The 72089-nt window shown below is 39.5% G+C and overlaps 1 long non-coding RNA gene across 3 annotated transcripts; it reads right to left on the bottom strand.

Annotated features, from left to right (window-relative positions):
• Nucleotides 1–15017: 15017 nt before the first annotated feature.
• Nucleotides 15018–43644, bottom strand: LOC309842894. Of its 3 annotated transcripts, none has more exons than XR_014299833.1 (5): nucleotides 43585–43644; nucleotides 41823–41891; nucleotides 25326–25410; nucleotides 17498–17672; nucleotides 15018–15473 (listed from the first exon to the last, which is right to left on the bottom strand). It is a non-coding gene; the product is annotated as an uncharacterized lncRNA (long non-coding RNA). The 3 variants fall into 3 exon arrangements; XR_014299834.1 differs by having other exon boundaries at nucleotides 17503–17672; XR_014299835.1 differs by having other exon boundaries at nucleotides 17503–17672; nucleotides 43477–43613.
• Nucleotides 43645–72089: the final 28445 nt, after the last annotated feature.

The raw sequence follows: 72089 nt of genomic DNA, 5'->3' as shown, positions 1-72089 counted from the left end.
CAACAAAGCTCTTTCCAAACTGGGTCACATTCTGAGGTTCTGCCAAGGACATGAATTTGGGAGGGGCACTATTCAATCCCAATTGAATTGCTGGTACATGGTGATAATAAGAAATAGACTACAATGTGTCCAACTTTTAAAATTCCCTGCAGATAATACTTGGACCTGGGGTAGACTATTCCCACTATCCATCCCTGCTCCTCAGTATATCATTGTTAAAATGTCCTACCTCTTCTAATAAAATATGCTGTCATATTCATTTTATTTTCACTGAAACAGTACAGAATTTGTTTTTGGAGGCAGGTATTCTGTTGTGTTCATTTTAAATTTACCAAGGCACATAGTAGTTACTCAAAAAATGTTTGTTGAGCTGAACTGTTGACTCAAAGGTTTGATAACTATTTCCCTGCTCAAATGATAAGAACTAATTCCTTTAATCTCTACTTCACATCCATAGGAAAATATAGTAAAGCTAAGTGGAGTCCTACACTTGATGTTTCAAGACACAGAATAATACTATTTCATCCTGTGAGAAGATTAGGCTCTTCTAAAAAAAAAAAAAAAAAAAAAAAAAAAGAAGAAGAAGAAGAATAAAAGGGTAGAGCTATTTCTAACACTATTTTAAGATCTAGTATTTTGTGCTCCATTAAGGAAGATATTTTCTCAGTCAGGCAGTGTAAAGAAAATGGTGTCCTACTGTAAGAAAAAGGTGTGACACAACAGCTTTATTTCATTTTAACATAGGGGTATCACATTTTGAAGCAGACTTGATCAAGCACAAATTAGAGAGGAAGAGCTAACTCTTCTTAGGAAAGCTCAAAGTTTACCTACTTAAAATGATACTATAATTTTTTGTAAATGCAGTTTGCCTGATATCATTTGGAAGGTGATTGAAAAAAATAAGAATTATTTATTCATTCACTTAACAGATATTTTATTGAATTTCTTCAGTTTCTATCCCACATGCTTGGGGTTTCTTTATTGCTAATTTATACATAGTTGTGTAATCGTTTGCACCTGACAAATGTGCCAAATGAGGAAGAAAATCCCCATCTTGAGGAATTTATAATACAGAAAGTCAAACTCCAAAGGAATTTTCACTTCCAAATTATCATAATATTTTCAATCCTTGTTTTTTCTTCTTTTGACTTTCCATGACAGGTCAGATATGGTAGAGTGATTTGAAAGTTTGAGGGCATTTATAATGCAAAGCCTATCATGCTAATGACAATTTGCGGGCATTCTATTGTGTGGAGGAAAATGTTAGATGCTAGAGATAGTGCGCTGAACAGTTTATGTCTTAAACTTTAACACTGATAGGTTCAAGTAAATGGCTGTTTTTACATGTTTCAGTATGTGGATACTGTAACATTTTTTTGACATATGCAAAGTAACTTTGAAATTAGAAATTTGTAGCTTTGTTATCAAAATCAGCTTAAAGCTTATTATTGATTCTATTCTATCTCAGTATATATACGTAACCAAATGACTATACCAATTTGCTACTCCTTTTCTGCCTTTCTCATGTGTAACAGTGCATTGATAGTTGTCCAAGCAATCTGAGGCCGTGGAAAAAGCACAGAACTCAGACCAAGAGATTTGGTTCTTTTTTTTAAAAAGATTTCATTTATTTATTTGACAGAGATCACAAGTAGGCAGAGAGGCAGGCAGGCAGAGAGAGAGGAGGGAACAGGCTCCCTGATGAGCAGAGAGCCCGATGTGGGGCTCGATCCCAGAACCCTGGGATCATGATCTGAGCCAAAGGCAGAGGCTTTAACCCACTGAGCCACCCAGGCGCCCCCAAGAGATTTGGTTCTAACCCTGGTTCTGCCCTTATCAAGCTGTGTGACCTTGGGCAAATCACTGAAACTCTCTAGATTTGATCTAGATTAAATTCGTTGAGTTTGTACCTATTGCTACTTATAGGATAAGAAGTCCTCTTTTCATCTCTTCTAGATTTGTTGAATTATTTTATTTTCTAGTCTTTCAATCTCTTTTTATACAATAGTGTGATTGATTTCATCATTTTCTGAGGTCCACCTGGCCTGATTAATAAAGAATCTTATTTAAATGACTATTTGGAGATAGAATCACAAGGTTGTTCAGCATCTCCTTGGGTAGACTGTTTTTTGGAAGCAGCATTTGGTTTAAGTGTTTTTGCTTCCATCCCCACCTCCAAGAGGAAAAATGGCTTCAGACAGTCAGTCACCTTTTACCTGTGAGGCCATGCTTTGCCATACTCAGGAATTAACATCTGCTCCAGTCTTCATAACAATTATTTAGATTAATCTCAGGTTTTCTCTAGGTCTTCAAAATTAAGCTTCAAGTAAATCACTTAAAATGTATAAGCATTCATTTGATTTTTATTATCATGCAAATCTAGACTGAGAGACCTCTATCTCTGTGACCCAGTGTCTGGCACAGGGCTGGCACAGGAGAGGCCAGTATGGAACAAAATAGGTGGATTCCCTCTGACTTCTAATGTGGTGCTACCCCATTTTGCAACAGCTGTTTTTCCCTGACATTTTTGTGTAAGAAATGCTGTGTATTGGACAATATTGTAAACATACTATTTGAGGCAATTGGGGGAATTACTTGGGGGAATAACCACCTAGTCCTATGTCCATTTCATAATCTTACATGCCTTAGGTAAACCATGTAATGTCTCACCTCAGCTTCTTCATTTGAGAAATACAGGTTTAATTCTGATGGCTCTTGAGATTTTTCACCACTAAAATTCCTTGATCAAAATTTAGCTTTTCATGTCCTAGCCTATATTACATTATACAGTTTCTATAATTAGCATTGAATTTTTGTCTTGAAAGAAATTTGATCCCCAAGACATTCAAGTGTACATTTTGAAGTAATTATATTATAGTGATTATGAGCACATATTTTGGAGTTGGACAGTCCTGAATTCAAATCATACCTCTGACATTTATGAACAGCAATTTGCCATAGCTCTGTCAGACTCAATTTTCTCAACTGTAAATGGGGATGGGTAAATAATAATAATACTTTTTAGAGCTATTGTCAGGACTAAGTGAGATAATGTATGTAAGCCCTTAGGGTGATGCCTGGCACAGGTTATTCTTTTTCTTACTGTACCCACCCTGGGATTGAAATCACAGTGAAGAAAAACAGCAGAAATATATTTAATTTCAGAGTGAAGATAATCACTGCAGGTAGAGATGAAATCACTTTATTTATTAAGCCGTGCTTCAGATTCACTAGAACTCTCTCATCTGGGTAGAAAAATGCCTACAGAGATGAGAACGGCAGTTACACATCAGAGTGGCACTTGTATTGATAAATCATCCCTTGCTATTGCACTCTTTGAATTAGCAAATGAAAGAGCATCTTTTGGCAATGGAGCAATATTTATAAATTAAATTTATTGATACACGTGGTCTTGGTTATTATTTTACTCTTTCTCTCTAGGTGTTTTGTAAGAAAATATAAGTCTTGTGTTTACTTCTGTTTGTTAATGCTTTGATAAATCAGACATTTTTAGTATTCTATCAATGGCAAAAGTCTAATTGCCTTATTGTATTCTGATTTATTTCTTTCCTTACTTTCTTTGCATCTGCAGCCCAACAAATGAGTCTCTAAAGAGATATATGTTATGATACAGTGTCAGTGAAATTAATCCTGATCAATTTTAAAGTTCACATTTTTATTTGATGACTTTCAAGGGAATCACTAAAACTGAGATTGACTTGGTCTCTTCTTTTGTTGGTTAAATATTGTTGTTTGAAAGCAATGGAGCTGGAGTGAAGAACAGGGCCCTTCTTGTGCTCTTAAGTCTGTTCCATTTCTGATGAAAAGCTGCAGCAATTCCTCATGTCTATGTATAAAATGAGACTAATTGGTCAAAAAGAACACAGTGGCTCTAATGGGCTTGTAACTTTGGCAATTCACCAAGGCAAAAAGCCCAATTCTATTTACAGTGAGAGAATACTGAGTGCTTTTGAAAACTTACCTCTCATTCTTTTTGTTTCTCCAAACATTTTTATTTTTTCAATCATAAAATTGTTGTCTCACATCTGTATGGTGTTTTATACCTAACATTTCATCTGATGCTCCAGATTACTCAAGAAGATAATTGGAGCAGATATTCTCTTCTTTGGTGGTGAAACTAGGATTCAGAGAAAGGAAGCCATTTGGCTAAAATCACACAGCTAATCTATATAGAGTAAGGATTTTTGATAGGTGGTTACATGTTCCTATTTGAAAAATAAGAGTTTGCACCCAAGTAAAGAAAAGTAGTGAGACAACACATTGTTTAATAGCAAAGATAATTAAATGGAAAATAGTTTTTCACGCAAGGACACTGAAAGCCCCTTATATAATTTTACATATAATTTTCAAGTTCTAACACAAATGACATGACCTCTGATTGATTGAGAAAAACAAATGGTCTAGGGAAGGAATTTCTGTTTTCTGACTTCTACAATGGAAGCAAGATTTCTATAAAGCTTTGTGTATAACACTTACACTGTTTATAATGATTTTCATCCTTGTATGCATTACTTGTGTATTTATTTTTGTAATGCCATTTTCTTTGTTCTGTATCTATACACAAAGAAATCATTTTGAAAAAAAAGTCAAAGAAATCTAAATGTTTCCAGAAGAATCTGTAACATTGTACAGGAGATAATCACATCCAAATATACATTGTTACTTAACATTGCAAAAGTGTACTTAAGGACACTTAAAAAAATTCCTGGTTTGCATTTTAAACTTTATCTCATGCTAAGCATAAATAAATAGTGAAGGAAATAGAAATTTGCAAATCATAATGATTTGGTGATGACCTGCATTTGATACTTGCAACACTGGTGCCATTTATAGGGGTGGGGGCCTTGAAAGCACAGATATTTAGAATTCTCTACTTTCAAATACAAGGAGCGAGGTAAATAAAGGTTTTTATGATCACTATCAGAATTTACTAATTATTTAAAATGACCTAATTTCCTCTTCAAATTTCCCCTCCAGCATAACTTCCAAAAATCAAATCTTGAGGGAACTTTGGCTAACTTTAAATCACATAGCTCATTGTTCTTGGAGCAAACCGATTTTATTTTTTTGCCTCTTTTTTTTTTTTTTTATCGTTAATGTCAAGCAAACATTTATTTCAGGTGCAAAGCCTCAGGATATGTTAGTGAAAACAGTGGCTGGGCTGTGCTAGCGCTTACTGGCCACTAAGTGGGTGGGAAAAGGGTGTTGTGACCCTCTTACCCTTCCCACCAGTCTCCCTAACAGCTTTGGCCTTCGGGTCAGCTCAATTTCCCCTCCACTGAGTGGCCATTACGGTGCCTGCTCGGTGATAAATGCTTTTTGTAAGAGACCGCATTGCCGGCAGCTAGCGCTAGGGAAGTCTGCCACCCGGGCCAGGCAGACAAACTAACATGCTGGCCCACGATGGGCCCGTTACCTAGCAACATGCCTGGCCTCACCAAAATGAATAGACCCACAAACAAAAATGAAAAGGAGATAAAACGAGTCAAAGTACAAGGGGCGAAGAGGTTAATATTCCTCTATCGAATAACTTCGTTTTGGAGAATTGCATCTTAACCTTTTTTTCAAAGCTGAAGGTGGAGACATGTATTGGAAATTAAATTAGGCCACATTTGTATTTTTTAAAAAATTTTTTCTTTTATGCATAATCTTTTCTCTCTCTCTCTCCCCTTCTCTCTCTCTCTATAATTTTCTAACTTTCTTTTAAAATGGAAGGAGAAGCAGGATTAGAGAACACATGATGGCTATATAAATATTTTACTTTTCCTACATCATCGAGCTGTGTGGTTTTGGGCAGGTAGCTTGGGTTCTCTGTTGCCCGATTTCCCTCTCAATAAAAAACAATGGCAGAATAATTTATGAAACATGATGAGAAGCTGAGGTATAATGTTTTATGCCAAGCAAAGACTCATTTTCCTTAAATCTAAGTACAATTAATTTTCACTCTGCAATTTAAGATGTTACCTTATAGATTAGTGAAAACTGTTAAATAAATGACTTTAAGCTTTGAGGTTCAGGATTGCCATCACTTTATTATGCCACTTTGATACTGTGTGTGTATGTGTAACTTTGATCATCTACTATGCACCATGTATTATACAAGGCCCTTTTAAAATATGTACTAGTGTTTATTAGGTAAAAATGAACGGATGAGTCCAGACTCATTCAAAAAATTTGTTACACATGTTTTTTTAGGGCCTACCAATCCAAGGATTGGTGTCTTGATAATTCCTACCTAGTGCCGTAAGCAGAAATATAATTACAGAAGTTTGAATGCGTTATTCACAAATCTTTCAAATCCTCCTGCCGTCATCCCTCAATCACTGGCTTAGCTCAGGTCACCATCTCTCATCTGGATTGTTAGCTTAGCCTCCTAACTAATCACCCTACTTCAAATCTTCTTCCCTGTAGTAAACTCTTCCACTTCTCCATCCGGAAAACTCCTGGTCCTTCCTTAAGATCCAGGTCACAAGCATCTTCTCAACTCTCAGGCAGATCCCTCCAATATTTTTTCATGGCCCTTTTACACAGGTCTCTCCTTAAGCAAGTCCCTTACCTTGTCTATCTTCCTCTGTAAAGTGGCATTAATAACATTACTTCATAGGGCTGTTGTGAGCCGTAAATGTGTTAACACAGAAAGTGCTTAAAACCTAGCATGGCATTTTGTAAGCACCCAATGAACATTAGCTATTATTGCTCTTATTATAAAATCCCAAATACAGCAATTGTGGGATAATCACTGTTGAAATATTTGTCTCAACCTTCAGATGACAAGATTTTCTTAAGGAAAGGAAGCATGCCTTTGTTAGCTTTGCATCCCCCATGCTGGGCATTTGTTATATATATTATATATAATAGGTGCTCAATAAAGGTTTGTTGCGATAATACATGAACAAATCAATCAATCAATCAATATATAATATTTCTAGGGCTGCCTAGGTTAATGAGGGATTTTGTTCCTTTTATGATTTAGTATACTTTCTCTTTAAAGCAAACTTTTCACACATAATAAACTTAACTCATAAGGCTTTTAGTTTTAGGATGTTCAATAATATAAATGTTCTTTTCTCCATCTTCTCCCTGTATTGGAAAACCATCATAAACTCTCTTTTATGACACAGACGGAACTTGGACACTTGAATTCCGGACTTGCCTGGAAAACCCCTTTGTAAAGTGATTGTGCTATTTTTTGTTTCATAGCTGTTAGATTTAGCTTTACTGTAGATTGCCTGTAAACTTTACAGGGTTCAATCTTTAAGCCAGCACTCTGACTTCTCACCTACTTCTCTCTTGTGTTACAAGAAACAGAATCAATATTATATTTTAAAATATAAAAAGATGCTTATTTGTCTATCTACAACAAAAACTCCTGTTGAGCACAAATCATTATTTTTAGAAGTAGTCACAAATTTGTGGTCTGATCATAAACTAAAATGCCAGGGTCCTACAGACTATATTGATTGTCGTATAGTGTTGAAAAGAGGTTAGGTGGAAATAGAGCAGGACATGAAAACAAACGTTCTTTCCAGGCAGAGACATCACTTTCCAGTGGACACCCAGTAGAAGAGGAAACTTTTTGGTAAGCCTAAAAGCCTGACAAATCTATATTTATTTTATTTGACCTTAAAGAGAGGCAGACAGTACTTCTGGAAAGAACATGGGCTTAGGAGACAAACTAACCTGGAAACGAGCCTTCTTTTGCCATTTAACAAGACAGTTTAACTTTTCTGACCTTTGGTTTCCTTTTCTGTAAAATGGGAAATCTTCCTTCTAGAACTTTTATGAGGATTAAAGGAGACACCACATATAAACACCAAGCAGAGTAATAGCTGCTCAGTAATTATTAGCTCCATCCCCAAATCTTTTTTCTTTTGTTATTTCTGTTCCTATCTAATAAAATAAACCCCAGATACACCCAGTGGGGTTTTTCTTTTTCTGTTGCTACTATTCTGGTCTCCAGAGATAGGACTCTTCTTTAAGGTTCTGGCCCCCAAATGATCTTTTTTGATTGTTCCCTTTAACATGTTCTAAGATATTAAAAGAGACTAAGAGGGGGCACTTGGGTGGCTCAGTTGGTTAAGCAACTGCCTTCGACTCAGGTCATGATCCCGGAGTCCCCAGATCGAGTCCTGCATCGGGCTCCCAGCTCCACAGGGAGTCTGCTTTTCCCTCTGACCTTCTCCCCTCTCATGCTTTCTCTCACTCTCTCTCCCTGTCTCAAATGGGTAAATAAAATCTTTAAAAAGAGAGAGAGAGAGACTAAGAGACTCTATCAGGGGGTTGTGGGGTCAGGGAACATGAAGAGTACAAGAAATATATCAACAGTTGGTTCATAAGGACTTGGACCCTGGCTATTCGGCCCTTAAGCCTGTGCTTTTAACTACTATTGTAGGTCTGCCCACAAAGACAAAGGATTGTTTGGGGAGAGCACATGGCACTGGCGAAGACACTGGCCTTGGATTGTTCACCTGAATTTTAATTCCCCCTCAACCACTGATATCTGGTGAAGGCTTACATGGGCTTATGTCTGTGCTTGGTGCGGCAGTGACCAGCATGAACATGACCTCATCTTGGTGGAGCCCACTGTCCGCTTACTGTCTCCAGCTGCCAGTGATCTCCTCCACAAAATGGGGATAAGAACCCCACTTTGTATGCTGAGGGCTTCAGACATTTTATCCGTTTTCACTTTCCGAATCACTTCAATGTAATTTTATATATAAACAGGCCACACTGCTCAAACCAGTCTAGGGGGAACTCTGCTACAGGCTGCTTGCTATCAATGCATGTGTTCCCCCACGCTGTTCTAATGAGTGGGAAGCCGTTGGCAGAGCCCTGGGCACATATTGGAGTCCATGCTGCACGAGTGGACAGTCATTCTCTCTTCCTCTCCTACTCCTCTCTTTCCTTCCTTCCTTTCATCTGTGCTTCCTCACATCCTCACTCTTAAATGTCCAGGGCGTGAGGACACAGAAACAAGAGAGAAACAGTTGGAAAAGGGGCCGAAAGACAGACACAAAGCATTTCACAGTTCTCTCTAAGGGGGCCCAGCAGTTAGTACTGTGTTCATCAAGGCTCCCTAAAATCAGTTTGCATTTCCCAAACTTGAGCAGTTAAGAACATCCTGTAATTATATTTGTGAGTTTTAAGTGGTTTTAATCTCTCTTCCTTTCTCAGTTTCCGTGTTTTAATTTGTTTCCCTGTCCCTCACTTTTTTTCTCTCACACTCACACACCCAGGCCCATGATAATGAATGGACTCATACTAATTATAAGGCTGTGATTCCATCAAAGGGCTTGGATGCTGCTGCTGCTGCTGCTGCTGTTTCCATCAGTGACTTGAGCAAAGCTCCAGGGGTTTATAGCTCGTCAGTGTCTTGATGGAAATTTGGGCTGGCAATCAGGATCTAATTGTTCTGGATGCTGTACACATGTTGTTCTAGAGAAAAACAACTTCAGACTCACTTGATCTCTTATAGTGATCACTGTTGATATGTCTCTTAGGTCTGGCATTACTACCATTTATAGGTAAGTTTGAAAAATGTCTTAGCAACTTAAAATAAGAATGACTTACATGTGGGATAGATCTTGAAAAGGGAGCTCTTTGTGCCAATAAATTACCTTTCATTGACCCTAATTGACCATCTCACAAGATTTCTGGGAACTGGATCAGTTACCACAAAAATGAAGTATAGACACGGAAAGCTTGTGATTCATGAACTAGACATGCTGTATCTATTTCAGATTCACAGGTACAACATTAATAAGCATCTCAGTTATATAACCATTATTTGATCTCACAACAACCCTGCAAGTAGGTATTACGAGGCCCATTTTACAGATGAGAGAAATAAGGCTCAGAAAGACTAGGTAACTTGCTTAAGACCTCACAGGTAGGAGGCAGGATTCAGGCTTAGATCCATGTGACTCTGCGAATGTTGCTATTCAATTATACTCTATCTAGAGGGTAAAAATTACAATAGTTGGTCTAGACAAGACATTTGCCTCAGAGTGGGAGAGAGGCTCTGGTGAGTGATAACAAAATTATTATAGGGAGTGATGACAGGATATTAGGATCAGGCATCCCAGGGAAAGAGCTGAAGAACACTGGGAAGCTTTGATTGAAACATCAGGGCAGGAGATTGAGGAAGGAGTTCAGTCCAAGGTTGTGGGAAGGTCTGACAAGAGCAAGGCATGGTGTTGGGGGCCTCCACAGTGATGGAGACCTGCTCCTCAAACCAAAGAGAATAACACGGAACTGAAATTATGTAAGATGTGCTAAAAGATGGCTAGTTGGGGGCCTATTTCCCAAGAAGAGTGGCCACAGCTTGGGAGGATTCAAGGCAGTAAAAGAGCCATGGTTCTCACCCTCAAGGAATTCATAATGTGATTGAGTGAAAGTATGTCCACACTTTATACTGTAAAAAATTATAACGTAAAGCTATGTAGGAGAGGTGTCAAAAGAGTGGTAAACAAGTAAACATGGTTTTACTCCCTCCTCTCACCACCCATTTATTCCAAGCAGAGAGAGCAGCACTTTAACAGTGCCAACGGGCCCTTCATAATCTACCTCCTTGCCTTCCTCTCCAGGCTCCTGCTCACCGTTCCTCCCCTCCATATCCCAGCCACAGTGACCCACTCTCGGTTATGCCATCTCTCACTTCAGAACATGGCACCACGATCCCCACCTGGAACACTCTTCCCCTGGCTACCAGACCCCAGGTCTTAGGACAGTTATTTCCAGGAAGTCTTGTCAACTGGGGTCTTTGTCCATTTTCACCACCTGTGCCTCCAGGCATGACATAAACTCTGTAAGGGCTGGAATCAGGTTTATTTTGTTCACTGTGGTCTTGCACACCAGGCACAGTGACTAGAACAGAGTTGGTACTCAATATTTGTTGAATGAATGAATGAATGAATCCTTCTTTCGTTACTCAGTGTCTAGCACAGTCCTGAGAACTTCAAAAAGCTAGGAATTGTTTCAATGAGCTTCACACGTTATCACTTCCTTGAATCATCATGATGACACTATGAGATGGAGACTATTCTCAGCTCAGGTTCACAGACAGAGAAATGGAAGCACAGAACTTAAGCAGTCTGGTGCCAGAAACGGTCCTCTTACCCACTATACTCTGCTGCCCCAAAGTTAGTCTCAGGAATGAATGAATAAGCAAGAATGAACACACACGTGGAATTACTGTGTCATTTTCCTGAAGTCCTATTTCTTGAAGTTATAGGATGTATTGAAGAGTTTTTTATTGGTTTAGGCTGTGGGTGGAGCTGTTCAAGTAAATTGCACCACAGGAAACTCCAGTTCAGGTGAAATCCTGGGCTACTCTCATCACTGTCACTTTTAAACAGGAAGGGCAACTAGAGGGTGTCCCAGAACTATGAGGGAGGGTTAGGGAGGCTGGTCTTCCTTGTTCTGGAAGGTCGAATCAAGAAGCCTCATCTGACTGTGTGCAGGCTAAAAAACTAGTTGGATGTATTGCTACTAAATGCCATTCATAAATAGCATCTGCTATAATTCACATCCTTTCAGAAAATAACATATTAGAAGTGCTGTTAATTGAACCCCCAACACCTGCAAGTGAGAAAACACAGATGGAATCACTCCACTAACAGGAGATTTGGTTACATGCAAACTAGCCAAAGGAAGAAGGAGGGATTAAAATACTACTACTCTTCCCAACAATTCTGTTCATGACTGCTGCAGAAACAAGCATCCCCCATAAATGTACTCAAGCTGCCGCCAGACCCACTAACTTCACTCCTTGCTTGATGGCCATGTCAATAACATGAGGATTGACCATGGAGCTCATACTAAATTGTGTTCCTTTACAGTGTGTGCTGTTTTGTTACATTGAGTGACCAAAGCCTACCAAGCAGCCACTAGGTCCCAGGCTCTGAGCTAGTCCATCAGATGCTGTGCCCAACCCATATCCCTTGACACTCATCTCCATGTTCTGAAGGTTCATTCCTGCAAGCACATGGGACTCTACCTCAGGGCTTTTTCAGATTATAGGAGCACATCTGACCTATGAGGAGAGCAAGTCAGAAACACTGGAGAGCTCATGACCCTGGGAGCAGGCCTCAACCAACAACAGATGGGGAGGTTGGTGGATAAATGCCTCAGCTCCTCTACCCCTTAGTGGGACAACACTAGGACGTGTCCTACAGTGTCTCCCAAGTTCTCCAGAGGGACTGGTAACTTGCTTGATAACACACTTCATATTAGCTTCTTTCCCTCAGCTGTTTCCCCTCCCCAGTTCCCTCTTGGTGTTCTCTGGGACCATCTTCCAAATAAATCACTTGCACCTGAATGCTTGCCTTAGCGTCTGCTTTGAGGAAACCCAAGCTAATACAGCTAGGCCTTGGGCATATAGAGACAGATCAGGACAGTCTCTGCCTTCAAGATGTTTGTAATCTAAAAGACAATAAAGACAAAGCAAATGGATGATTATAAAAGTATGAAAAATGCTACTGTAAAGGCCTACAGAGGGGGTTATGGAGTTTAAAGAAGAATCAGAGAAGACTCACAGTATTGGTGGGTAGTGTGGAGCAGTCAGAGAGAGCTTGCAGGAGGAGGCAAGATGTGCTAATTGCTTGCTTCAATGATAAATATAATGCTATAAAACAGTTTAGTATTTCTAGAATAAATGATCTGTAAAACGACTCTTGTGTATCTGTACAGTTACAGAAACACTATAAAATGAAATTTTCACTCAGTCAGGCTTTTAGATCCCTAATGGTTTGTATTCTGAAAAAATACTTCCCAAATGTATGTGTGTTTTTATCATTCCTGTGCACCTGGGTTCCTATATGCACATCTCCCCATGCTCACTCAAAATGGACAAGCACACTGACATTTGTGCTCCGAAAGCCCTTTGGATATGTACCTTTCCTAGTGCATTGTCAGTATTTGTTTATATGTTGCTGCCTAATGCCCACCACATGTCCTGGGTGGTGCTCCCCTTTGTCTTCCTTTGCTGACATTAAAAAAAAAAAACAAAAAAACAAAAAAAAACAGCTCATTATTTGTATGTTTATTTGTGCTTACCTTTTCAAAATTTGTCACTGAAGTCTAAGCTCCGTGAGAGCAGGAGCTTTCTGTTTTGTTCACACAACACAGTGCCTGGCATAAAATGGATGTCAGTGAATGTGTTGAAAGAATGGATTGTTGGATGATTACGTGACTAAGGGCTCCCTGTAGAGAAAGGCAACGCCTTAAGAATCTTTGTATCACTGGTCCACTGCATGTGGCCTAGCACTTGGTAAACATCATTTAGAAGTTTATTAAATACATTTTTTTTAAAGCCCAGGATTAGAGAATATTCCATATTCATGACAAAAGGAAATTAGAGCAGAATCTTTCGTGCTCTTTAATTTTTTTTTCTTTTCTTGGTTGTCAATTTTCCTCAAATAGAAACTCATTTCCGTAATTACGAGGGGTCATCGTAGAACTTGTACGTCAGTAGCCCTTCCTACTTCTTTGGCAGTCTGGGGCAGATTCAGACGCTCTTTCAGTCACGTCATCAGAGACTTAGAAGATGGTTGGGACTGGAAGCCAAGTTCATGCTGAGTAAAGCAGCCACTGCCAGTGTAATTACTGAAACAAGAGCCTGGCTAGACTGCCAAGGGTTAGCTTCTCGATTCCCCACACTGGTCCAGTTTTGACAAGTGGTCAGGTTACTTTCAAAAAGGAGATAATCTTTCTCCAAAGTGAGTTGCTAAATACCCAAAAGAGAAGACTTAGAAGAAAGTTCTAGTTTCCAGAACTCATAAAAGCAACATGCCAGCGTCCACACCAGCTTTAACTTGGGTCCTCTCTTGGCAGGATTCCTTTTGGGGTAGAACCTCTCTGAGGAGATGTTTTAATTTCCATTAAGAAACTCTGTGGTACTGGAGGATCACAAACCTTGGGCAAGAGCTGGAGGGTCGTTTATTGCAGATCCTTGCCTCCCAGCTGACCCTTAAGTAAATTCTCTAAGAATAGTCATAGCTTTGTGATAAGGACGTTTGACATTTGGTTTTAAGACTGTCTTGAGGGTGAAAAATAATGATAACACCAACAATAATGATGATTATTATTTTTTGTGCTCTGGGTGCAATGTCTCATTTAACGCACAAAACATCGTCATGAGGTAGTACTGTTAGTATTCACATTTTACAGGTGAGGAAAGCAAGGCTTAAAGAGATTAAGTAACATGTGCAAGACTGCATAGCTAGTAAGTGACGGAGCAGGATTTAAAACCAGATACGCCGTTCCAGAGCCCTCTGCTCTTGGGACCAGGAATACGACATGAGAGGGCAAAATCTTCTGAAAGACTGGAAAGCCATATCCATTTGCAGTTTGCATCTCTCAGGTACACAGCTTCACACATGGGCTTCTGTGCTGACAGATCTTATGTGGGAGATGAAGCATATAATACCTAAAGGGTAGATGAACAAGGGAAATTCTAATTTCTTATTTTTTATGAGGAAATCCACTAATGTATTTTTATAACCCAATGGTGGATTCATAGGACTCCCTGGCCAAGCAAAAACTGGAAGTCCTGTCTCTTGACCCCTTTACAGTATGTCACTCTTAGGGCTTCAAGTAGCAACACCAATATTCCAGAATGTCTACCAAGGTCAGAATGTGACCAACCTTTTCTTTTTTATATCAGTCATACTAGGCTAGATTGTACTGTAGTAACAAATAAACCTCAAATGTCAGTGGCTTAGAACAATAAAAGTTTATTTCTTACTCATGCCGCCTGCTCTTCATGGGTCTTCTGCTCCTACTGGGCTCACAAGGAGATGTGGGCTGAGAGAACCTCCCACACCTGGAATGTTGATGGTCACTCTCTGTGCAGGAGAAGGAATCACTCACTGGTTCTTAAAGGTTTCTGTCTGCGAGTGGTATCTGTCGCTTTTGATCATAATTCATTTTTTAAAACAAATCACATAGACCCAGTTAACTTCTTGTGAGTGGGGAATTTGCCTACAATGAGAAGAAACTGAAGTATTGGTAAATAGTATTAATAGCTCCAACATTGAATCCTTCAATCATACTCAAAAGTGTTGAAGAGCAGATAAAATTGTTGTTCACTTAACAAAAGAAATCAGGATGATTTCAAGCAGGTGATTATCCACCAGAATATTTACTTTGGCTATTGTTTGTCTATTGGTCAATCTTTCTTACATATCCCTGAGCTTTTGAGGGCAGTCATTGGTCTTATTTATCTTTGATTACTTTATGCCTGATACAGTGCTAGGAGCATGTACATCAGTTTACTTGGGTTGTAATAACAAAATATCATAGACTGGATAACTTAAATGACAGAAACTAATTTTCTCATGCTTCTGGAAGCTAGAAGTCCACAGTCAAGGTGCTAACATGGTCAGTTTCTGGCAAGAGCTCTCTTCCTGATTTACACACAGTTGTCTTCTCACATGGCCTTTCCTTGATGTCTGTGCATGGAGAGAGAAAGAAAGTGAGAGAGAATAAGCTCTGGTGTCTCTTTTTAGAAGTATACTAATCTTATAGACTTATACTAATCTTATCAGTGGGGGGCCCACCCTTATAATCTCATTTAACCTTTACTCTAAATACAGCCACACAGAGGTTAAGGCTTCAAAATATGAATTTTAGGAGGATACAAACATTCAACATATGAATTTTAGGAGGATACAAACATTCATGCTGTCCATAATAGCATGGTAGGCTTCAGTGTTTTTGGAATGAATTGAATGATGAATAAATGATTCCAATTAACCAATAGTCTTTGCTTAGTGAGCACGTGCCACTTTTTTTCATCTTCCTTTCCCCATTCTTCCTCTCTTGCAGTCTTTCAGTGAGGCCCTCTCATTCTTCAAGACCCAGCTAGCACACTGCTCCTTAAGGAAAATTCTCTGATCTAAACACCCTTGTGCACCTTCCCAGGCCTGAACCAGCTGTTTCCTCTTCTCTTCTTCTGGAACACCTGACATCTTTCTCAGGTAGTATTCTCCACAGAATTATAATTTTTTACACACAAGACCATCTCCCACACTGTGAGCCCCCACAGAGCAGACCTGGTAGGTGTCAGGTGCCTGGCACCAGCCATGGGGTCTGACTCATGTTGGTACTCAAAGTGTGTTGTTCAAATAAATAAATGGATTAATAGGTCTTTTAGACTATATCCCTTTTTGACATGTTAGTCTTCTACTGTGTGTGTGTACTCCTACATTGGATATGTAATTTACCCATTAGACTGGGGCTGTCAGTAACTGTAAGGGGATCAGAATACTTGTCATGCTTGTCATTAAAGCACATTCAGACCCATACAGTGGAGGCAGCTAGTCTCATCTCATTTTAGCTTGATACATTCTCAGCTAAGATGCCCATCTGACACCTGCAGGCTTGATGCTGTCTCTTTAAAATCTAAGCAGTCCTCAGATGTCAGGGAACACACCTATTTACCACTGTATCCCCAGAGCCTGGCATGAGGCATCGCATGTAGTAACCTAAAGTTTGTTGAATGATTTAATTAATCCACCGACTCCCCAGAAAGATCTTGGAGCATCATTTCTATGCCTTTATGTGGCTGGAACAAGAGGGTATTACGCTAAGCAATGCAAGTCAATCAAAGAAAGACGAGTATTGTATGATCTCATTGATATGTGGAATTTGAAAAACAAGGCAGTAGATCATAGGAGGAAAGAGGAAAAAAGGAAAAAAGATGAAACCAGAGAGGGAGACAAAACCATAAGAGACTCTGAGTCTTAGGAAACAATCTAAGGATTGCTGAAGGGCAGGGGGTAGAGCGATGTGGCAACTGGGTGATGGGCATTGGGGAGGATATGTGTTGTACTGGTATTATGCACTGGGTATTACATGAGACTGATGAATCACAGATCCGTACCTCTGAAACCAATAGTACATTATATGTTAGTTAACTGAATTTAAATTAAAAATAAATAAAATTTTAAAAGATTCTATACCTTTAAAGAGGAAAAGATCAAGGTATAAAATCTGCGACTTAGAAGATACTCGTGTTACATGTGCTTGGACTGATTTCAAACTGTGTTATTCCAAAACCTCTGAGGGGCCATGACTATTTCTCCTCCTTATGAAGATCTCTGGGAATGGAGAGCCTGCCGCATCTCACTCAGCCTGCAGCAGCATCCCTGCTGTGGACACGGGCTTCCAGCTCCTCGAGCACAGGGCCTGAGTCTCTCCTCTTTACATCGCCAGCAGAGTAGGCTCACAGCTCTGTCAAAGGAACACACGTATGGCTGCGAAGATGGTGGCCTTACTTTTGTCCAGAAGGTGCCAGGGACAGAGCAACTCCCTATGATAGTAGAAACTCCATGCATACTTGCAGTAAGGAATGAAATTGTGGGGTTATGCGTGTTAGGATACACCTGTTCTATACAGGAAGCAGGAGCCAGAAGGAGGTGGGGCGGCCATCCACCGGCTTTTCGTCTCTGCCTCTGCAAACGCATCTAATTACCTCACCTCCATCCGCGGGCCCTTGGCAGAGGCCACGCGTTGGGTCTGCGCGGTCCTGGCAGCCGCAGTGTGGAGGGTGAACCCGATGGCCTCTTCAGTCTATTTAGCAGGCTCTGAGATGTGTAAGTACATTATCTGCAAGGCTGGTAAAGAGCGCTTGGGGAGGATTTGTGGGTCTGTGGGAAGGACAAAGAAAAATGTTTTCTAATAAATTATTCACCATCTCACAATCCCTTTTGGGCAGATTGTTGCTCAGTTTGCCCCGCGCAGCTCGGTGCCTCTTCCCTCCGCGTTCAGATGCGCTGTTTCTCACCTCCAGAGAGCAGCAGAGATCTCGGGCAGGCTGCTGCGGCTAATGGTGGCAATTAATAACTTGTCATAATCCCGAGGATGAAAGGGAAGGCGCCCCATCAGCAGGCGGGTCATGGCGCTGCTCGGAAGCAAATGAGGTGCAGGTGTGGCCTTGGCTAAGCGCGGCTCTCAACACCCGGCGCGCCGTGGTGCCAAGACCCAGACCCCGCTGGGGTTCGCGGGCGCGCACCGCCCCAGGCCCTCCCCGCCCCCCCACACTGCTCACCCCGCTGCAGAGAAATCCCCGGAACGTATCAATAAATCAGAGCACACGGCCCAGAACCTTCCAAACAGTTAATTGCACTCTGTACACTGTTAACTCTGCCAGGCCCAACTCGCCTGGGTTCCCCCCCACCACCCCCGCTCCCCCAGACTTGGTTAAGAATCGCGCACCTTAAACTCTCCCCTCCACTCCTGTGTACCCCACCCCCGATCCCCATTCTACTCCGTGCAGGGCGCGGCAACCTTTAAAAGGGAACTTGGTAAATAGCAAGCGTGCTGAGTCTGATCTGATCTGCGCTCAGGTCCCCCGTGGAGCTGGAGGACACGAAACCCTTGTTAGGGTTTTAAGAAATCGCAAAACACAGAATCACTTATTTCCCGACAGCTCCAACCCAGTTGCCTTTCCTCTTGTTTCCATTCTTGTGGGTCAGTTCTGCTTGAAATGAACCAAGTTTACAAATCTCTTCTGGTTTGTACACTCCTATTATGCATACGAGGTGATGCATTTGTAACTGTCACACAAGTCCGGGTGATACAGCGCTCTCATCTGACCCTATTCATTTAAATGGGTGCGTCTTGATGACATTGATTCATGTTATAAGTTATATCCATGCATTATAATCTTTATGTGTCACCATACTGGTTATATCTACTACAATGCAGGGTGGAGGGGGCGGTGTGTGTGTGTGTGTGTGTGTAGACAGAAAATGATGGTGAGCAGGATTTGAGAGTGCTTTGAACAATATGAAGTCCATATAAACTCCAAAGCTTCCTAGATAAGTTTATTATGTGTCCCTATCTTGAGAGAAGGGAATTTACATGCGGAACAGTCCTAGGTGAGGTGTCTTTTGCTGTAAATATTCTGCTGACTAACTTCTTAATATTTAGAGTATGTGTGCTTCAAATGCATATCGCAGCAAACTAAAGGGGTAAGTAAACATGATTATGCATGCATGTAAGTCTTTATCAAGGTGGGGTTAATAATGTTTTAAAGCAGAACTATTTCTCATGAAAATAGCTGCTCTTAATAGCCTCTGTCTCTTTATTGTGCTTCTTACTGAAACATAAATCACTAATATGTTTTCAGCAGCAAAGTACTCTCTTTTTCCATTGTATTCACAGATTTAGTGGCATTTCAAATAGATAAACACAAGCAACATCTATCAACACTACAAAAAGGGCGCCTTAATCAAAGCTCCAGGTCCCGGGTCTCAGCATCTCCATTTACCTTGAGATAAATCCATTGGTGTGACCACCACTGCACAGGGTGACAAATCACCCCAGCCGGCCGAGCAGCGCAAGGGCTTATTGGCCTTCCTTTAAGTGGTCTTACCCTTCAATGAAAAGGATGGGGCTTGTCAAGCAGGACCAGATTAAAGTTAGACAAAAAGAAATGATCTGTTATTAGAAAACTCCGATTGAGAATCACAAAACAGGAAAGAAATATGAATAAAAATTTCCAGGGGGAAGACCATCTGATCCCAACAGAAATTAACTCCCATTATGGGCGTGAGGTAATAGATGGCCTGCAGTTGGAGCTAATGAGGATTTCAGATTAAGGAGGTGTGGGGCTTGGCGGGGGGTGTTAGCAGCTGCTGTGGGCATCCGAATGCTAAGTTCAGGAGAGACGTGGGCTCCTGGCTTCCTGGGCTAAAAGGTGGTGTGTAGGTAGGGGGTGGAAATTACAAGCTCTTGGAAGTGAGTGCTTACTCATGATTGCATAGTACTTCAAAGAATAACACTGGTAGGAATCTCATGGGGCGGATTGATTTCCCTGTGTCTGAGACAAGGGAAAGTTGAAGGCTATATATGACTTGCCCAAAGTCACACAGCTAATATTCAGGCCGAGATAATCTGTCTGTTTCCAGTTCACTGGGACTCCATTATTTGGCCTAATCCTGAGAGATGACCTTGTTCTGCCTCTGGATTTAAGGATCTTACCTTGCCAGTTAACTGCAAAGAGAGAAGAGAATGGTACACTATAGTTAGTCTTCTTAGTGTAGTCTTGCTTGAGTTAAAGCCTAATGCTTATACAAATAGTAATAGCTAATGCTTTCAGGTTCTTACTGGGTGCCAGTCTCTGTCTTTGCATTATCTCATTTAATCCACAGGTAGCTACAAACAGAAAAAGATACTGAGACTTCAGTATTTTTTTAATTTTTTTTTTTTTTAACAGAGGAAGATACTGAGACTTAAAGAACATAAGCAGCCTGCCCAAGGTTGAATAATACTGAAGGAGTTTGTTTTTGAATAAAGCAAACTACCATAAGAGTGATGCTTATAACTACTAACCAACACTGCTAGGCAAAGACTTACATTTCTTGTAGGAAAGTTTGTGCAAATAAAAGTTAATAAGCAAAATATATATGAAAAAATATATATAAAAGGGATGAAAACTTGGATGCTGAGGAAAAAGCAAAATGCCTAGATCCTTGATACAAATAAATACCTTCTGATTTCCCCCAGACCTTCTGATTCTGGGCTCAGAAAAGGATTTAAAAAATCAGGCTATGAAGGTATGATAGCCAGTTCCATAATTTAAAATAAATGTATAGGCTATACATGGCATAATTACTCAAAAAGAAGGCAGACTAGCAGAGTGCAGTGTGTGTGTTTTGAAGCTGATGGTTCAAATTCAACCTCTGGCATTTCTAACCCAAGAAATTTCCTCTCTTTCTCATCTTAGTTGTTTCCTGTATCTGAATCTTACATAACTGTGTTGTGCCTCAATTTCCTCATTTGTTAAACAAGGAAATAATGTATACTTCACAGGGTAGTTATGAGGATTAAATGAGATGATGGATGTCAAGAACTCAGCAGAGGTCCTGAGGAAGGGTAAACAGTTGGCAGTTGGCTATACCCAAATCTGCCAGAGATCTGAGAGTCACCCCCTTTCTTTCCCTGTGCAACATCATGGGAAGATGCTGACCTCAGAGATGCTGAATGGACTGTGCTCTTGTCCACACTCTGCCCAATGTCCACTGCATGCATAAAAATGCAGTTCAGCTTTTGGATATTGCCTCCACAATTGCCTTATTTTAGGCCTAATGTCAGGTGGATATGAACAGGGATTCTCAAATATGAAAGAAGGAAAGATATCTAGATCACTAGAGAGAAAGAAATGGTAGACACCCAGCTAAAGAAATTAAAAAAAAAAAAAAAAAAAAAAAAGGAATCTCAGTCCATATGTTTGAAAAAGCCAGACCAACACTGGCCCATCCAGTGAGTTAGTAAGTCCATTGGATCTAGTGATACAAGAAGATACCACAAATACCAACCAAGGCTGTTGCATTTCCCTGGGACTAAATCTGGGAAGTTTAAATGTGCCGAGTTGGTTATTGCTATGTTTGATTTGTAAATCAGTCTAATTATGATAGCATTTATGGGAGATGTTGTGTCAAGAACCTATTTTCTTTGATTATTTACACAAAGAATCAAGCTGGGTAAAGGAATGTTTTATATTCATTCTGACCTGAGAAATTGGTAGCTAGTAACATCAGAGGAAATACCATATGCCAATTACTAGCCCCTCCATTTATCAATACAAGTGCATATTCTCTGTGTTTCACTGTGTAACTCAATCCAATTTAAAAGGAAAACTAAAATAAAATATCTTTATCAAACATTTCTAATGTCTAAAACGACCCAAGCATGCATTATGTTTCATTTGTATTTAAAGGCACTAGCATTTTCAAGACAATAGTGATAGATAATTACAGGTAAGGGTATTGATATATTTTGCATTTGTGTTTGTATCTAAATACCTACTGCCTTCTTAATAAACTTTAATTAATATGCTTTCAAGTACTCTGAATGTAATTTTCTGATTAAACACATGCATCAGACTCACCATCAACTCATTAATTTCACATAGATTGAATTTTAGTGTTTGTATGCAGTTAAGTGTGAGGCGCAGGACATCCAATAATCATTTTGTACTTAATATGAACAGATATATTTTTTGATTCAGTCCAAACCAAATCCCTAGGACACAAATGAGGTGGTAACTGAATTCTGTGGCTTCAGAATTTGCACATTTAATGGGAAACAATTTCAAAGCCTCTGCCGGTCATTGGAAAGGCAGCTCCATTCTGCTTTTTCCACAGAGCAAAATCTTTCTGAGAACAATGCTTATTATTGATAGGTTTAAAGCACCTCAGGTGCTTGCCCATTGTGTGTATTGCTGTCACTCTGTCTTCTGAGCAGTGGGGAAGCAATGATGGATAACATAGAGAATAATACATGATTCTTGATTGAATGCAAAGCTATAATTCAGTCTTGGGGTTCTACTGACGTCACAGTGCGTGAGAACACAGCTCAAAGAGGGTTTTTTTTTTTTAGTTTAAAAAAAAAAAAAAAAAAACAGGCAATCCTTGTAATCGAGTATGGAGCCAGTGGATCAAGGCACACACTATAGCCTCCTTGAGTTATTTTCAAAGGAGAAAAGCACCTGGGGATGTAATCTCCTAGGTTAAGGTCAGCTGTGCTCCCAGGTAGGCAATGAGGGTGTATTGTTGGCTCCTACCCAGTTCATTCCTCATTTGCTTTGTGACAGGCAAATGAAAACTCTCAGATGTGGAGAATAGAACTCTCTCCTCTTGACCCTTCAAGATATCCTCTAACTCAGGGTTTCCAAAATTTCTCTGATCAAATTATGTCGACACAGTTAAATGAGAAAGTTTTTGCAAAAGATTTAACACATAACCCATAGTGCATCTCAATAAACGAAAATTTCTCCTCTTCTTTTAGTTGCCTGATCTATCAGAAAGTTGCCCTCCCGACCTTGATATTAACAACTCAAGAGTGAGGACTAGACTGCATATTTCCTCAGCACACCCTGAAGTATTACAGTAAGTATTTGAAAATGATGCATGGAATGATAGAAACTGTCAGAGCTAGGATGAGGCCTGAAGATCCTTTTCTATTCATGCTCTTACCTAGAGCTCTAATACTTCTGAAGGTAGCAAGGAGTGATTCTTCCTTCAGGCTTGGGGAACCCAGGCCATACCTTGCATAATCCCTTGTGCCCCACCCCTGAAATCAAGAATGATAATAACAAGGAAGAGGAGGAGAGGAAGAAGCAGTCATACTTTAGTAGTGCTTAATATGTGCTAGGCAGTCAGTATTTTAAACACAGGAACTCATTTAATCCTCCCAATATCCTTATAAGTCAGGTTCCATTATTGTCATCTCCACTTCACAGATGAAGACACAGGCACAAAGAAGTTAAAAATAACTTGCCTAGGAGTACCTGGGTGGTGCAGTTGGCCAAGTGTCCGACTATTGGTTTACACTCAGGTCATGATCTCAGGGTCTTGCGATCAAGCCCCAGGGTCCTGAGATAGCTCTCATTAGGGAGTCTGCTGGGGATTCTCTCCCTCTGCCGCTCCCCCTGGCGCTCTCTCTCACTCTTTAAAGAGACATAAATAAATCTTAAAAAAAAAAAAAAACAACCCACAAAAACAATTTACCTGAGGACACAGCTAATAAGTAGCAAGGCTATCTCAACCCAAGTAATCTGGCTCTGTGTCTGCTATACTGACTTTACTAAGAACAGGGGAAGTCAATCTAGAACTATCACAACACCTTGGATGTTATCTAATCTAAACTAATTTTACAAATAAAAAGACTGAGGGTCAAGAGGGGAAGTGACTGACAGAAAGGAACTCCGCTGTTTTCTTTAACTCGGGATCGGAAACGCCCTCCCATGTGATCTGAGGGAGACTGGTCTTACCTAGGCAGGCTTCCTCTTGTTGACGGCACACGATATTCTGCATGTTGTATACAGCAAGAAATGTAAATATAAAGCTGGGCTTTAGGAAAGAACAGAATGTCCTAATACCAGATACAAAGATGTAGCTGCAGATGTGCATGGGAAATTCAACTCCTAAGCAAAGTCAGGGTGCCTGTAGGCAGATACAAGGCCCATTTGGAGTCTATGGGGGCAGGGGCCAGAGCTGGTGTTGCTATTACTGTGTAAAAGATAATACAAGTACAAGACTGATAAGGTACAAAAATATTCAATGACTACTAAAGTTCTTTTCTCTATTGCCAGGGGCAATAGAATTTTAAATATTCTTTGAGATATAGTGTATGCCAGTATACAATCTATATACATTTCCTCTGTTGTTATTTACACAAATGGAAGCATACTATGCAGATCATTCTGTTTGTATTTTTACAATATGACACATCCTGGAGATTGCTCATATCAGTACTTATAGAGCTGCCTTATTCATTTTATGGTCATATAATATTTATGGTATCAAAATTTATGGTATCAAAATTTATTTAAGCAGTCTCTTATAAGTGGAAGACAAGTTGTTTCCATGTGTGTTATTTCTCTTTTTGTGACTATATCTATGAGATAAATTTCTAGATGCAGAATTGCTGGGTCAAAGAATAAATTAAAAATTTTGGTCAATAAAGTTTATGTTAATTCACATTCCTTCCAACCACCCTTGAGAGTGATTTTTTCCCTACATTCTTAACAAGTCAGTGTTTTATCCAAATTTTTCTTTTGTCTATCTCATGTATAGCTTTCATTTGTATTTCTTTTATTATGATGAGGTTGAACACCTTTCATATGTTTAAGAGCCATTCATTTCCCCCTTCTTCAGCCTACATATGTCATTTGCCCATTTTTATTATTGAATGTTTTCTTTATAGTATTATGTTACATATTTAGGAAATTGGCCCTTAGTTATAATATGTAAGACAAGAATGTTTCCCCTGTTTGTTTTTTTGGCTTGAAGGGATTTTCTTCTACAAAGAATTTTTTTTAAAGTTTTTGCAAGTTTAAATTGACTAAAATTTTCTTTTATGGCTTCTGAATTTTATGCCATACTTAGAGTGCTCTTTCCACTGCAAAATTATATAAAAATAAATTCTCTCGTGTTTCTTCTACAACTTTTATGAATCATTAAAAACAATCTTTGATCCATCTGGAATTTATTTTAGTGCAAGATGTACAATGGATCAAACTCATTTTTTGAAACCAATTGTCCCAACACCATTTGTTAAATTATCTGGAACCCATGTATATTACTTCACTAATGATGTACTCAAAAACTGGAAAAAAGGTGACCACTATTGGTTGTTCCTAATTAGGTAAATCTTGAAAGAAAGAAAGAGGGAGGTGGGGCAGGGAATGAGAAGGAAAGGGAGAGAGAGAAAGAGAGAGAGAGATGGATGACTGTTTGGCCAGGAATCCAAATTTAGACTGGAGAGTTAGAATAAAGATACAGTAAACTTACAATGAATTGATCCTTACTGACTCTGGATGATTCTTTTTCTTTCCTTGGAAATCAGAGTCTATATTACAGAGATGATTCTGCTTTTCTAAGAAGATAAAGGAAGAAAAAACATTTTATAGGTCTCAGTGGCATAATATGTTTATGTATTAATTGGATTTTTCTTTTTTTTTTTCCTTTTTTATATATTAACTGTATTTTTTGTTTTTAGCAATTTATTTCCTGTGGCACCATTCTGTCGTTCAACTAGACTATTTTCAGTAAAATATACATAACATAAAATTTACCATTTTAACCACTTTTAAGTGTATAGTTCTGCGGCATTAAGTTTATACACAGTCTTGTGCAGCCATCACTACCGCCCATCTCCAGAACTTTTTTTATCTTCCCTAACTGAAACTCTGTACTCATTAAACATTAACATCCCATTCCCTCTTCCCCCAGTCCCTGGCAACCACCATCTTACTTTCTGTTTCTGTTTCTACTCTAGATACCTAATATAAATGGAATCATAATATTTGCCCTTTTATGTCCGGCTTACTTGACTAAGCTTAGTGCCTTCAAAGTCCCATCTATGCTGTGGCATGAGTCAGAATTTCCTTCCTTTTTAAACTGAATAAATTCATCCTATGTACACATATATTTTGTTTATCCATTCATCAGTCAGTGGACATTGGGGTTACTTTCACCTTTTGGTTATTATGTAAAATGGTGCTATGTACATGGGTGTACAGAAATATCTATTTGAATCCCTGCTTTCACTTCTTTTGGGTATACACCCAAAAGTAGAATTCCTGGACCATATGATAATTCTTTGATTAGGATTTTAAGAAATCACCACCATTTTCCACAGCAGCTGCACCATTTTACATTCCCACCAGGAAAGCGTAAGAATGACAATTTTTCCACATCCTCACTAGCACTTATTTTCTGGCTTTTTGTTTTGTTTTGTTTTGACAATAGCCATCCTAATGGGTATGAAGTGACATCTCATTGTGGTTTTCATTTGGCTCTCTCTTATGACTAAGTGATGTTGAGTGACTTTTCATGTGCTTTCTTGACATTTATATATCTCCCGGGATGGAGTCCAGCATCAGGCTCCCTGCTTGGCAGGGAGTCTGCTTCTCCCTCTGACCCTCCCTCTTCTCATGCTCTCTCTCTCAAGTAAATAAATAAATCTGAAAAAAAAAAAAAAAAAAGGACATTTCTTGCACACTTGAGTTTGGAAGCAAGTTTCATAACTCCTAGAGGTTGTTAAAAGATAAACGGAGGTTGGGACGCCTGGTGGCTCAGTTGGTTAAGCAGCTGCCTTCGGCTCAGGTCATGATCCCGGCGTCCTGGGATCGAGTCCCACATCGGGCTCCTTGCTCCGCAGGGAGCCTGCTTCTCCGTCTGACTCTGCTCTCCACTCTGTCTGCCAGTGCTCGCTCTTGCTTGCTCTCTCTGACAAATAAATAAAATCTTTAAAATAAATAAATAAATAAATAAATAAAAGATAAACGGAGGCATGTTGAATTTTTTTAGGAATTTATCTGAACGCAATCTGATTTGAATTGGACAGCACCAAATTGGAAGTGATTTGAATGCTCTATGTAGAGCAGCTGGGGAGAGATTTTTATAGAGAAAAGGCAAAAGCAAAGTAAGGAAACTATTCATTGGTTGTACCTTAAAGCTTAGTTTGCTGTTTGGGATTAGTTATACTTACGTTTCAATTTTATAACCTTGAGGTATTTACAACCTTAGATTTTGCTTTGCTTATGTCTGTTTGTTGTTTAATTAGTTTAATAAGGTCAAATGTTGAAGTAATTGTCACAAACTAGAGAAGTATCTCAGACCCCGTGTCCAAAAGAAGAATAAGAGGATAGACCCCAGTGAAGTGGCCCCTGGAGCAGCAAAAATAGGTTAATAATGAGGATAATATTCCTCTGTTTTGAAGCACATTAAATTTCAAGGTACTTTTGATCTGTTACCTTATTTAGTTGTCAACTTCGTGAGGTGAGAGAAAGAGGCAGATTTTGTTATCATCCTTATTTTGTAAACTAGAACACAGAGTTCAACAATGAAAAAGCTATGACCTGGACAAAACTATCCAATAAACTGGAGAGATTTTCTCAAACTCTGCACTATGGATATTTGGGGCTAGATAATTCTTTGTCGTGGGGACCTGTCTGTCTTCTGCATTGTAGGATGTTTGACAGTCTCCCTGACCTCTACCCCCTAGATGCCAGAAGCAGTCCCCAGTGGTGACAAACAAAATATGTCTCCAGGTAATGTCAGCTGTCCAGTGGGGGGCAGAATCCACACCCCATATCCCCACCCCCACCCCACCTTCCCCAGTTGAGAACCAAACGCTAAGACTTGACCCAGTGTCCTAACTCCTAGCTCAGAGAGCATAGAAGAAATCCATTTCTCCTCCTCTAGACCCAAGTTCAGCCTTCAATTCTACCAACATGCCTAAAACCACTTAAAAATCTCACAACATTTTATCATTGAAAGGGACCTAGGCATTCATCTCTACGCTTTTAATTTATATGTGAAAATACTGAGTTTCAGGACGTTTCAGTTATTTGTCAAAGAACACACAGCTGGTATGTGGGGAAGCTAGTATTTGAACTTAGGTCTCCCGTGTCAGAATCAGGGTTGGACCTGTTACCTGATCAATGCCTAGAGCTGACATTGTTTTAGAAACTCTTTCAAGTAATCTTGGAAAGAAAAGCAGGATATTTGCTGGCTAGCTTCCCCTTTATAAGGGGATATTTTTAGCAAAATGGGGGGAAATTACCATTCAGCTCAATTGAAAATATGTCTGGCATTAATTCATTGTTAATTGACCAGGATGAGTAAAAAGATGGCTACTTCCAAGGCCTCTCTAATGGAACTATTAGTGAATTTTCAGGTCAACTAACTCCTGTCACTGCCTGACAAAGGAAATGGCAATCATTTGCCAGTGTTAGGAAGGCTCTCACTGCTCTTGAAAACTGGAATCAGTCATCCTGGGCTGTCAGGTTCCGTGTCTCTACACCGTATGTAATTCTCTACCTGGCACTCCTCCACCCAGAGACCCTTAGCCTCACATAAATGACATCAGGTTTGCCTGAAATGTGCATAATTTTTGCCACTTCTAAGGAGCTTTCATGGAAATCTGGTTTGATCTTTCACACAATGCTATAGCATTGTGTGAAAGATGAAATTTAGTAAAAATTACTCTGTATTACTCATATTTACCTATCGGGAAACCGAAGCTCAGGTGGTTACTTGACTTACGGTTTTCACAGATGGCAACAGCAAAGCACCCCTCTAACTCTGAATCTTATGTTTTTCCCAATATAGTGTGCTGTTCTTTGAGGCTACAACATGCATTTTATTTATTTTTGTGTCTTCCACAACCCCAGAATAGTTCACATGGCCAGGACTCAATATGTTTGTTGAATGACTGAATTTTGGCATATAAGGTTAAAAATCCTCCTTTCTCATTTATGTTTAATTTATTCATCTGCTTCTTATCCCTCCCATTCATATCATATTTATGTATCCCTACAATTGACTGCCACTGTGCTCAGCATGAAAAATTCAAAGATTTTTGTGTCCACAGCACCTAGCACGTACCTGGTGCTGAATGGGTATTTAACAACTTCTTTTGTGTAAATAATCTGCAGAAAGCTCAGGATCTAATATACTTGATGAAGTAATTTGAGCTGTGTTCTTGTGTCTTTCATCTGGTCTTCACATCAGTCTATTGTCTGTATTTTTACTTACGGGAAAACTGAGCCTCACTGGGCCTTAATCCCTCTGCCCTGGTGGATTTAAACCCAGTGGATTTAAAATACTCACCAGGTGATGGTATTAAGGAGGACATGTGTTGTGATGAGCACTGGGTGTTATATGCAAAAATGAATTTCTGAACACTACATCAAAAACTGATGTACTATATGCTGGCTAGTTGAACACAACAATAAAAATATATAAATAATAAAATAAAATCCCCTAAGTAAAATTAAATAAATAAAAAAAATATTTAAGAAACTTGAAAAAGCAAATAAATAAATAAATAAATACTAAGTTGATGTACCTTCTAGATGCAGCTGTGTTTTAATAGGGAGAGTCCAGATATGGAGTTAGAAGACCTAATCTGAGTCCCAGCCCAGCCACATACTGGCTATATGGCCTTGGGAAGCCACTTTGCTTTTAGGACTCAGTGTTTTCCATATAACATGAGAAAATAATACTTAGCCTGCCGACCATGTGGGGGTATTGTGACATATTTGAATAGTATGAGAAAAGTGTCGGAAGGACTAAACCAAGGCACTCACTTAGGTCTCCTTCTGAAGGGTTGCAGCATACCTGGTCTGGCCCTCTCAAGTGTCAGGACAGTGCTTGCTGACATCATCTGGAACCCTCCAATTTAGATCCTTCTTTTAACAACTCATTCTTTAAACTTACAACCTTAGGGACGCCTGGGTGGCTCAGTCCTTAAGCGTCTGTTTGCCTTTGGCTCAACTCATGATTCCAGGGTCCTAAGATTGAGGGTCCTGGGATGGAGCCCCGAGTTGGGCTCCCTGCTCAGCAGGAAGCCTGTTCTCCCTCTCCTACTCTCCGTGTTCCCTCTCTTGCTGTGTCTCTCTCTCTTCAGAATAAATAAATAAATAAATAAATAAAATATTTTTTTAAATAATAAAAATTCAAAAATAAGCTTACGACCCTATAAAGAAAATAATAAAAATCAATGGATAATTATTGACTCCTTAAGTTACACATGCTTATTACATTTATTCCACTTGAGGAAATGTGTGTACTTGTGTGTGTGTGTGTGGGCATGCGTGTGTGTGTGTGTGTGTGTGTGTGTGTGTGTTGTGTATGTATTAGTTAGTACCTGCTGCATATTTGTGTGGATACAATAGAAAAAGCCCAAGTTAGGAAGTCAGGCAGAATTGCCGTTAAATCCCAGCTCAATCCTGCATTCATTAGCTGTGTGACTTTGGACAAGTTATCAAGTCACACTAAATCTCAATTTCCTAATTGGTAAGATGCAGATAATATGTTGTTATGAGAATAAAATAAGACCAAATGCTTCTAGCATGAGCCCAGCTTATTGCTCAATAAATGGGAGATTTTGCTATCATCATTATTATCCAGACATAATATGCATTCCGGTTCTGGTGTTGACTCAAATCCCTCCTTAGTAGAAAACAATTCTGTTCAGAGCCTCTCTTTTAAATCATTGTGGTTACATGTTCCCTTCTAATTCTCTTTTCTGTCCCATTTGATCAGACAGGTCAGGTTTGAAGGTCAGATTTGAAAAGTTTTCTCCTGATCCTGGGTCTTTAAAATTATTTTAGAGAATTTTCACGTTGTCTAAAATTTTTCCAACTTTGGGGTTTAAATCTTCATGAGTTGTGATCTAATTCTTGCACTTTGCAATTTACTATTTTCTAATTTTTGTCAGTAAGGGAAAAAACTTCTAGAGTAAAACACTACTCTAAAAGATTATGACCCATTACCCCAAAGTTGTCACTTCAAAGTTTTTTTGTGTGTGTGACCCTATGAGACAACTCCCCGTGGTGAAAGCATCCTGGGATTTTGTTCTTTTATGGCCACTATTTATGGCCATAAAAGACTATACTCATGTTATAGTAAGTATAACATGTGTATATGTTATATACGCTAAAGAGCTATACACATGTTAGCTATAGCAGTATTTAATGACTTACTAAGTTATGAACAAAAACTGGAAAAGTTAATTTTTTACAAATCATTGTTAGGCCCTTGATCCTCATCAAAGTTTAAATAGTCTTATTCACCAATAAAACAGAAAAAAAGAACCTCCAAGATATTAATTTTGTCTTATCAATTACTACCAGGATAATCTTCTTTTCATATTTTCTCACCACTTGCAAATATTCAAATGTACACCACTGCCTTCAGATTATCCAAATTTGTTTTTCTGGAAGGACTTTCCCAGAATTCCTTCCAAATACTATTTTCTGCTCCCCAACTCCTCTCCTCTTCCTCCCACCCCATGTGAATCTTTTGCTCCAACGAGCTCCTGCACTCACTGTTCATAAATTATTCCATGCACATTCCTGCTTCCTTGCCCTTGATTAAGCCACTCTGTTTTTCATGTCTTTGTCACCCCCCAACTGTCTTTCCCACTGTGGGCCTTCTTCAACGCCAAGCTCAGTGTATTTCCTTCCCATATCGAGTCCTTTCCCCTCAACTCTGAAATCACCCATCATTAGTACCACTCATTTGACAATTGATTATATAATCATAGTAGTCCATCAGTGGTTTCACAGAGGTTTTTTAACTTGAAAATAATGACAGCTGCCCCTTAGGGAACACCTGCTTTGGTCTAGGCACTCTGCTGAGTGCTTTATGAATATCATGTTTAATCCTCACAGTCATCCTCTGTAGCAGGTCCCCTTTGCAGATGAAGAATTAGGAGCATAGAATGTTTTTGTAAGTTACCGAAGCTCACAGAGCTGATAAATGACAGTTGAGGTTCACCATCATGTCTGGATTTGAGGCCCAACCTCTTAACCACCACACCTTCTCTCAATCGTACAACACAGCACAAAGATGTCAAGTGATGTGACCATGGCTGTAAGAGAAAGTGTGTCCTTTTACCCAGCTCAGTCCAAGTCCAGGCAGTTTTCTGGTATGTTAAGTCTATACTATCACCTATTACTGTATTTAACTTTTTATTGTTTAATGTAACTTCCAGGGTTGTCTGCTCGCTTTAGATTTCTGAAGACAAGGATTAGGTACCTGAAGGGTTAGGCATCAGGCAATGGCAAGCAGTTACTGCACCAGCAGTAGGCCTGATGCTGTGTATAGTGGCTTGGGGATAGGAGAACATGGGCTGATTGGGGTGCAATTCCCATCTCCTTAGTAGACCTGGGAAAAAACTTCATGGACTACTCTTTGAAGAGTGATTACCTTGGTATTAAAGAGACCTGCTTTAAAAAAACAAACAAACACCTGCTTTGGGGGACACCTGGATGACTCAGTTGGTTGAGACTCCAACTCTTGGTTTTGGCTCAGGTCATGATCTCAAGGTCCTGAGATCGAACCCCTCATCGGTCTCTGCACTAAGTGTGGAGGCTGCTTGTCCCTCTCAGTCCCCCAGCTTGCTCTTGCACTCTCTCTCTCTCTCAAATAAATGAATAAATAAAATATATATTTTTTAAATGACCTGCTTTTGTTTGACTGTTAGTTTAATGCAAAAGCAGTCTTTGTCATGACTTCTTTTCGTTCAGCTAATACCAAAATTACTGACTGTCTAGCCTTTAGGACTAGCCAGTGAGGAAGGCCAGGGACAGCCAGTATCTGGTTAAAGTAAGAAAACTAGAGTTCCAGAGAAAACATCAATGCATTCCCATTCTTTTCAACACAAGACCAGATGCTCAGCAGCAGGTATATGTAGAATGAAAGCAATGGCAATATAACAGTAATAAACATTTTACGTGCCTGCAGCTACCGTAACAGGAAAATCTAATGTAAATGGCTTGCAATGCCCATGTGGGGTGTGCTGTGGCTATGCCTCTCACATGTGTCTTGCATATGGCGCCCATAAGTACAGTATAAAAGATAGAAATACAATAAAATCTCTTCTCTTCCTCTTTTCTGGGGGGTTTGTGTGGAGAAATGTTGCAAATAGTAGCTACATGTAAATTGAGGGAAATTTGTAAATGACTTTGCACTTAGTTTGTTTTTGTGTAGTAGACTTAATAATAATTAAGCATAGTGCCTGCATTGAGTAAGGTAATCATTGTGCAGTTTCTATTTTAGTAATATTATCTTACAATTCAATCGTGCTTTATAAACATGCATTACAGCACCAGTGGAGTCACTTCCAGGTTCACTTACATCTGTCCATCTGCTAAACTTCTGCTCAGTGTCTGATTCCGGGGTATAGTATATAGAAGTTCATTGTTGCTTCACACCTACCCTGTATTCTGGAGCAAGCTTTATCTGTAATAAAGCTAACATTTTGATCTCCATCTGCCGAGCTCCTTTGCTTATCTAAACTGGTTTAGAAATCATATAGCAAGAAGAAGGGATCTATTGACTGGGCCTCCCTCAAATCCCAGGAGTGAAGAGTGATAACAATGTATCTTAAGCACCTGGTGTAGCTCCTGGCACAATCAAGGAGAGCTGCTCTTAGCTAAGAGTGATTTGGGGGATAACATACTTGCTCCCACTTGATCCTCCCTATAGGCAGTGCTAAGAAGACCCGGTGCAGATGAACTTGACAGTTCAGAAAAACCAGAATCTCCAGCCCCTGTAGAAATTTTTGGCAGGGAGTCAGCTTTGCCACCTGAGATGTGGACTGTCCTTGGGAATCACCGATGCCATGGGAAGGTGGAGATTTTTGTGATGTTGGCTTTGGGTAGAAAGCTCAAAACATAGAAGGGTTTGAGCCAATTACAGGTTCCCTGAGTCTGCGTATTTGGACTCTTACTGTGCATCAGAATTATAATGGAGTTTTAAAAAGAGCAATACCAAGGCTTCATTCCTAGATATCCTCATTTTATTGGGGTGGGACCCAGACATCAACATTTTTTTTGAAGCTTCCCAAGTGAAGCCAACATGAGGTAAGGTTGAGAAACACGGCCCTAAAAAAAAAACAGAGAGACTCAGCGGAGTATTTCCTAGTCTCTGGAATGGGATCACCCTGTTAAGACTCCAGCCCTGCCACTTTATTAGCTCTGTGACCTTAGGAAAGGTAATTAACCTCTCTGTGCCTCAATTGTCCCATCTGTAAAGTTAAAAGAAAATAGCACCTGCTTCCTAGGGTGGTTATTAGGATGAAATGAGTTAAAATGAGCACTTCATATCTGACACATTAAATATTAGCTATTTTCATATTTAGTTTTATAATCTGAAAACTGTCCCCTGAGGAAAGAAGTTTGCACATACATCAACTTAAAGAAATTCTACGTGTCTAAATTTTTTCAAATAAGATTTGGAAAGAGTTGCCGTGGTCAGACTTTCTTACGCAGACAGTCTGTGATGATGCAAAAGCAGTGCACATTCAGTAGAACCACACGTAGGATTTTGAATTTTGATCTTTTCCTGGACCAGCAGTATGTGGTAAGATACTGTCTGGTGTTGCCGGGCAGCGGCACCAAGCGGCAGCTCCCACTCAGGCCTGTGATCCCAAGGGTAAACAGCCGGTACACTTAAAGCATTCGGTATCATACGGCCATTCTGTTTTTCACTCTCTATACGGTGTTTAATAAATAACGTGAGATATTTATTATTTTATTAATAATAGGCTTTGCATTAGAGGATTTCATCAAAGTGTACGCCGTTTCATCAAAGTGTGAGCACGTTTAAGGTAGGCGAGGCTAAGCTATGACATTAGGTCGTTAGATGTACTAAATGATTTTCACCTTATGATGGGTTTATCAGGATGTAACTAACCCCCTTATAAGTTAAGGAATATCTGTAATTTACTTACAAACAAGGAACTTCCGAAAACTAATTTTATGAAAGGTTTTTGTTTTCCTACTATGAAAGATTCACAATGAAGAATTGTATTTGTTTCTTTACTCACTCATCTGTTTACTCACTCACTGAATCACTTATTCACCCCCTTGATCTTTGGGTGAGACTTTGGACTATAAAGCTCAGACTGCCTGGGTTTGAATCCTGACTCTGCCACTTAGAACTGTGTGACTTGGAGCAAGCTATTTAACCTCCCTGTGCTTGTTTCCTCTTCTGTGAAATGAGGGCTTAAGAGTAGTTCTCTCACACGTTATTGAGTCCTAAAGGAGTTGGTCTATATACAGTGCTGTTATGGACTGAATGTGTCTGCCCAAAATTCCTATGTTGAATCACTAATCTCCCAATATGATGGCATTTGGAAGTGGGACCCTTGGGGGATAATTAGGTTTAGATGAGGTCATGAGAATACAGGTCCCATGAGTGGATTAGGGATTAGTGTTCTTAGAAGAAGGAGAGACCAGAGCTTCTTGCATCTCCACATTGTGGGGACACAGTGGGCAGGCTGCAGTCTGCAAGCCAGGAAGAGGGCCTTGACTGGGGAGTGGAATTATCTAGAACCTTGATCTCAGACTTTTTAGCCTCCAGAATATCAAGAAACGAAGGTCTGTTGTTTAACCCACCCAGGGTATGGTATTTTGTTATGGCTGCCCAAATTGACGAAGACAAAGTGCTTAGAACAGTATCTGGCTGACATATAGCAAATATTTATTAAATATTAGTTATTGTAATTATTTCTCTGCTCCTCAAAATACATTACCCCAATAGCCCTACTACTACTACTGACTACTTCCCTACTACAAGGACGACAATGACTAATACTCACACACACTCACACACACACACATGAACTCTATAATGGCAGGGACCTTGTTCAATACTGTATCTCCAGAGCCTAAAACAGTGTACAGAGCATGTAAGGCATTCAGTAGTAGGAGGAGTTTTTAAATTCATTTATTGATTCATTCATACTGCAAATGTTTGTTGAGTGCTTACTATTTGCTAGGTGCTATGGTAGGCTTTCTTATGTGTGGTATGTTGAAAAGAGGCCAAGATTCTAAACTGTCTTATGTTTTATGGCTTGTGGCAATAGGCGTACCTCTCTGGGCTCTATTTCCTTACCTAACAGAACGAGGGACTGGCCGTATGAGCTCTTCTGTCTCTTCCACAGACACCATTTCCTAAGGATAGAAGCTAACACTCCACAGCCACAGGAAAGCTTTAATCCAGTTCTTCAGTGAACTCTTTCTTGGCCTGCAAGGTTGGTGGCAAGGAGTTTGTTTAGCTGTTGATACTTGGTGGGCCACACCACAGAAGAATGTTCTCCTAGGCCCTGACCAGTGAAGCCTTACTCTAATGTGCCTGGGATTTATTTAACCTTTCAGGACTTTGAGTTTCTCTGGAGTTTGAGAAACTTGTTTTCCTTCAACATGGGCTGTGTTAGAGTGGTTCCAAGCCTGGGAGGCAATGTGTTTATTTAATTATTTACCCAGAATGTTATGTTTTGGAATGCCTTGGGACCTGTCAAAATTGCTCCTCCATGAGGCTTCTTAGATAGGTTAAAACACATACACACATACACACACACACACACACACACACACACACACACACATCTGCCAGGTGCTTCTTAGCTTCCCCAAGTTTCTTGCAAAGTTAATTTTGATTTGGGTGGCATTGACCCTCACATATTTTATGATAAAGTCAACCATAAGTTCAGAGGACTAAAAAAATGAAATTTGGGAAAGAAGTCCTCTCCTTTCTTCACCTAGATTCTGCCTTTTTCTTAAGATAAATAGGCCTATGTCCCTGAGCCCCAAGATGTGATGTGATCCCAGGAACTGGGTCTCTGCTACAGTCAGGGAACAAACTCACTCTGGACCTCCAAGCGACCAGGTGTGGTTACAGTTCTTACCTAGTAGTTCTCGAGGTCTCTGCTAGTCCTAGAGCTTTCACTAACTGACTGTGTGACCTTGAGCAAGTTGTTTTTCCTCTCTGAGCCAAAGTTTTTCCTTGTACAGTTGAGGAGGTTGATCCAGTAGACTCTAAGTTCCCGTCCAATTGTAGCATTTTATGTGTCTGAGGTTCAGCATCCCACTCTGACTCTCTTGAGAATCCCATGATACTAGATCCTGCCTGCTTATATCTCCTTGGATTGGATCCTTTTTCTGCCTTTGACCTGAAGCAGGTGTGGGCAGACATTTTTGGTAAAGGTCCAGATAGTAAATATTTTAGGCTTGTGGTCTTATGCTCTCTGTTGCGACGACTCAACTCTGCAATTTTAGCTGAAAGCAGCCATAAACAGCTCATAAAGGATCGGGTGTCACTGTATTCTGATACATTTTCATTTGAGGCTCCTGGCCATCTCAGTAGGTAGAACATCTGACCCTTGATCTCCAGACTATAAGTTCAAGCCCCATGATGGTTGTAGAGAGTACTTAAAAATAAAATCTTAGGGGGGAGGGGGGTTGGGAGAAGGGGGGGTGGGGTTATGGACATTGGGGAGGGTATGTGCTTTGGTGAGTGCTGTGAAGTGTGTAAACCTGGCGATTCACAGACCTGTACCCCTGGGGATAAAAATACATGTTTATAAAAAAAAATTAAAAATTAAAATAAAATAAAATCTTAGGGGTGTCTGGGTGGCTCAGTTAGTTGAGTATCCCACTCTTGGCTTCAGCTTGGGTCATGATCTCAGGGTCATGAAATCAAGCCCCACATGGGGCTCTATGCTCAGTGGGGAGTCTGCTTGAAGAGTCTCTCCCTCTGCCCCTCCCCCTATTTATATGCCCCCCATATACATCTTTTTTACAAAAGTAAAATCTTAAAAAATAAAATTAAATTAAAATAATGCAACTTTATTTACAAAAACAGGTGACTGGCCCACAGGCAGTAGTTTGTGAACCTATCACCTAAAGTGTTTTCAGAACACTCTTTCCTTTGCCGCATATTTCCTCCTCAGCCCCCATACCTACTGGTACATCTTGACTAGTTCTGCTGAATACACCCTAGCTTGATCAAGTAATTTCAAGATGGTGATTATTTGTTTCCTTTCCAATATGTGGCAACCAAAATGTGTGGGTTTGTTTTATTAGTCATTTAGCCGCTCATTGTTTCTTTCATCCATTCCATTCAACACACATTTATAAACCGTCTACCACAGGGTAGACAGCCCCCTGAGTTCTGGGAATTCAAGAGGAAATGCTCTCCACCATCTGAGAGGAGCCCAGCTCAGTGCTGCCAGGGAGCCTGGGCACCCTTGGGGAGAGCTGTCTGAGGTTCCTCAGTTTGCCGTCTTACTACCTTTTCTCCCTTTTCACTTTTGCCCAGGGTCCTGAGGAACATCTGCATTCTAGTTGTCTTGCCTTTATTCAATTTGTAAGTATGGCTACCTCCTCTACCTTCCTCCCATGTCTCATAACTTGAAGAAGTATTTTCTCCTTACTTAAATGAGACTTGATCATATTTTTTAATCTGTTTGAAGAGGACATTACACAAAAGAGCAGGAGGGACTTCTCTTAGACTCTGAACAGGAGTAAATTGCCTTTGGGATAGCATTGCCAACAAGAAGAACACTTCACTCTTAGAATTTCTATATGCTCTAGACTCCCAGCTGAACCATGGGAGAAAATGCCAAAAGAGCCAGGTTAGCTGAATTACTCCTTCAGCAAGATTTCTCTGGCAGGAGAAGAAAAGAAAAAAAAAAAAAAGGGAAATTAATATTTCTTTGTCTAGCCTAGGAAAAGTGCTAAAGCTATTTAGGTCATTAAAGAGCAATGGTTTCAAATAAAAACCAATACCTCTCATCATTAGTGGTAAAGTTGCTGTTGAGTTTTATATCTCTCATCAAGAGGTACACATAAATTTTCAGATATGGCAAACATGGAAAGTAGAGTGACCCCCAGATCTTGGACGCAGAGAATTGACAAGAGAATGATCTGATTTGAAATTATTATAAAAAAAACTTTAATAACATATTCTGGGTTTTGAAGAAGAAAATGATTATTTGAGTAATAATGGATGATGGTGATGGTGATAGCCATGATGATTTCACTCAGAAAATGAATTATGTAAGTGGGTGCTTTGCCAATCCCAGACAACTGGAATTCCACTTATTACATAATACATAATTGAGTAAATGAGTGTGTCCATCTCTTCCTCATTTTCCTTCCATCTTTGCTTTGTCAAATGTTTATTGAGCCACCCATGATGTTTTAAGTATTGGGTTAGGTTCTGGAAATAAAAGGAGAGATAAAATACCATCCCCCTTCTGCTTAAAATCCTTCAGAGGCTGACCCCTGCTATTAGGACAGTTTAGAATACATTCTGTCCCCCACCCATCTCTCCAGCTGCTTCTCTTCCCACCTCTCACACTTTTAGTGCTATAGTCATCTGGGCTTTCAGTTTCTCCCTCAGGCTCCACAGCCCTCCTCCCTCAGAGCCTATCTGTGTGGTATTTCCTATGCTGAGCTTCTTTTCTTTCAACCCTACCCCCACAACGTAAGAATACACCTTGCCCTGCTTAGCTTCCAGCCAACCTTCATGCTATAGATTAAATTTCTTCTCCAGGGAAGTCATCCCTGAGTCCACTGACTAGGTTTGATCTTGTTGTGTTGTTTCAGGGCATTTATCACAATTCAATCAGCTATTTGTGTAGCTACTGTAATTACTTGTTTAATGCTTCCCTCTGTTTTGAATTGTAAACTTTATGAGGGCAGGAGTGGTTTACCACCTTCCCATGGATTTAAAATACCGTACCTAGCATGTGGTAGAGAAATCCCTGAACTCTAGCCTAGGGAACTGGGACTCAAAGTAGAGCTCAGGAAACCCCAAAGATCAGCTTGCTCCAGTTTCACAATTTTCCTTCTTATTAGTCTTGTAAATACAGAAGATAATTATTACATACATAAACACACACACACAGAGTTTTCTTTTTTGTAAATAAACTTTATTTTTTATTTTATTTTATTATTTTTTAAAATTTTATTTACTTATTTGACAGAGAGAGAGCACAGGCAGGCTGAACAGCAGGCAGAGGGAGAGGGAGAAGCAGGCTCCCCAGCGAGCAGGATCCCAACACGGGGCTTGATCCCAGGATCCTGGGATCATGACCCGAGCCAAAGGCAGTTACCTAACCAACTGAGCCACCCAGGCGCCTCTAAAATAGGCTTCATTTTTTAAATAAGTTTTAGGTTCACAGCAAAATTGAGTGGAAAGCACAAAGTTCCCATATATCCACTATTTCCACACATGCACAGCCTCTCCCACCACAGTCAATGAACCTACAATGACACATCATTATCACCCAAGTCCATAGTTTACATGAGGCTTCACTCATTGTGTTATGCATTCTTTCGGTTTTAACACATGTATAATAGTATGTATCCACCATTGTAGTATCTATCATTCGGAATAGTTTCTAAAAATTCTCATTGTTCCACCTGTTTATTTCTCCCTCCCTATGAGTCCCAGTACTGTCTCCATAGTTTTACCTTTTCTAGAATATCATATACTTGGAATCATACAGTGTATAGTCTTTTCACATTGGCTTCCTTCATTTACTAATATGCCTTAACGTTTATCCATGTCTTTCCATGGTTTGGTAACTCATTTCTTCTTTGTTGTAATATTCCATTGTCTGGGTGTACCACAATTTATCATTTATCTATTGAAAGACATCTTGGTCGCTTCCAAGTTTGTGTAATTATGAATAAGGCTGTTATAAACATCTGTGTATAGGTTTCTGTGTGGATATAAGTTTTCAGTCCCTTTGAGTAAATACCAAGGAGCATGATTTCTGGGTCATATGGTAAGAGTATGCTAAATTTTAAAGAAACTACCAAAGTGTCTTCCAAAGTGACTGTATCATTTTAGATTTCCACCAACAATGAATGAGAGCTCCTGTCACTCCTTGCCAGCATTTGGTGTTGCCAGGATTCTGGGTTTGGGCCATTCTAAGACGGTGTGGTGGTGTCTCATTGTTGTTCTAATTCTCACTTCTCTGATGATCTATGATGTGGAGCATCTTTTCATATGCTTATTTGCCTTCTGTATATCTTCTTTGGTGAGTGCTCTGTTAAGGCCTTTGGCTCATTTTTTAAAAAATTTAAATATTTTTATTTATTTAAGAGAGAGATAGTGAGATAGAGAGAGAGAGAGAGAGCACAGAGAGAGAGAGTGAGAAGGAGAAGTAGACTCCCCGCTGAGTGGAGGGCCTGATGTGGGGCTTTATCCCAGGATCCTGAGATCATGACCTGAGCCGAAGGCAGATGCTTAACTGACTGAGCCACCCAGGTGCCCCAGCTCATTTTTAAATCATGTTTTTTATTTTCTTATTGTTGACTTTTAAGGGCTCTTTGTGTATTTTGGATAACAGTCCTTTATCATAGTGTCTTTTGCAAATTTTCTCTGTCTGTAACCTGTCACTTCTGAATTAGAAGTCTTAAATTTTTCCTGATCATAGTATCATACTGTCTAGATTCTTACAACCCTCTCTCGTTTTTCTATTCCAGAGCTGGGAAAAGGTTTCAGAGCCTTTCCCCCCGCCAACATGTTTTGTGGCAGAGTTAACTTTTATAAGTTGTCAAGCCACAGGAAGTTTATTTGTCTTTTATACCCAGAGGACCAAATTCTAGACTGTTATTTTGTGCCAATAACATCCAAAGATAAGTTTCCAAAAATTCCTGAGACCGTATATTGTAAGCAGCTTGCCTGTAACATATAGCATTTAAACTGAGTTATAGCTTCACCTTAGCCTAAGCAATGAAATAAAACTATACAACAACAAAAATAAAGCCTATTAACAGGACACAAGAGATCTCAGATATGCTATCCCTCTAAAAATAATAATTTAATTATTAGAAAAAGAACTATTGAATTATTAGGATGGCATCGTTTCTCAAGATCTTGGCCACCCAGCTTGGGGCCAGCATCTACTGGTTGTGTACAGAGGCAGTCCTGTGTTGCGATCAGGTTACACATTTTGGAAATACTGACCTTCAACTGCAAACATTTTTCCTCTGGTCTTTTTGTCCCCTGTCAGACTTAGTGGGTCGCATTTCTGGGCTGCAGAGACACGAATGTTTTTTTGACTTACTATAGATTGGCAGCCTTCCCCGTTGCTCTTTTTCTTTCCCCCACCCCTCTTTTTCCTTCCAAAGACTAGATTTTTCACCCAATTGTCTATATATCTTTCTCACATGAACTGTTTTAAAGTAAAATATGGTAAAGTGAATGTTTTCTCTGATGATAAACTTTCTAAGTTTCTGCTTCCTTCTCTGTTAAATAAAAAACAGTAATAATTTCTCCCTCAGAGTTTTTGTGAGGTTGCGTATGATAATGCAGACATTTAATGTGGTTTCTGGCAAGTGGCAAGAGTTCCATAAATGTTGATGGTAATAATAGTGATGATAATGAATATAGGATCATGCATGCTGTTTATTTTGACTATGGGCATTGATACCTGACTTTGGAAGAGCTTTATTTCAATGTTCCCAGTGCACTTGGAGCTGCAGTAGGCATATAGCTGCCAAGATGCAAATGACTTACGCAAGCTGGGACCGAGGCCCCATGGCTCTTGTCTTGAGCTTGTTTTCCTAGGTGAGTCAAGTTTACAAAGGAGCATCTCACCTAAACTGTCATAACACAGATGAAAAGAGCATACATTGGGGTTAGTGGAATCCAATATTGAGTTAGAACTGTCCTAGACCATCTGAGCTTATGGCTTTAGCATGTATTTCTATCTAAGGAGGCTTTCTTTTCCTCCCATAGTACTCTTTCTTGTTAACTTTTTTCTAATTACCATGGCAATAATACTTATTGTAGAGACCTTGGAAATTATAGAAAGAAAAAAGAGAGAGAAAATTAACATCATCCAAATTCTTACTACCCAGATATAAATATTGTTGGGACTTTGATCACTTCATGTGTGTGTGTGTGTGTGTGTGTGTGTGTGTACGTGTGTGTGTGTAAAGAGAGAAATAAAGACAGAGATACTGGAGATTGAGGTTTGTTTCCTTTTCAGTTATTTGAGTCCACTAACAGAGCCTGGACTCTATCATGTGTTAGAAAGAGATTGCTTGATCTCAAAGAAAGATGGGGTTGGCTCCTGTGATCCAGTTTTGGCTGATTCAGTGGAAAGGAAATTACAAGGAGGTTTTGAGGAAGGAAAAAAAAAATAGGAGCATACTTTTTTTTTGTTACCAAATGAATTTTTTAAGGCTCCTGAGGTATTTCTTAGTAGGTAGCAGTTTCAAGACTCAGTATATCAGGATGTCTGGAAAAGGTTCATTATTTCTAAAAGGCCTGTGTTCACTTCATGTATATTTCGTCATAATCATTTCTTTGTTATTTATTTATTCACTCCATAAACATGCAAGGCATAATCTTTGTCCTCAAAAAAGTTTAAATCCCAGTGGGGGAGGCAGAATTCAAGGCAGAGTGAAGGCCGATCCAGCGTAAAGGTTCAATGCAAGTTTTGAGAGCATGGCTGGAGAAGATAGAGATCAGAGCTATGGGGCGGAGTGCTGGTGAGGACAGTTGGGGCATTTGGCCTGAAAATCTTCAAAATTAATTAGCAATTGAAAGCAAAGTGCACACTTCTCAGATTCTCACCATCATCAGGTGGCATATCACATTTCTAAAAACTTACTTTGTGCCAACTGCGTTAAGCACCGTCAGGTATCATCTATCTCATTTAACCTCCTGATCTGTGAGGTAGGTACCTAGGGGACATCTGAGGCCCAGCAAGTGTACTGACCTGTCCAGGGTCACATGGCAAGGACGTGAGTGTGCTGGGTCAGAGAGCCATTAACTAGTATCCAAAGTCTGTGCTCCGAAGGATCACAGTTCATAATGGCAGCTGGGTGTGGCCTTGAAGGGTGGTTGGGGCCGCATCATAGAGCTTCTTGAATTCCTCACTGAGAAGTTGAGATCTGACTGTACAGGTACTGTGTCATTTTTTTGAAGAAGAGAGTTTAAAATCTCTAGACTTCTATCTCAAATGCCCCAGCTGAGTAGCTTTCTTTTTCCTTTCCTTTTTTCTTCTTTTGATTTTTCCTCCTAAATTTTACACCTCAATTTTTTTTTTTTTTTTTTTTTTTTTTTTTTTTGCCAGTTACCAAATGCATGGAAGAAAAGTAGAAAGATTTGTAGTGGCACAGGGTAGGATAAAGGAGAGGGAGGGAGGGAGGAAAAAAACACTGACGCTAGAAGCAAAACTTAGAAAGATTAGAAAAATAAAATAACCATGGCAAGAGACAGCACAACACCCCAAGGAACTCCTAGAAGATGCACAGACCCCGACTCCTATAGTGTTCATTCGCTTAGGCCCACATCCCCCAAACCTAGAGAGAGTCCAGGGGAACAATTGAACCATCCATTTAGCATAACTTATTTTAACTCCTGGCTTGAAGCCAGGCTTGTAGCTCTGTACTCACAGTGTGTACTCACAGAGCAGTGAAACTGCTCTGCATCCGGGATAACAAAGCAACTGTTAATGGGAGTAATTAAGAGCCTTGGGGGTGATTTATACCTTTTGTTACTGTTCAAGTCGAAGTTACCAAAGACAACAATTATTAGTATCACAGGTGATCCTTAACCCAGGCAGGGAAGGCTGTGAAACCTAGCGCCAGCTCTTGCTTTCCCCAGGCCTAGAGTTCACAGAAAAAGAACTCTGCGAGAAGCACAGTTAAGAGAATTGGGAGACAATGCCCCTCGGGTTGGCTCCGCTTGGGAAATATAAAAATCTTTAGCGTCTTTCGTGAAGTTAAAATATTGACAAAACTCTGAGGGTGGAGAGGAGGACAACATTTCAGTGCTAATTTTCCTGAGAAACACTTAACTTTATTGGCTAAATTTTAAAATAAAATCTTTAAACCCTGTTTCTGTTAGTTTTGAAAAGGTGATTGTGGGAAGCATTGTGTAAGTTGCTTGCAAAGGTTGGTTGGTGCTGTAGGTGAACAGCAACCCAAGTCCTGAGCTTCATCTTTAAAATGTCAAATGACACCCAGAGGGAAAGATTAGAGCACTTGGGGAAATCTGTTGCTGTGTATGGAAGAAGTCAGAACGGTGCAAGTTATCAGCCCTTCCTTGTTGCCAGCTCTAGGCCTCCCCCTTACACACATGCATTGCTCTGACTTTCCTAACAACTGCATAACTGGCTACTGCTCTAGGGTCTAGCTAGTTGGGACAACAGCTTCCAAGCCAACTGCCCACCAAAATGGGGGTCTGGTTCAACGAAAACTGGCACATTGTCCCCAGACTCACTCTATTTTCTTAAAGATATGATTTACGTACCATGACATCCACCTTTTAAAGTGTACAATTCAATGGCTTTTCGTCTATTTACAAGGTTGTGTGACCATCATCACTATCTAAATCCAGAACAGTTTCATCAACACAAAAAAGAACACTTGTTCTATAGATTTAAGTCTTTTGGACATTTCATTTAAATGGAATCGTGTACTATATGGCACTTTGTGTCTGACTTGTTTCACTTACCATGATGTTTCAAGGTTAATCTATGTTGTAGCATGCATCAGTCAGTAATTTATTCCTTGATATTGCTGAGTAATATTCCATTATATGGTTATACCACATTTTGTTTATCCATTCATCAGTTGATGGACATTTGGGTTGTTTCTACCTTTAATTATTCTGAATGTTTATTATAAGCATCTATGTACAAACTGTTGTGTGAAAATTTATTTTCAATTTTCTTTTTTTTTTTTAAGATTTTATTTATTTATTTGATAGACAGAGATCACAAGTAGGCAGAGAGGCTGGCGGAGAGAGGGGGAAGCAGGCTTCCTGCTGAGCAGAGAGCCTGATGTGGAGCTCTATCCCAGTACCCTGGGATCATGAACTGAGCCGAAGGCAGAGGCTTCACCCACTGAGCCACCCAGACACCCCATCAATTTTATTTTATTTTATTTTAAGATTTTATTTATTTATTTGACAGACAGAGATCACAAGTAGGCAGAGAGGCAGGCAGAGAGGCAGGCAGAGAGGAGGAAGCAGGTTCCCTGCTGAGCAGAGAGCCCGATGTGGGGCTCGATCCCAGGACCCTGGGATCATGACCTGAGCTGAAGGCAGAGGCTTTAACCCACTGAGCCACCCAGGTGCCCCAATTTTCTTTTTTTTTAAAGTAAACTTTATACCCAGCCCGAGGCTCAAACTCATCACCCCAAGATCAAGAGTTGCATGCTCTATCAACTGAACCAGCCAGGTGCCCCCATTTTCAATTCTTTTGAGTATAAACCTAGGAGTGGCATTGCTAGGCCATATGGTAGCATTGTGTTTAACTTTTTGAGGAGCAACCAAACTGTTTTCCGCAATGAGTGCACCATTTTACAGTTCTGCCAGCAAAGTATAAGAGTTCCAATTTCTACGTATCTTCACCAATACTTGTTATTGTCTGTCTTTTTTAATAAAACCATTATTATGGGTGTGAAGTGATATCTAACTGTGGTTTTGATTTGCAATTCCCTAATAAGTAATGATGTTAAGCATCTTTTCATGTACTTATTGGCTACTTACATATCTTTGGAGAAATATCTATTTAAATCCTTTCCCCTTCTTAAAATTGGATAGTTTGTCTTTTGATAGTTAAGTTGTAAGCATTGGTTATATATTCTGAATGCTAGACCCTTATCAGATATATGATTTGCAAATTTTTTCCCATTCTGTGAGTTGTTTTTTTGTTTACTTGATAGTGTCCTTTGACGTGTAAAAGTTTTTAATTTTGATGAAGTCCAATTTATTTTTCCTTTGGTTGCTTGTACTTTATACTATTGCCTAACTCAAGGTTACAAAGACTTACACTTATCTTTGCTTCTGAGAGTTTTATAATTTTTGCTCTTCCATTTTTGTTCTTTAATCCGTTTTGAGTTAATTTTTTTATATCATGTGATATTAGGATCCAAATTCATTCTTTTTCATGTGGACGTCTGTTTTTCCCAGCATCATTTGTTCGAAAGGCTGTCTTCACTGACTTGTCTTGACACCCTTGTTGAGTCAACTAATCATAGATGTATATATTTATTTCTGGACTTTTAATTCTATTCTATTCATTCATATGTCTACTTCTATGCCAGTACTACCTTGTTGTGATTACTGTAGGTTTGTAGCAGATTTTGAAATTAAGAAGTGTGAAACTTTCTAATTTGTTCTTCTTTTTGAAGATTATTTTGGCTACTCTGAGTCTCTTGCATTTCCATATGAATTTTAGGATTATCTTGTCCATTCCTGGAAAAAAAAAAAGGCACTTGAAATTTTAATAAGGACTGTACTGAATTCTAGATCAATTTGGGGTGTATTGCCATATTAACTAGTTCATGAGGTGTCTTGTTATTTACTTAGGCAGATTCTTTTATTTCTTCCAACAATGTTTTGTAGTTTTGTGTTTAAGCCTTGCACTTCTTTTTTTAAAAAATTTATTCTTATTTTATTACATTTGATGCTACTGAAATGGAATTGTTTCACTTGTTTAAAGATCTTATTTATTTATGAGGGAGAGAGAGCATGAGCAGGGGGAAGAGGCAGAGGGAGAAACAGACTCCCCATTGAGCAAGGAGCCAGATGTGTGGCTCGATCCCAGGACCCAGAGATAATGACCTGAGCCAAAGGCAGACACTTAACCAACTGAGCTACCCAGGAGCCCCTGTTTTCTTATTTTTATGTTCAGATTGTTCATTACTAGTGTAAAGAAATACAACTGAGATTTTTTTGGTTTTTGTTCTGTGGAGGTAGACACTGGTGCCCAAACAATTGAGTTTAGTATATTGATCTTGGACCTTGCAATCTTCCCGAACTTATTTATTAGCTCAGATAGGTTTTGTGTGTGTTGGGGAGAGGTTGGCAGATTCCTTAGGATTTTCTGTATGCAAGATCATGTTATCTGCAAGATAGTTTTACTTCTTTCCATTCTCGATGCCTTTTACTTCATTTTCTTGTTTAATTGCCTTTGCAAAGAACTCTAGTACAATGTTGAACAGAAGTCATGAGAGTACGCATCCTTGTTTTGTTTGTCATCTTGGGGGAAGGCTTTCAGGCTTTCATCAGTACATTAGACGTTAGCTGTAAAAGTTTTGTAGATGCCCTTTATCAGGTTAAGGAAATTCCCTTATATTCTTTGTTTGTTGAGTATTTTTATCATGAAAAGGTGTTATATTTTGTCAAATGCATTTTCCTCATTTATTGAGATGATCATATGGTTACCAGACTACCTGTTATATAACAAAGTGTGTAGGAAAAAAAGAATAAGAATGGTCTTCTAAAACAAAACACACAGGGGCCTCTGGGTGGCTCAGTGGGTTAAAGCCTCTGCCTTTGGCTTAGGTCATGATCCCAAGGTCCTGGGTTCAAGCCCCACATCGGGCTCTCTGCTCCACAGGGAGTCTACTTCCTCTTCTCTCTCTCTGCCTGCCTCTCTGCCTACTTGTGATCTCTGTCTGTCAAATAAATAAATGAAATCTTTAAAAAATACATACACACACACACAGACCTTTTCTTTTTTTTTAAGATTTTATTTATTTATTTATTTGACAGACAGAGAGAGAGAGAGAGAGAAAGCACAAGCAGGCAGAGTAGTAGGCAGAGGGAGAGGGAGAAGCAGGCTCCCCACTGAGCAAGGAGCCCAATGTGATGCTCGATCCCAAGATTCTGACATCATGACCTGAGGTGAAGGCAGTTGCTTAACCAACTGAGCCACCCAGGTGCACCCAAAACCTTTTCTTGGTGACATGTCTTTTCATAGAAGATATAGCATATTATCAAGTATAATAATAGCAATAATAATACAAATACGGTTTTGACATATCTTCTTTAAATTCACTTTCTTTTCTAATCCTCAGACGCCCATGCATGGTGAACAACAAACAGTACCATTCACTCTGTTTTATATATTACATATATAGGGTTCTTTTGACCTTATGTCTATAACTGTTCTCTAGAGGTAAGATCTAGTCTATTCAAAAGATACTCAAATACATTTTTATTTGTTGTTTTATTTTTAAAAGGCTTTGGGTTTTAATTTAATTTCAAAAGCAATTAAGATTTTCTTTTCTTTTTTTTGGGGGGGGGGTCCATTTTAAGAATATAGGCCTGGGTGGTAGCTTACTTGGTGGAGTGTCCGACTCTTGATCTCAGCTCAGGTCTTGATATTAGTGTTGTGAACTCAAACCCCGTGTTGAGTTCTGCACCCAGCATGGAGCCTACCTAAAAAAAATAGACAAAGCCAAAGAGAACAAACTTCCTTAATTCCACCATTCAGATAAATGATCTAACCAAAATTTCTATTTCCTATATTCATGTGTGAGTATGTGTTTATGTATGTGCAGAGAGGGTATTTATGTAAATAGGATTATATTGTTCTTGTTTTATAAATCAATTTTCCCCCTTTCTATCAAGCAATATAATTATCTTTTTATGTCTTCAAATATTCCTGTCATTTTTAATGTGCTATGCAGTACTCCATAATATTAATGTATAATAATTTAACCATTTTCCCAATGTTGGACATTTTAGACTATTTTCCTTTTTTTCTATTATAAAGAACTCTACAGCATTCCTATATAAATTTTTACAGCATTCTGCATAAATATTTTTGTGTACATCCTGTATTCTTAGGCAAATTCTTGGAAAGAGAATTATTGGATTCAAGGGTAAGAGAATTGTTTCAGTTCTTGGTACATATCTCCAAATTACTACTAAAGGATTATAAGTATTTATACTTCCACTAGCAGTACCTGACTTCCTGAATTCATACCAACCCTGGGTATTACAATTTTCTTTAATCTTCACCAATCTGTTCGATAAAATATGATTATCTAACTTTTCATCTGCATTCCTTTGACTCTGAGGACGATGAGCTTTTTAATACCTACATGAAATGTTCTTCTTTTTTGTTGATACTTCTTGTATTAGTATTGTTCATTTTTCATGATTTTTATGTGTCTTATTAATAACACTGAATTTGAGATTAAGGGGTTCTCTCATGGTGGTTAGTAACATCAGAATTGTCTTTTTCAGTTTCCTATTTCCCAATTATTGAAACTAGGAAATACAGAAAGATAAAAAGAAAATAATAGAAATCACCCAACCTTATCACTCTGAGGTCCCCAGTCCTCCAAAAATGAGAACTATTATTTCCTCAGAGGATATTAGAATTTTGAGATTTTTTTGATACATATTGCCAAATTTATCTTCAGAAAGATTGTGCCAATTTGTGGGCCATTGGCAATTTAGAGAATATAAATGGTGATTTATTTGGTAGAGATAAGGAGCCTAGTTTTAGAGATGGTAAGTTTTGAGTCCATTTCAAGAGATCATACTTCACTGGAGGTAGGAAAAGAGGTCTGGGTGGCAAACAGGGTCATTTTAAGACCTTAACAGACTGTAGACATTCTTATTTTGAAGTCTCCACCCACATTATACAAACACATTACAGTGCCCTCACATACACAATCATACAAATTTTTTCCACCATACAAAATTTGAAAGGATGTTTATAATATTAAGTTTGCTATAGGGCGCCTGGGTAGCTCAGTGGGTTAAGCCTCTGCCTTTGGCTCAGGTCATGATCTCAGGGTCCTGGAATCAAGCCCCGCATCAGGCTCTCTGCTCAGCAGGGAGCCTGCTTCCTCCTCTCTCTCTGCCTGCCTCTCAGCCTACTTGTGATCTCTCTCTGTCAAATAAATAAATAAAAATCTTAAAAAAAAAAAGTTTGCTAAAAATAATTTTCTTTGTGATTAAAACATATATAAAAACGATACAATCATTGACTTATTACACTGAACCAATTGACATATTACAGTTTGTAAACATTTAATTAAACATGGATTAATTTCTATTGATCTCTTGCCCACTTTGCCCACTTTCCCCCAATAATAACATTTTATAAAACTATAATTTGAGGGCTTCTGAGCGGCTCAGTCGTTTTAGTGTCTGCCTTTGGCTCAGGTTAGGATCCTGGGGTCCTGGGATTGAGCTCCACATTGGGCTTTCTGCTCAGCAAGGAGTCTGCTTCTCTTTCCTTCTGCCCCTCCCCCCACTCATGTGCTCTTTCTCTCTGCCCTCTCTCTCTCTCTCAAATAATTAAATAAAATATATATATTTTAAAGGAAAACTATAGTTTGTAAGCACTGTGACTATAGTGCCTGATGGATAGCCTACTATCAAGTTAGGGCTGGTGGTCATTTGTATGTGGGTGGCTATGAGGTGAGCAGATTCCAAGGGAATCAATTTCATAAACTTTAAGATAGGTTAGTACATTTGTAAAGGGTCCTAATCCTAAAACTGAACTGCTTGGGTTTAAAAATTCCAACACCAATATTTTTTAATAATGTAACTGCATCAGTTACTTAACCTCTCAGAAGCCTTTGTGATAGCAAATAGCTACCAAAGGTGGTAACAGGTTTGAATGAGGTACTCTGCTCGGACCCAAGTTGGGCACATAGTAGTTGCTCAGTGTGTTAGATGATATTTTTGTTAGATCTACTTGGGCAAGGAGGTTGAGATAGAAGGATGCTAAAGTGCCACAGGAGAGGTTCAACAGGTTTGATAGAAATCAAGAAGCAGGACAGGAGAATTCTCTGCAAAGTTGCAAGGAAAAAATTGGATAGGGTCTGACAGCCCAAAGAAGAGTATTGCTCTCCAGATAGCTACCACTCTGTGCATGGGAAGAACTGGACTGGCACTGGGACAAAGAGCACATTACAAACTTGCCTTGCTGCTATTAAATCTCTGGGAGCGGGAGCACATCATTTTGTACCCTGCGAGAGCAGCTCGGGGTAAAGAAGGGGGTCCCTGCTGAGGTCCGTATTAATGCTGCAGCAGGAACTGTTCTGAAGGGATCCCTCAATAAAACTGAAAACAGATGGGGCCATAGCCGGAGCTCATTTTGCAGAGATGACAGGATCGGTAGAGTTTTAGGATTGCCAACAGGTTCTGAGTGAAACGCTGAAGTCTATTGAAACCTGATTAACAGCTACTCCGGGGGCTGAAATAAGCCACCTGACTGACTGGTGGAGAAAAATCCCTTCCTCCATCAGCCTAGTGCTCTATATCATGTGAGGCCTTGGACAAGTTGAAAAATGAGTTAACAACTTTGAACCTGCTTTAAAACTCTTATCGAAGCATTTATGGAGCACCTTACAAGGTGAATTGGCATAGCGCTTTGTAGGTAGTTCTATTGATATGGTTTTATTCAATGTAATGAGTTTGTATTAGCTACCGGGAAGACCTGAGTTCAAGGCCTGGCTCTGTTACCAATCAGTGGTGCTGCCTTGAAGGTCCCTCTGCCCGTGTGGCCTCAGTTTCCTCAACTAGAATGTAAAAGGATTGTGCTAGATGAACACTGAAGCTCGTTTGAGCCCTGAAAATGAGATTACTTTGTAAATGCTGTCCTTGGCGCTGTACCAAGGACATCTCAGAGGACGTCTTTAGTCTCTGGAAATTCTTCTCTCTATATATAAAAATAAGAAACATTCAAACAGGATAATGGAAATTTTATATTTCAGTCATTTTCCTAGCAAGCTAATGTGTTCACTGAAAAATTAACATGTCTAATATACAAGGTACAACTATTTGTTTAACATCTTTTGGAGATAATGTTTTGTTTTTGTTTTCCTCTTTAAACATTTTTTTTTTTAATTTGAGTACATTTGACACACTGGAGATAATGTTAAAGTCTAAATCGAAGCTTTTCATAAATGTGAGACCTAGTAAAAATGACTCTGTGGGATCTCTAAAATGGCATTGTAAGATTTATGAAAGAATGATAAGACATGACCCCTACTCTCAAGAGCCATTTTCTGACTCACTAAGAAGACAAAATATGTACACCTGGGACAGAGAGCAACAGAAGGCATAAGTTCATTTAATGTCAGATGAAGATTCAGGCAATGAGGACTAGAGCCATTCACGAATAGGGAAGCCAACCTGGACCAGTGCAATTTGTGACCACTCTTGGAGGAGAAGGGGCTTGACCTGGGCCCTGTGGAAGGAGTGGTATTTTTAAATATACTTCTAATTATTAACTTCTGACTATGAAAATAATGCAAGTGTTTCAAAAGTCTTTATGTTGTAAGAAATAGAAAATACGACTTAAATTTGTTTGAATAACTAGTAGAATTTATTTCCTCATGTAAATGAAAAGTCCAGAGATCGGTTGTGTTTTGATCCAGAGTCAATGTGTCACCAGAAACGAGACTGCTTTTTTTTTTTTTTTTCAGCTCTGCCTTCCAAGGTATTTTCCTGAAGGCAGGTTCATCTTGTGGTTAGAAGATGGCTATCAAAGCTCCTGAGACAAGTGCTCCCTCATTCATGGCAAATCCCAGAGTGTCCTCTTTTGTCCCAGTTCTCCAAGCAGAAGTCCAGACACTCACTCAGTTTGGAATGGCATAGGTCACATGCCTACCAGGGATTGAAACAATCCCTGGGGTCACTAGGACCCAACAAGCTGACTGGATCAGTAGAGCTGACAAGCTCTACTCATTAGAGCCCAGTAGCACTCCACCCTGGTCACAGTAGCAGTGGATGGGAACACAAAGCCAGCATCTCTGAAGCAGATGCATCCCCAAATGGAAATCAGGCACGGCCAAGATGGAGGCAAGGATGCTGCAACCATAGATGTCCTTTATAATTTGTTAATGGTAGAATTTTAGGACGTATGGAGAATTGAAAATCTCCTATAACCCTAACACTCATGGGTCCTGAGTATTCACCTCATATCAGGGTTCCCTCCAGTCTTTATTGAAAAAGTTAACACCATACAAAATATTCTACATGTACCATGTCATTTACTCTTAACAGCAGTCTAATAGGGGGGTATTATTGTTATTGTCTCCATTTCATAGATAAAAAAACAGGTTCAAAGGAGTTACACAATTTGTTCAAGATTACACAGCTAGTACTTGAGCTTGTATTTGAACTTGGGTTTTTCTCTCTCTGGATCTCAAGCTTTTAATCACTATGCCATCTCCTTTCGTATAGAATTGGTATCATAGCATATATTTAGTTTTTGTTACAGTTTTCTTCACTTATTGTTATATCATGAGCTATTTACAGTCCTTAAGTGATCATTTTTAACTAGTGACTTAGATCAGGAGTCCTAGGGCGAGGACTCTGAGATAGAGTTCTGTGTGTGGGCGGTTGTTTTCCAATAAACATGAGAGAGACAGGACGGGCGGAGGGATACATTAAACTGCAGAGAGGCCTCAGCCAATGCTGTGGGAGCTCTGCCGCTGAAATGGCCCTTCAGAGTTGTCCCATCTTGACACAAGGTCACTGGACCTTTCTACACATCAGCCACCAGGGGGCTTGACATTGGGCGGAGTGACTCTTGTGCAATTACTGAACAGGGACTCAGCAGCTAGGAGAACGGGAGGATCCAGACAGGGCACCCTAGCATTTACTACAGCCAGTCAGTTTGGAGAGGAGAGAATATTCCTAGGAAGACAGGGGACTTGTTTGAGTTCTCCTACTTCTCCTTACAATACAGTTACCAGAAATATTTTTTCAGACCAACATTTCAAACATTTCCTCTTCCCAAAAACTCAGGATGTGTTTGCTATCAAAAAGAGGGTGGTGTGGTGGAGTAGAAGTACACTAGGCCTAGAGGCAAGAGATCTGAGTACGAATCCTAGTCCCATCATTTAACTGGCAGTGTGAACTTGAACAAATATCTCTTCCTCTCTAAGCCTCCATTTCATCAACTGGAGCAGGGTTCCTCAGTCTCAGCACTGCTGACCTTAGGGACAGGAATTCTTTCCTGGAGAGTGGACTGTCCTGTGCCCTGTAAGATGTTCAGCAGCATTGCTGTCTCTACTCATTAGAGCCCAGTAGCACTCCTCCCACTGCTCCCCCAATTGTGACCATCAGAAATGTCCCAATGTTGCCTAATGTCACCTGGTGGGGGACAAAAACTCCTTGGGTTGAGAAGCATTATCGAGAATGTAAGTGCTATTTCCCTTTTGGGCTGTTGGGAGAGTTAAACAAGATAACCATGGGTATTCAAATCCCAAACCACTGGATACACACGTACCTCTCATGCACCTCTCCAACCCCTTCCCTTGTCTGCTTCACTGCTGCAGTATCAGCGTTAGCAGGAGCTGGTCTGAGCCCTGATCAGCCATTATTATTCACTTGCTCACATCTTGGTCTTGGACGGTTTTGTGGAGGTTTGCAGGGTGACAGGAGAAGTAGAAAGGCCAAGGGTCCTGAAGTCAGACCTGGTGGGCCCTCTCAGGCCTGTCATTTGCTAGCTGTGAAGAGCCTGGCAAAGTCACTTGGTAGGTCTCAGTTTCCTCGCAATGTGGTGTGAGAATTGTCTGGCATACACTGTGTGAAGCGCCTTGTAAGTTGTAGGCTCTTCACTTTTCTCATCTTTCCCACAGTTCTTGGAGGGAGAAGGGTGTATTTCTTACGTTTATGAGAGCACTCTGGCGCCCAGAGTAGGAACTCAGTACATTTGGTGCAGTGAAGAGGACACCAAGAACAAGAGGTGACAGGAGCTCTTTCAGGTGTCTCAGGCAGGGACAGAAAGTCATGTAGTAAGTCCTGGTGAGTCAGACAGCCTGAGCGCCTGTCCTACTCTCAATACTTCTATCTCTTTGATCTCAGTGAAGTTAATTCCTCTGGGACTCTCTCTGTTTCCCTCAGTTATAAAATGGGAATAATAATAATAATATGTTGTATTAATTTCCTAGGGCTACTGTCACAAAGCCCCACAAACTGAGTGGATTAAACAACAGAAATACATTGTCTTACAGTTCTAGAGGCTGGAAGTTTGAGATCCAGCTATAGGCAGGGTTGGTTTCTCCTGAGGGCTGTGAGGGAAAAATCTGTTGCATGCCTTTCTCCTGGCTTCTGCTGGTTTGCTGGCCATCTTTGACTTTCTTTGGCTTGTAGATGCATCATCCCGATCTCTGACTTCATCTTTACGTGGCATTCTCCTGTGTGTGTGTCTTACATCCAAATTTCTCCTTTTATAAGGACATTGATGGTATTGGATTAGGGGCCTACACTACTTGACTAAGATTTCATCTTAACACAACTAATTACACCTGTGATCAACCCTATTTCCAAATAAGGTCACATTTTGAGGCAGTGGTGAGGACTTCAACAAATGAATTTTGGGGACAACACAATTCAATCCATAATGCCACCGAATAAGGTTAGACTGAGTATTCAGTATAAAATGTTACTGATAAAATATTCAAAGACATCTGGCCCATTGTAAATACTCAACACCTGTTAACTATTTATATTACTATTGTTATTCATCAAACTTACAATAGGTGCCTTCTGTGTACCAGGCAGTGTGCTGGTTGATAAAGACACTAAGGTGAATCAGATGTGGTCCCAGACCTGAAGGATGCCCAGTCTAATGGAGCCACAGGCATAAATAAGGAATTATAATCCCAAAGGTCTTATGACTAGATCAGTTTCCTACCTTGCTAAGCCATTTGTACATCTAATGGTATCTGGGATCAAGATAAATATCTTGAAGTCCATCAGAGAAAGAAGAAGTTTCATTGTTCAGAGGAAAGAAGTTTTCCTTTTTTGTAGCTTCTTTATATCTTTGGGGGAAAAAATTTCCAAGTGTCATGGTCAAACACTATTCTGATTTCTTGTGCAAAGTTTAAGGTGACCTTTACCCTTCTAATATATCATTTTGATGAAGCCAAAATTTTCTGAGATTCTCAAGACTGGCAGAAAAATAACTTCAGAAACTGGTCCCAAATTGGTAACTGAAGATAAGTTGGAGGGCAGTTCCTTCCTCAAGTGTTGCCGTATATCTTACTTCATTGCATGTTGATAGTGTATTAAAATTGAAATAAAAATAAAATATTATCTGTGCCATTAAACCTGACCAATTCTCACTTCACTAATCTCTAAACCCTGATTCTTGCTAAAAGATGAACCATCTTAACCCACTCTTGGCAAAGATGTACAATGGAGGAGAGTTCTAAGAGGTGGAACCTTCATCTTTTTGAAAAAAAAAATATCCTGTCATCATTTAATATTTATAGAGCATGCACAGTGTGCAAAGCACTGTATCACACAGTGCCCTTTGCTGCCAGAGAAGACATTGGTGATGGGGAGATGTTAAATAGAAGGGGGGCTTCATGAGAACAGAGTTTTGGAGGTTCAGATCAGGCAGGACCTAGGTAATGGATGCTGTCCTTACACCCATCAGGCTGAGCCCTGGAAAGCATAGTCCCTAATCACAGACTTCCTGCATGTGACAACCATTTGGTGTGGCATCCCCAGGACCAGAGCTGCTCAACAGACAGAGTCCAAAGGTGAGGAAGGATTCTGATAGGGAAAGAGGAACAGGACCCAAGAGTGAAGCTGGGTGGTGCAGAGCAGAATGTGTAGATTGTGCCATGGGGGCTAAGGGGACAGTGACCCAGCTTATGTTCTGCTCTCAAACCAGGCCCCTTTGGGTGCCTCCCACTCCTGCTGTGAGAAAGGGGGAGCTATTCCAAATTCCTGAAAAACAGATTATGGACAGGTAATGCCCAAGAGTAGAGAATTAATCTGTGACCTGGAGAAAGAAAGGCCACACATATTTTAGTCTTAATTCCACCATTCATTCATATCATAACTTCTGCAAGTCATGTAAATTCTCTGAGCCTCAGTTTCCACCTCTGTAAAATGGGGCCAGTAAAGTCTGCCCTGCCTGCCTTACAGGGTTGAACTGAAAGTCAGTATTTATTATTTTTTTGAGGGGGGGAAGCAAAGAGAGAGAGGGGGGATCTTAAGCAGGCTGCACCAGGTGCTCTATCTCATGATCCTGAGATCATAACCTGAGCCGAAATAAAGAGTTGGATGCTTAGCCAACTGAGCCACCCAGGTGCCCCAAAGTCAGTATTTAAAATTGGACCTCTTTGCCATCTCCAAGGCATCTAGCATCTTTATCTCACTGTTGTCTCATTGTGACACCTGTCCCCTGAAAAGGGATGGAGGGAACATGGTTCTGATTTCTCTTCTTCAGAGTCTTCTAAGACATTGCTTTGGATGGACTATCCTCTCCATAATCATGTCCTTTGTCCTGCCCTGCTCACCTGACCCTGGCTGACACCTTGGAATAGATGATAACTCCACCTAGAGGCTCACCATGTATCCTTAGAGGCAGGATAGCTCCATTTTACAAGTTAATCCTGCACTGTTCATCCATTAGTTGGGAAGTTTGTACTGAAAACACAGGGTGGGACTCTCAGGCCCCACCATCCTGATCTATAGCCACCCTCCTGTGCTGCGGACCAGGAGGTCACCTGGCCTCATCTCTGTAGCTGCTTGAGTGGGGAAGAGAGAAAGTAGTTTGGCCACACTGGGCTGGACAATAACAGTTGAGTGCACATGTTCTTCTCCCTTTCCCCTTCTCCTCCTCCTCCTCTGCTTCCGCTTGCTTCCCCTCCTCTTCCTTCAGCTAGTGGATACAGGCTGTTGTGTTGGTCAGGAGCTTTAGTTCTGGAAACAAAGTCACCTGCTCTCTATCTAACTTTGAGTAAGTTCCTTAATCCCATCAATCTTTGCGTGTGTAAAATGGGATTAACCTACCTCACATGATTATTTGAGAATTAAATTAGATAATATATGAAATAACTGGCCCATTGTGAATGTTCAAAGAGATTATTAATTCTTATTTGTATTAGAAGTCACCAAAGTAGGAACAACAGGAGGAGAAGCAGTGTTGGGTGACAAAGGATGAAAGTACAGGTTGGTACAGGATACGCAGGAGGCAACTAGGGATGAGAACTCAGTTGAGATGGAAGAAGGAGCATCTGTATGAAGAAAACTAAAAATATTAAGTCTCCGGTGAAGTTCTGACCAACCTCTCCCTTGAATTTGATTGAGACCTGTTTAGGAGAAAGAAGAATTAACAAGGAATGGAAGTTCAGGGAAGTTGCTTTATTCTGTCATAGGAGAAATATGAATCAAAATATTTATACTTATATCAAAATGTAAATCATAGCTAGATCAGAATACAGATTTTAAACATTTTTTGGTGGAAATTTTTCTAACATGTTACATACTTGCCTGACTTTTAACATTTAACACATTTATTCACTTTTTCTTTCAACATGTGTTTATTGAAGGCTTAATATTAAGTTCAGTGCTAGATCTTCAGAGGACATAGGTATAAATTAGGCAAAGCCTTCAAGGAGCTTATTTCTAAGTTTCATTATCAGAAACTTGGGAGAGGAAACATGCTTACATTTAAACTTTTGGGCAGTTATTAGAATATCTCCATAAATTAAAATTTGAGAGTCAGATTCCTTCCTAAAAGAGGATATACTATAAATGTTTTTGTTGTAGACTGACAACTAAAAAGTGAGACTTTCATTTTTTTAATTATGCAAAATATACAGAAAACCATAGAAGATATCCATGTACCCACCATATAGACTGAACAAATCTGAATGATTAGACATATTTTCTTGAGTTTTTTTAAGTAGAAAAAAAGTTGATACAACTGAAACATCCTATGTTAATCTCCGTGCAAAACTATATTTTTTCCAAACAAAATTCAAACTTATTCAGTATTGTTCTTCACATGACAAGGATTTAGCAATTTTAACAAGCCATTAAACTTCTCCCCCATTTTATTTATTGTTACATAGATTTTATTTCACTTTTATATAGTATTTTAGAGTTCTGCAAAATTAGTTTAATTAAATTTCCATTTGCTCTGTTTACCATTGTTTCACCATTCTTCTTGCAACTGATTCATTTTTCAGTGGGTATGTAGAAGGTGAACTTCCTTAGACTTTTATTCATAAAATGTCTTTATTTTGAACTCATTTTTAAATGATGCTTTAGCTGGGTATAACATTCTAGATCATCTTTTTTTCTCTTCCTTCAGCACTTTGAAGTTTTTCTTCTGTTTTTTTGCCATAGAGAAATCTGTTGTCAGGCCAGCTGTCATTGTTTGGAAGGTAATCAGACTTCTCTCTCATAAATTTTAGGCTTTAAAAAAAACAAAACCAAAAAACCTGTTTGCCTCTGTCGTTTCTTTGATGAGTCTAGATGTGGTATTTAGAGTGTACCTTTGATCTGAGTGTGCAAGTCACGAGCTATCATGTCCCATTTCACTGTTTACAAACTTTGTAACACACCCATCCTAGCTGCTGTGAGGATAGAGCTAGTGGGCCTGAAGCACACTTAAGCTCTATAACAACCTTTTTAACAAGGTGTCAGTGGCAGTGGATTTGGTATTTAGATTATTTGGGAGAAACGTGGTCAATATTTGAGGAAGGTAGTTCAGAAAGGACAATCAGGTATTTCTCACTGATGAATAATTTATTGATTAAAAGAATAATACATTAGGTTTAGGGGTGTATAACACACCCCACTCACTGTGAATCTGATCCACTACAGCAATTTTGGGATCTGATCCAGCCCCTCAACCCATGTGCATATTCTAGCCACTCCAGAATTGGTTGGTCCTGAATGAGAATTTCTCTTCACATTTGATGCTTTGTTTTTGCAGTGACACCCTTGTCTCCCCCTCCATTTAACCCAGATCTGAAACCTCTGCCTTGGCTCTGCCTAGTTCTCCTGAGGAACTGAGAATTAATAGAGAAAATACGGCAATAATTTTAGAAGGAAGAATAAACATACATTAATGAACTGCTAAAAGGTGTGAGCAGATTCAAAAGACTAAAAACTGGGGATGGGAACAAAATACATACTTCCCTCACCCCCTCCCCGCATACCCCTGAACAATGTTTATAAATCAGGCTTTCACCTAACACAGCCATAGCTGACTTCCTAAAGGAACATATCAAATTACACAAAAGGTCAGTGAATGTAAAATACTATACTGACTGTTATGGGATCATTTTTAATCTTCTTCATCACCTAAAACATTGAAGAAAAAAATATATATTTAAATAAAGTGGAATAACTAATGAGAGTTTTTGGATTATACTGCTGAAGTCAGGAGATATTTTTTTATCCTCAATACTTGACACTTGCTGGAAATTCCATCCAATTACCCAAGACATTTAGGGAATGAACATTCATCCTAAATTTTTTATGGACAGCCAACTTTAGGAGGGAGGAAAAAAAATGGAACAAAATGTGAAAGTATTTGTAAAGTTGTGCTGACCAAAAAGAAAAAAAAAAAAAGAAAAAGAAAATGCAGGATGACTTTTTCTTTTTCCTCATTCCTGCTTGACTTTCTTGTCTCATCCTTTCTAAGTTGTCATGCCAGGTCGAGTCAGACACAAGTTGTCTGATCGAAGGCTACAGAAGAGACATAAGTAGATGTGACCCTCACAGCCTGATGTGCCAAATCCAGGAAATGTGACGGGATGAAAGATGTAGGTTTTTATTATTTATTTTTGAAAAGCAGTGAGAGGAAAAACATTTGGGGGAGGATCAGGTATACTTTTAAGAAATGAAAAGTCCAATTTGGTTAGGCCACAGAACCAAAGATGACATGAGCCTGATGAGAAAGTCCTCAGAAACAGAAGTGCCTGGATGTCAGCTCAGCCACCTGGCTGCAGCTGCTCTCTGCTCACATAAATATTTGAGCAAGGGAAATGGTCTTGTTCTGCCTTCTGGGGATGGCCCTCTCTCCTCCCTGTCTGCTCTCATTGGTGTGGGGTGGGGAATGCAAGAAGGCAAGCAGCCCGGCCCTAATGCGTACCGACACTGTGAGGTTAGGCGCCCCAGAGCTGCTCTCCAGTAGGCTTCAACCTCGTCCTTCATCTCTTTTTTTCTCCCTTTTGTGATTCTCCCCTCCTCTTCCACCTGCTTTTCTGCTTTCTGCCTTCCCTCTATCCCTGGCAACTCATCTTTTACTCATTTTTTTCTTTCCCTTTATCTGGGTTAGCCCTGTTATGTTTGTTGTTTTTGTTGTTGTTGTTATTGTTTCCCAATCTTTATCCAAACAGATTAATGAAGGCTCTGTTCTCAGTGTTGGGGATATCAAGGTTGACCAGGCCAAGCAAGCCACCTCTTCTCAGAGCTTGAAGTCCAATAGGCTCTAGGGGCAGTGGCTCCACCCAATACCCACATTTGAATCAAAACTCTGTAAGGTGGGGCGCCTGGGTGGTTCAGTGGGTTAAGCCGCTGCCTTCGGCTCAGGTCATGATCTCAGGGTCCTGGGATCAGAGTCCCGCATCGGGCTCTCTGCTCAGCAGGGAGCCTGCTTCCCCCTCTCTCTCTCTCTGCCTGCCTCTCCATCTACTTGTGATTTCTCTCTGTCAAATAAATAAATAAAATCTTAAAAAAAAAAAAAAAACAACTCTGTAAGGATAGGAATCCAATCTCTGTTCATCACCATGTCCCTGCCTCCTAGCACAGTTGCTAACATATAGCAGGCCATCAACACAAATTTACAGAATGAAGGAAGAAAGGGTGAGTTCATCCAGTCCTTTCCTAAACCATGTGGACTCAATTCTCAAGCCTTTCCTACCAACCACTAGCCAATTCTTTCTCCTCCTTCAGGTCTTATTGCAAGACTGTCTCCTCCAGGAAGCCTTCCCTGACTGCAATTTCTCCCATAACATCCTGCACACCTCTCCATTACATGCTTTCACACTGTATTATGTTGCTGTCTGTTGTTATCACAGGCCTCCCATGCATACACACACACACACACACACACACACACACACACAGAAACTCCTTTAAGCAGAGACTGAGTGCTTGATAAATGTTTATTGAATAATTGGAGCCTCATGATGTTTGAATAATATTTGATATCTTACATCCCCAGCCCTTCCCACTTTCTATCTACTCAGATTACACCCATGCTTTCAACTTAGATTATGAGGATTTCTCTAACACAATACCATTTTCATCTCTCTACTCAGTAAAGAAAAAAAATAATGAGAATTTTAAAAGCCTATTTTTCATGAGGATGCTGATGGTAACAAATATTAATAAAACTTTTTTGGGGGTGATTTGGCAAAGGATATCAACAGCCTTAATACATAACTTTGACACAGGAACTCCACTTCTAGGAATTTATTCTATGGAAACATTTAAAATGTGCCTAAAGATTTTTCCAATATGTGTTCACCACAATTGAAGTTTATAATGTTAAGAAATTGGAAATCCACAATAAGCAATGACTTGAGTGAATATAGGTAAAAACCTATAATGAAACTTAAAAATATATTTTTAGAAAATAATTATTGAGCTGACCAAGTGTTGGTGCTGTTGAATGAATCAACCTGTATAATATGGTACCATATATATTTAAAAATTACAAAATTTTATTTGCATAGAAAAAATCTGGACAGTTATATAACAGTAATAAATGGATTTCTCAGGGTGATGGGGTCATATGTAATTTTTATACTTTTTAAAATTTTTTTTAATTGAGGCATAAATAACATACATTATGTTCATTTCAGTTGTGCAACATGAATGATTCAATACTTGTATATATTGTGAAAATATCACCACAATAAATTTAGTTAATATTTGTCACCATACATAGTTACAGAATTTATTTTTTCTTATGATGAGAACTTTTAAAGTTTACCCTCTCAGCAAATTTCAGATATGCGGTACAGTATTATTAACTTTAATGACGATGTTGTACATTACATCCTGGTGACCTATTTATTTTATAACTGGGAGTTTGTGCCTTTTCACCACCTTCAACCATTCCGCCCACCCCCAGCCTCTGCCTCTGAGCTTGCGTTTTGTTTGTTTGTTTGTTTGTTTGAATTCCACATATAAGTGAAATTATACAGTATCTGTCTTTCTCTGCCTGAGTTATTTCACTTAACATAATGCCCTCAAGGTCCATCCAATTTGTTGCAAATGGCAAAATTTCATTCTTTTTTATGGATGAATATATTCCATTGTAGATAGACCACATTTATCTATTCATCTGTCAATGGACGTTTAGGTTGTTTCCATGTCTTGTCTATTGTATATAGTGCTGCAGTGAACATAGGGTTGCATATATCTTTTTGAGTTAGTTTCCATTTTCTTCATATAAATACCCAAAAGTGGAATTGCTGGATCATAGAGTAGTTTTATGTTTAATTTTTTGAAGAAAATTCAGACTGTTTTCCATAGTGCCTGCACCAACTTACATTCCCACCAACAGTGCACCGGGATTCCCTTTTCTCCACATCCTCACCGACACATTTTTCTTGTCTTTTTAATAATAGCCATTCTAAAGCGTGTGAGGTGACATCTCATTGAGGTTTGGATTTGCATTTCCCTCCTGATGAGTGATGTTGAGCATCTTTTCATGCACCAGTTGGCCATCTGTTTGTCTTCTTTGGAAAAATGCCTATTCTGATCTTCTGCCCATTTTTAAATCAGACTGTTTGATTTTTTGCTCTTGAGTTGTATGATTTCTTTATATGTTTTGGATATTAACCTCTTGTCACATAAAAGATTTGCAAATATTTTCTCCCTTTCATTTTGTTGATGGTTTCCTTTTCTGAGCACTCTCTTTTTCATCAGTGTTTTCCCATTTGATTTTTCTTCAGTGTACAGGAATTACCCATGTACTGATTTTTTTTTTAATTATAAAAAAGTTGTCTGAATACTCTGTTCTTTTTTGGCTCTAAAAGTAAGCTATTCAAAGTCAAATAGACTTGAGGAAATAAAAATTCCCATCCAGAGCAAGGAACACTAACTTGAGATTTCCAGGAAGAGCCTTTATCTGCCCAAGCCTCTGTAGTAGCCATGTGTGAGTCTAATTTCCCAATGCTCTGAAAAACTGTGACAGAGAATCATTACCCTTGAAATGGGTTTGCGTAATATAAAAAATCAGGGTCTCCTCTCCACTTACTGAATATGTTAACATTTGTGGGAGTTCCCTTGCATGCTCTGAGGGAGAGTCCTGTGACATCGTGTCTGCGTTGTATTGAACTCAATCACTTGTAGAAAATGTGTAATGTAATAGGGGTATTACACAAGGTGATATTATGGAAAATCCTAATTGATACCAAAGTAATTCTTACTAGAGTGGACTATAAAACCTTCAGTGCCATTCTAACTAATCACCCCTGTGGCATTCTGAGCAAATGCAGGTTAATGGTGATGATCTTAATTTTTTTATTAATTAAATTAAGTGTATAATCTGACCATATAAGCCCATTGTCGGTGTTCATCATGCTGATAATAAATGGCTTGAGTACTCAGCACCTTTGGCTTCACTGGAGCCCTGAAGTCTTCCATCCACCATTAATGATCTAAGAGAGATCTCCAAGTGGCTCATTAGTGCCCAGAGACAACAAATAATGAAGTTGTATAGCAGAAATTGGGGTGAGCAAATGGCAGGTGGGCTCATGGGCTCAGAAGCAGCCTCCAAACTCAGAAGCTACAGTTGCTGAGTCCTCTGCTCTCCTGTGTCTATATCTTTGGCTCTTCTTCAGCAAATAATTTCCTGTGATACCTAAAGATAGAAAGAGGAAAGAATTCAGAAAAGTGAATATAAAAATATGAGATGCTTAACGATCACTTAATTGACCAAGATGCCAGATTCTGGCTCCTTGAGTTTTAGGGTGGGGAATAGGCCTTACTCATCATTGTTTCCCCCATACCTTGCACCACTCCTGGCAAATAGTGGCACGATACCATTTCAGTTTATTTTACCAAGCCATGACATTCTTAGATTTGCTTTTCCCAAAGAGTGTTCCCTGGAAGAGAAACTGTGTCAGATGCATTCTAAATTAGAATCTATGAGTAAACAATTTTGAGAAACCTTGCATTTTACCTTTTCCTCTTACAGATTTATGCTATGTATTAGCATTGTGAGGACAATGATAAGTCCTTCAGAAATGATGTTTAATTGTCTAACCAAACTTATTGGATCACAAAAGTCTACTAACATCCCACAGAATGCCCATAAACAATAGACTGCCTGAGATATTTGCTAGGATGCTTATAGCTCAGTGATCAGATGGAAATACCAATTTCCTGATCTTAAGTTCTGGAATAATAGAGATGAAATCTCCGTTGATTGTGACTAAATCTACTATAAAAACATTAAATTATAGGGCTTAGACTTGGAAGGAACTTTGGACAGCCTGTATCCTAACCCCCAACTCAATGCAGGAGTTTACTTACAGTATCCATGAAGGATGCATTGTCATCTCTCTGTGGGTACTTCCAGTGGCAGGAAGCTCACCCACCGACAACCCAGTCCATTGAATTATCATCAGATTTCTTCTTCTGTTGAGTTAAAATCTTCTCTGAGGTTCTAGATCTCATCCTATAAGAACAGAACAATTCATTCTCTCATGTGTCAGCACACCAGTTCACATGCCCTCAGTTCATAACATATTAAGAATTTTCTGTTTCTACATTTCAAACTATAATCAGAATAAATAAGCAAAGTGGTCTTTGAATGGCTAAGAGAGGTGGGAAAATGAGAATAGTCTTACAAGTTGAGTTATAGGCAATAAATAATAAAAATCTCCTATTTGCAACCCATTACATTCTGATAACAAAGGTGTTGTGTTTCATAAATTTGGTCCAAAATCATTTGGTGACTTTCGTATTTCAGCCTGCTACAAAAAAGTACCTTATAAACGGATTTCTTTCTCACAGTTCTGGAGGCTGGAAATCTGAGATTGGGGGCCAGCATGGTCCAGTTCTGAATCCTCTTCCAGCTTACAGACTGCCGATTTCTCCTTGTGTCCCCACATGGTGGAAAGACAGCAAAAGAGCCTTCTGAGGTCTCTTTTGTAAGGACTTCACCATCACAACCTAATTTCTTCTCAAAGACCCCTCTTCTTTAGACTATCACATTGGGAGTTGGATTTCAACATATGAATTTGGGGAGGTGGGGGGGATACAAACATTCAGTCTATTGCAGTGACAAAGCATAACCTGAACCAATGTGAAACTATTTATAGTCTTTATTCCATTTAACATGAATGTGCATACATCTGATTAAAGAAATACTAATGTTGGATTACAGAAATATTAGTGTGTTTTCTCAGACTCCACCACTGGACGTATTATACAATATATGATATATGCACTATATTCCTTCTAAAAATCAGTCTGAATTCTGAAACACATCTGGCCTCAAGGATTTTGGACAAGGCGATGGGACAACATCCTTTTCTTGATACCTCTGTGTGCTCAACACTATTGACCTACATTACTTTTTTAGTTCTTACAATTCTGTAAGGTAAAATACAGTTTATCTCCCATCTTACAGATAGTAAAGTCATTCAGTTTTGCAGACATTTTTCTTATTACCTATTTGATATTTTCAAGAAAGCAAATATAAAATATATATAAAGGAGATATATATATAAAATAACATAATATATAGATATATAAGATATACATAAAATAATATATATATCCTTTTATAATATACTAACAACAAAAAAATAAAGTCAGGTCCCAATTTGGTACATGGGTCAATGCCAGAAGAGCCCTTACAGAAAGGGGAGAACCATAGGCCCAGTGCTGCAGGAGGAGCCCCCACAGGGACCCCTCATGGCCTCTATCTGAAAGGTGACTAATGGATTCACAGGGTCCTCTCTAGCTTCTCTTTTCCCAGCTAGCCCCTCAGAAACTGAGATGACTGGGAAAGCCGTAGAAGCCCACTGCAGGGAAAAATATTATTCTGAATGTTGAATTAAGTTATGTCAAGGCCTGGATCATCTTCTTCTTCTGGATGGAAGTTTGGATATTTCTTACTGTCTACTGCATCCCCACTCCCCAAATGACCATTATTTTTTTTTTTTAAAGATTTTATTTATTTATTTGACAGAGAGAAATCACAAGTAGATGGAGAGGCAGGCAGAGAGAGAGAGAGGGAAGCAGGCTCCCTGCTGAGCAAAGAGGCCCATGCGGGACTCAATCCCAGGACCCTGAGATCATGACCTGAGCCGAAGGCAGCGGCTTAACCCACTGAGCCACCCAGGCGTCCCCCCAAATGACCATTATGATGAGATTTGAGGATTAATGGCCGTCTGAAAATCTACCACATTTGTTCTTTCACTATGCTTGAAATTTCCATATGAATATTTGTCTTCGTCAGGATACTGAAAGCAACTATGGAAATGTAAATTAAGTCATTACAAAGTTAAATAGTCAGATGAGCTGGTCAGTCATTCTGCCAGGTCTGGCAGGAACTGGACATGGAATAGACCAGGTTTAATGAAGAATGAAAGGAAAGAAGCCTGGGGATGTTCTGAAGCATGGACACTCCTGGAAAGCTCTACATTGGGTGCTGCAGTGGGAGGCTTGGGGCCCAGATTGGTGCCATTGAGGGAGGCACTAAAAGGGAAAAAGAGGCAGGAGAAAGAGAAAGGGGGAGGACAGGGGTCCCAAAGCTCAGTGTTGCCTTTATCAGCTATTTCCATAAGGATTGTGCCTATGCCTATAGACCCTCTTAAAATAGCTGAGTCATAACATTTTATACCATTCACTAGATCACATCACTTACCACTTGGTACCCAGGGGACTAGAGTAGATGCCAAGTTGCAGAACCTGAGAAACAAGGAAAAGGAGAGGAAAATAGTATGCGTTAAGAATTACCAACCTCAACTCATACTGGTGTCCTCTTGCTGCCTGAGCTCCAACTATACTCCTGCATGTGCTTTACCCCATCCAGGAAAGCCAGCTTCTTCCACTCTTTGTCAAGGGAACTCAGTCTTATCCCTGTGCTCAGCCAAGACATCACTTCCTAGAGAGGCCTTCCCTATCCACACCACCCCTCCACCCTCAGTTATAGATCATTTATTCTACTTTTAACATTGTTTTGGGTTTTGTTTTATCTTCTCAGAATATAAACCACAATTTCTAAGTATATATTTCCTTATCAGTTTAATGTCTACATATGCTCCTAGATTATAAATTCCATGAGTGTCCACTAAAATCAGATTTTTTTTTAAAATATTTTATTTATTTATTTGACAGAGAGAGTTCACAGTAGACAGATAGGCAGGCAGAGAGAGAGAGAGGGAAGCAGGCTTCCTGCTGAGCAGAGATCCTGATGCGGGACTCGATCCCAGGATCCTGAGATCATGACCTGAGCCGAAGGCAGCGGCTTAACCCACTGAGCCACCCAGGCGCCCCTAAAATCAGATTCTTAACAAAAATCTGTTTCATAAATCATTGTCAGGCACTGTGCTCTCTGTTTCAGAAGTGGTGGCTCTTTTTGATCTTAATAACAAACCCTGAATTAAGTTTTGCAGATGAAATTAAGGAGGCTTACAACTTCAGTGATTTTTTTTTTTTTTTTTTTTTTTAGTTTTTATTTATTTATCTGACAGAGAGAGAAATCACAAGTAGGCAGAGAGGCAGGTAGAGGGAGAGGAGGAAGCAGGCTTTCCACCGAACAGAGAGCCCGATGTGGGGCTTGATCCCAGGACCCCAAGATCATGACCTGAGCCGAAGGCAGAGGCCTAACCCACTGAGCCACCCAGGCACCCAATGATTCTTTTTTTGTATCCTTTTTTTGTATCCTTACAGTGCACACCCTGCATGGTTGTATGCAGCAACGGGGCTCAGAGACTCCTTTATTCTAAACCATTTAGGAATGGCATTCTCTCCCAAGGAAAAGTATATCTCTTCTCCTTTTCCCATCTTTATGCAAACCATGGCTGGACAGGTTAATAATGAACAGAAAGTCCAATTATTTTCCCCATCACATCAGATGTAGAGCTAAATCCTGGTTCCTTGCAAGCCTCAAGAAAAAACTCTTTGGTTTGTATATCATGTTAATAATTAATTGATTGGTTAGACAGTTAACTAGTTCCTGTAAGGTTTGTCCTGTCTTCCTTTGTCTCCTCCATGTGTCCCGGTTATGGTCAGTGGGCCTGAGCTCACATGTGCATTATATTGATCTAAAAGACTCCAATGAAGGACCCCTTCAAAAAATGTACATGATTGATGCTTTTTAATGCCCTGAAATATTATGGGAGAAGCTGCTCATTATATTCCTGTTGAGGATAGTTTTCTTAAAGTACTGAAGAAAACTAACTGAGCATTGATTGAAAATGTACAACAATGCCTGGTTATACAGAGATGGTTAAGTCAAGGCCCTACCTTCAAGGAGCTCTCAGTCAAGTGTGACAATTGGATGTCAAGGAGGAGGGAGGTCAGGGGGGAAGGGGGGTGTCTATGGGAAGTATTTTGGGCAGATGGTGGAGGCTGTGCAAAGAGCTTCATGTTTTCAGAGACATAATAAACAGAAGTCCAGGCTAGAGAATAAAAGGTGCTTTTACCTGAAGGCTTATAGAAGAACCTCTGAGTTGCAGTCTTTTGTAAGATATTTCGAAGACACTGGTATTGAGAATTTTTACCTGAGATATGGACCAGCTTACTCTTCTTGCTCTTTCGGTACCACAATCCTCAATCCTAACACTGACCAGCTCTCACGTAACCAGTTTCCTTATAAACTGGAAGATAGAGGCCAGTTTTCGAGAAATATCAAATGTCCTATTCTTACTAGGTTTTTAAAATGTCTTTTACACTCTAACACCATCAACATCAGTCGGGGTAGGCCTCACAGCTGAGCTCAGTGTTTCCTAGACCCAGCAGCCCATAGTATCACTTACGGTGCTTTTTAAAAATACACATGCCAGTCTACTAAAGTTGAATTAGGTATACCCTAAACTCTTCAGTTCCACTCCTGGGTAAATACCCATCAGAAATACAAAATCTACCAAAAGATGTACAAGATTTTCCTGGCAGCACTATTTTGGTTTTTTTGTTGTTTTTTAAAAGATTATTTGCTTATGTGAGAGAGAGAGAGCACTAGTAGGCAGAGCAGCAGGTAGAGAGAGAGGGAGAAGCAGGCTCCCCTTTGAGCAGGGAGCTCGATGCAGTCCTTGATCCCAGGATCCTGGGATCATGACCTGAGCTGAAGGCAGGTGCTTAACCAATGAAGCCACTCAGGCTCCCCTGTGACTCAGTTTGTTAAAATTGGAGATAATAAAAATATTGATTCTCAAAATTGGAGTGAGGAGTAAACAATGTTTGGCACCTCTAAATGCCACTCACTGTATATAGGCAAATGTTGCGTATGTATTAGTTACTACTTTTCACAAAAGTTCTATGAGATAGCTGGTACAATCATGTAATAATAACTTCATGACTTGTCCAAGGCCACTCAGCTAGTAAATAGCAAAATCAAGATTTCAAGTCAGGTTGCCTGACCTCAGCGCTTAGATACTTTGCTATCAGACTGTCTTGTACTGACATGTTCCTCTCTTGGTAATGTTTGGGTGGACACAGGGATTAAATATCTGAAGAGAAGATTCTACTAAAAAGATCATTTGAGAATCGGGAAAGTCATTGGGAACCTCGTTGTGGTGACGAGACCTACCCTCTGCAAATGAGAAGGGGAGCTCTTCCAGTACAGCTTCATTTTCCAAGGTAGGATGGATTCGGGTAACCTTTCTCATTCCCTGAAGTTAAAAATACCTTTTAAAAATGAGTTTGTCATGTCTTGTTGCATAACACTGAGCAGTATTTATAGAATGTGGGAATGAATATGAAAACTTGTAGTTTGATTCATGGCATATTAGAAGTGGTGCTTTCATTAATAACTCTGACTTGAATTTTTCCTCCCAAATTATTGGACTGTTTATTAAATTTTTAAAGTATTTTTCTGACATGGAGTCGGGAGACTAGGAGAAGCGTATTCCTAAAGACGTTGATACTGTCAGTTACTGACAAAGCAATTGCCTGTATTTTGCATGTCAGTGTGAAAGCTGCCTTTGTATAACTGACAGTATGGGGTATTTTGTCCCCTAATATTTAATACTGTTAATCAGGGAGGTAAAGATTGCATTTTTTGTGAGTTAACTTTAAATGAAAGTCTTCACTGAAACTATGTCTCCGTAAAAAATGTAGGTACTAGCAATTAAGAGGTAAATCTGTGTACCTAAGATTTGTATTATATTGATTCCAAAATAATTAGGTTGGCAAATCCTTTATGAATATCTCTCCCCACATGAATACAAAGCACTGCTACCATTCTATTGTTTTTGTGAAAGATGGCTGCATCTTACTGTGAAATGTATTTCTAAGTTTTGCCAAGTATTGAGGTGACTGATTTTATTTCTTTTATTAGATACTTACATTTCCCTTTCTTTTTTATATATTGCTTAAAAAACAAACCTGCTTTTACAGGCCTCCTGCCACCTAAAAGGCTCCTTGTTCAGCACAGAGAAATTTCTTGCTGGTCAGATTTTCCCCATTCTTCTCTTCACGCAAACACTGAAGGCTTTCAGCAGCTGCCCAAGATATCTCTTTAAAACCCTTAAGGCAGTTTGAAAGGCCTCTAAAAAA

This window comes from Mustela nivalis, assembly GCF_964662115.1.
Source record: "Mustela nivalis genome assembly, chromosome: 10".
Lineage (NCBI taxonomy): Eukaryota > Metazoa > Chordata > Mammalia > Carnivora > Mustelidae > Mustela > Mustela nivalis.
Note: the sequence above shows the minus strand (reverse complement) of the source record. Positions and strands in the feature narration are given on the sequence as shown.